Source organism: Halichoerus grypus, chromosome 5 (genome assembly GCF_964656455.1).
Source record: "Halichoerus grypus chromosome 5, mHalGry1.hap1.1, whole genome shotgun sequence".
In the NCBI taxonomy this organism is placed as follows: Eukaryota; Metazoa; Chordata; class Mammalia; order Carnivora; family Phocidae; genus Halichoerus; species Halichoerus grypus.
The window spans coordinates 54,359,996-54,432,084 of record NC_135716.1 but is presented as its reverse complement, the minus strand read 5'-3'; positions in this window follow the sequence as shown (position 1 = coordinate 54,432,084).

The window sequence follows — 72,089 nt, the reverse complement described above, 5'->3', positions numbered from 1 at the left end:
AATGGAAAATGTATGAGATCTAGAAGGAACAGTTTTCTCTGTACTAGTGTGGATATATGCATAGCTTCTAAGAAACATAAAAATCGCTCCTAGGAAGTATTTTTAGCTAGGAGAGGATTAACATGGATGAGGGAGAAAAGAGAGTTGGCCTTTAAAATAGTTTCATTTATTTATCTATCTGCTTATCTATTTGTTTACTTGCCTTTATGTTTGGAATATGGGGAAATATTGGATTTAAGACCAGATCCCAATAGAACAAAGGAACTGAGGACTATACTGGACCCCAGCCACCATTTGACTATTTTGTAATAATACTGTGAAATACAGCCAAATCATTTGAACTATAAGCATTCTCTCTAAAAATAATCTTAGGACATCAACTTCAATTTAGATGGTAAGAAAGTAGCACAAAATATGTTGTGCTGCTTGCTATGCTTTCATTAGAGAAAGAAGACAGATTTGGGATCAAATAAAACATGCCAGCAAGCCTCATGGATATAAAATATTCTGATTCCTATCATTTAGAACATGCCTCTAGGAAGAGGGAAACTGCATGATAATTTTCCCAGATTTGATATTCTATGCATAGTTGTTAGGGGTGTTCTCCAATATAACTGCAAGGAGTATTCTCTTCTCTTCACCACTACATATGGGGAGATGGAGGTGGGTGTGGCTTGGAGGAACGATCAAAATGGAGCAAGGTGATCAATACTTTGTTTTTTAAAAATAGAAACTTCTATGTAAATAGTCTTCCCATCAAACAACACTTAATACAAGTTCTTAAAGCCTGGGGTAACAAATATTTTGAAGTTTATAAACTGGTCATGACTGAGTTAATTCATATGATTTTTTTTCTGCCAAAATTTCATTGGTATAATTTTGTAGGAATATACTTTCAACTATGAATTACAGTTCTGTGGGGACAATAACTGTATTTAGTAGGAATTCAATGGAATTTAATTGGATATATCACTGACTAAAAGAATATATACAAGAAGAACAAGGCAGTTTTAAATTACACTAAATCATAACAATTTTTATAGTTAAAAGTACATTTAATATTAAATTTTTGAATTTCATAAAAACCATGATTTGAAATTATTAATGTATTTTTGAGGACTTATATATTATTAATGATAAATGTAAAAATCTTTGAAGAAACTTTAGGATTCCAGGTTATTTTTGTTAGTAATTATAGGAAAATAGTGTTTTCATCACAGATGTCTCCTTTATAATGCAAATAAGTCATGATAACTTCATTGTTTAAATTTCAGCTAGATCTTTTAAAGAAGAAACTCTCAGCATTTTCCTACCTATTGCTGCTATTTTCTTCCTTTAGATGTTTAACCTTAATTAACAGAAACTCCTGGAAGGGAAACATTTTGCGGAAGCGTAAGGAAAGTAAGACCAGGTCAGGGAACAACGAATCACAATGACACACAGAAATGTACAGACCGAAGACCAGATAGGAGGGTGACTATTTGGTCTGATATAAAGCCTAATTTTTTAGACTCCAAAGCATAACTCCAGGAGATTCATTTTCCTTCAAATGGGCATTTATTTACACTGAGTCTCATCAATTCTGAGTTAAACACAACTGAGTAAGATTTAATGCCCCTTTCATGTGCTTAGACCCTGTGGGAAGCAAAACCCAGTATCAATAAACCAAGAGTCCACATACTAATAGTGGAGAAGTGGCCCTAGAAATTTTCCCTGAGCCTACAAGATTTGAGGAATAGGCTCTGCCTCCCCCTTGGTGGGGCAGGGGGAGCAATTCAGTAAACAAGGTCCTGCTCATACAGTCACAACACAAATCAGACCACGCAGCCCTGTCCTTAATGGGTTATCAGGGTATACATATACCTAGATATTTATCTGGGGACTGACCTCCCAATAAGAATGTGACCCAGCAGTTCTTTTAACGTATATCCCTAAGATGAATCACACAAACATACACACACAATTTAAACATACTTTCTTACCACAAAGATACTTTTAGAAAAAATAATTTCTTCTGTTATTTGAAATAACATAACATACTTAACACTGCTAATCTTTATTTCATCTTCCATTTTTAAATATCATCCATTAATTTTTTTTTCTAAAGATTTTATTTATTTGACAGAGAGAGACATAGTAAGAGAGGGAACACAAGCAGGGGGAGTGGAAGAGGGAGAAGCAGGCTTCCCGCGGAGCAGGGAGCCCGATGCGGGGCTCGATCCCAGGACCCTGGGATCATGACCTGAGCCGAAGGCAGACGCTTAACGACTGAGCCACCCAGGTGCCCCTCATCCATTAATTTTTTAATGAGATTTTCATTTAGCAAATTTTTTGTACATTTCTTTTAAGATTTTATTATTTATTTGACAGAGAGAGAGCACAAGCAGGGGGAGCAGCAGAGGGAGAGGGAAGCAGGCTCTCCACTGAGCAGGGAGCCCCATGCAGGACCTTGCAATCATGACCTGAGCCAAAGGCAGATGCTTAATCCATTGAGCCACCCAGGTGCCCCAGTTTTTTGTAAATTTTTATACAAACTTTTGCTTTGCCTAGACTTGATAATTGCCACATTTATGATGTTTGCTGGTTTGCTTAGCTTTCTGTGTACCTATAATTAAAATATTCCCTGTCTCTCTAATAATATTGTAAAACTCCTCCCAGTATGGTCAAATGGGAAGCAAAGTTTTTGGAAATATTTTTTGCAAAAATTCACTCAACTATTTTATAATTAAGTAATATTAGACATTTGAAAATGTTTCAATTCCACATTCATACACAATTGATAGTTTGCCTAGTATTGCAGTTTTAGACTGAAAATTATTTTCTTCAGAATTTTGAAGGAATTGTTCACTTTCTTTTGTTTCCAGTAGTGCTACTGAGAAGTCCAATACCATTCTCACTATTGATTTTTTTATAGATGACACTGTCTTCCTTCTTCCCCCAACACCCCAGATTCTTTTAGCACATTCCATTTATTCCCAAAGTTCTGACACTCCACAATAATATCCAAGGATATAACGTTTTTGACTCATTGTACTTAGCTTTCGTTGGGTTCTTTATATCTGGAAATCCACACATTGTGTTTCTGCAACATTGTCTTATATTATTTCTTTGATAATTTCTTCCTAGCTTTTTTCTGTTTTTCTTTTCTGGAACTGATATCAGTTGGATGTTGTGCCTCTGAGATTGGTGCTCTAATTTACTTTTTTTTTTTCCTATTTCCATCTTTCTTTTGTAGTTATTCTATTTTCTGGGAGATTTCCTCAGTTATATTTTCTAAGCCTCTTAATAATGTTTTATTTAATTTATCATGTCATGATGTTTTCAAAGATACCTCTCTTATTGCTTTGAAACACAGTATTAGACTCATATAGTTTGTTGAAATTTTTCAGACAGTATTAATTCAGGATTTAAAATTTCTGAATTTTTAATTATTCTTTGCCTATTTTTATTTTATTTTTTATTTCCCTTTACTTTGTTTGTTTGTATCTATTACATTAGATGTTTTCCGCAAATGCCTTTTAAACTTGCTCATCTATCCATTTTTAAGAATAAGGCATTAAAAAGCTGACTGAAAAATCTGTGAACATCAATGGACGTTTCTACTGCTTGTCAATAGCTGGGCTGCAGAGTCATGAACAGGTGGGGACAGGGACATTTCATTGTGCTTAATCCATATCAGTGGGTCCTTTCTCCTTGGGTATTGAATTTCCCCATAAAGGAATTCCATTCACTTGCATAAAGGACATAAACTTAGTAACCTGAGTTCATTATGCTGACTTTAACTCAAACTCTCTGTTTTTAATTAATTATCTCACTTCTATTTTCAATCTGGATAGTACTCCAGAACCCAGTCTTTCTAATTGAAAGACTAATTTCTAATTTCTCTCCATAGAAAACTCCATGCTTCTGCTGGGACAGCAGAAGGAGAGTCACGTTGTTGTTTGTTTGGGGATGGGAACTTTGGAGGTAGGTATATCTACCTTACCCAAATTTTCAAATAATCTCCCACTTTTCAGGTCCACTATGTATGTCTATGTTAAGGTACTTCCAATTCCTGAACCTTACCAAGGTTTTAGGGGCAAATCAGCTAAATTCTTATTGATTTCTTGCTTGAGGGATCTTTGCAAAGTGGAGAAAATCTAAATTTAAATCACATTAATCCATCCATCTCCCATCTACCAAAATTTTATTTATCATCTGTTATAATTTCCTCACCAATAATCCTTGTCCTTCTGAGCTTGTACCATTCATATTAATGTTATCTTCCCATGGTTATTAACCCAAGGATTTATTCACTGAATTCTAGGACATGTATACTTAGCAAAAGTGAAGATTGCTTTCTATCAGTATTTTCTTCCTTCTCATAGGTCTATTGCAAGAATCTTGAAAAGCATCATGCACTACCTAGAGTTTGAAAATATTTATGGATAAAATATTTCCAAAATAATTTTAAAATTAAGATGGTAGACACAAATACCTTGGATTCTGATTATGGCTCTAACTTACATTCGAAAATTTTAATCACTCAGTACCCTAAGTTTCCTTTTCTCTAAACTGGGGATTACAATAGTATCTAAATCGTGTGGTTATAATGAGAACTAAATAAGTTTATATGTGTAAAATACTCAGAAAAGTGGTACAGGTTCACAAAGCATTTCAGTGTGCTACTGTTCTTCCTGAGCTCTCCCAGACTTAAAATTTCCCTCAATTTTTGTACTTAGTTATTTAGATCTCTTTGTCTAACTCTTCTGCTTTTTAAGAGTATCTGGGACCAATCAAGTATTGTTATGTTGTATTTTTATTTTAATTCATCTCAAAGCATTTCTCATACTCCTTATTACTTCTTCTTTCTTCCATGAGTTATTCAGGAATATATTGTTTGATTTCCACATATTCATGAGTTTCACAAATTTCTTTCTGTTAATGACTTCTAATTTCATTCCATTGTTGCCTGAGAGCATACTCTATATTGTTTACATCCTTCTAAATTCATTGTAATCCATTTTACGTCCTCACATATGTTCTATCTTGGATAATGTTTCTTGTGCACTTGAAAAGAATGTAAGTTCTAACTCTGTTGGGTGGAATGTTTTATAGACATCTCTTAGTTCTAGTTGGTTGATATTGTTGTTCAAATCTTCTATTTTCTTGTTCATTTTCTGTCTAGCTGTTCTGTTATTGAAAGTAGGGTATTAAAGTATTCAAATATTATTGTAGAACTGTCTATTTCTTCTTTCAGTTGTGCCAAATTTTGCTTCAGGTATTTTGAGGTTCTGTTGTTAGGTGCATATATGTTTATAATTATCACATATTCTTGACGGAATGATTATTTTTTTAAAGATTTATTTATTTATTTTAGAGAGAGACAGATAGAGAGAGCATGAGCAGAAGCAGAAGGAGAGAGAATCCTCAAAAAGACTCCCCATTGAGTGCAGAGCCTGTTTTTCTGGTATATCTGTTTCAATCCTCTTATATTTTACCTATATATGTTATATACATATAAGTGTGTCACTTTGTAGAGAGCATATGTTTGGATCATTTTTTTTAATTTATCCTGCAAATTTCTGCCTTTAGATGGAATGTGTAATCTTTTTATATTAAACATAATTATATTTAATTTTGTAATTTTATATTAAATGTAATTCGTGTAGAATTTATCTCTGGCATTTGCAATTTGTTTTTCATATGTCATATCTTTTTCTAATTTCTCTTCCTCTATTACCAACTTGGTTTTGTTGCTGCTGTTAAATAGATATTTTTTAGTGTTCTATTTCAATCCCCTTATCTCTTACTATATTTTTTAGTTATATTCTTAATGCTTGCCCTAAGGAACATAATTAACATCTTAACTTATAAGTAACTAGCTCTGATTAATACCAACTTAATTTCAATAGTATATAAAACTTTGCTCCTATGCAGCTCCATTCCATTCCCCTCCTAGAGCCTAGCATCACCCTGTTTCTGTGGAATCTTATGTAGAACTGTTGAGCTTCTAAACACCTCAAAGAAACATTTAACAAGACCGAAGGCTCTGGAGGGAGAATGCATTTTCTTGCCATCATTTTAATTTTATTATATGACAGATAATCCATGCTTGTTGTGCAAAATTCAAAAGTAACAGTGGTGAGTGGAAAGTAATTCTCTTATACACCTTTCCTTCAACCACCTATTTCCTTCTCCCAGAGGCAATCATTGTAATGAGATTCTTATATATTTTTCGGTATAGGCATACATGAACATGGGCCATATAGAGGATAATTCCTCTTATTAGGGTAAATTTGTGTTTTATTTTTCTGAATTGTAGTCTGCAGGAATCTGAAGTCTTTTTCTAAAACTAGCCTTAAAAGGGAAGTCAGCTTCAGTATAATCTTTATTGTCTCCTTATTCCATCCTACACAAATAATATCATCTTTGAATCTCATCAGGAAAAGTGAGATTCATTGGCTTTGACTGTGCTGATCTACTCATTCAGGAGAAAGAATGATATGGTTATAAGGTTCTAAACTATATGGATCTACACATTTATGAACATGTTGAAATCCTGGCTAGGTCATCTCTCTATGTTTATAGCATGCAGTCATGCTGTTCTCTGCTGTTAATATGATCTTAGCGATTCCCTTCACATCTCTCCTTGATTAAATCTCTTGTTTTCCGTGTCCCATATTTTCCTTTTTTGTTTGTTGCCTCATGTTTATGGAGCATATAGTAAGGTTTCTTCATAAGAATCACTATGTGGAAAACATGTTTTTTGAGATTTTGCACATCTCCAAGTCTTTATTCTAGTCTCTGTCTGGTTAATACTACAGAACTCTAGATTAGATCTAATTTCCTTCAGAATATGGAGCATATGAATCTACCAACCTACCTTCTGGTATTGCTGTTGAGGATTCTGAAGCAATTCTGATTCTTACTGATATATATGTGTGTCTCTTTATTTATCTTTCTTTTTGTGAGCAATTAGAACTGTATATTTGTTCTTAAGTGTTGTTCCTAATTTCACAGTAATATGCTTAGTTTAACCCATTATATTGGGTGCACTCGGTAGGTCCTTTCCGTAAAGAAATTTATGTTCTTGTCTTGGGAAATGCACTTGCATGATTCCTCCTTCTATCTTTCTCTGCTCTGTCCTTCTGTAGCTCATATTATTTGGATATTGCATCTCTTTAATGGGCTTTCCAATTTTCTCTCTTCTTTCCCATCTATTTGTCTTTTTGTTCTATTTCTTATTGATTTTCCATACTTATCTTCCACACCTTCTATTTCTGTTTCTTCTCTCGTGTGTTTATGATGTTTTTATAAAGAAGCTAAAGAGTTGAAATAGGAATATCTGGAAGTACTAGCATATACAACAAAGGACCAGGAAGTATAACACACATTCATCTTTGTTTCTTTAGATTCCATGAAAAGTGCTTAGTACATAACAGACTCTCAATAAATGAATTGGTCATGGAATGAATGAATAAAGAAATAATAAAGCCCAGATTCTAGTCCCAATATATATTTCTTTCCTATGTCATCATCATCATCATGGTATGCCCTGTATTGGTCTCCATTTCTAACTAGCAATTTAAGACTACATTTTCTCTCTGCCACTGACAACTCTAATATTAGTTGATTCTACTAATATAAGTAATCTGGATTTTTTTGTTAAATGCACACTTTTTAATACCTGGGACTATCCCCTGATGATGAATATGATTATATAATACACATACACAAATTTTAGTTAACTGAAATTTTTAAATTATCTCACATATAGAACTTACTATACAGGTTAAGTAAAAGAATTGAACTCTCTAGTACTTGAAATCCACTAAAAATCCATCCCAATTTATTATGTTTTTGCTAGACCTTAACTATTTAATTCTAGTAAACAAACCAGGACTGCAATTTGGTAAACTGAGTTCTTCCTTTCAAAACTATTTCTTGTATTATGTATCATACAAAGATCCAACTATCCACATTGGTTCGTTAAAATGTGAAGTAGTTTCATACAATTCTACTCATTGAGCAGGGGTCATATGAAGAATTTTCTTGTGACGTGAAACAGTACAAAAGGTTTATATATCTTGATACTGATTACAGGGAAGCTATCAAGCTTTATCACACAGGCAATTCATATTTTAAAAAATAGTTTCAAAGTAAGTCTTCCAAATTCTAGACGTCTATACCTTTAAATCAGTGGGGCAACAGCCAGATCTTTGAAAACCTTTGACTCTGTTTGCCAATCCACTAGCTTGAAAAGCATGCTTTTCATTCCTCTTTTTAAATAAAAGCAGCCTTGTCTGCACTGATTTCATCATCTCCATTGAAAATGTTTATCTGCCAAATGAAAAAGAAGAGTACAAATTAGAAACACTGATACATCTTCTGACATTATTCATTTAGAAGCTAGTTCTCAAGTTGTCATTACATTTACCACATAAAAATTAGAAATGATTTGTTTGGAGGCCTACAGCTATTTCTAGACCCAAGATGTTTGGACAACTGTAGATAAAGTTTCATTATCAGACTGAACTAAATATGCTATAATTATATATAAATCAGGATGATTTTTGTTCCATGAACTTAAGTTATTAATCTACTCAGGCCAAGCAGCAGGATACCATCATTCTCCAAAATTATACAAGTGTATTTCCCAGCCAAAAATGTAAAAAGCGATGTTTGAAAATTAAGGTCAAGGACTGGTTGGACAACACTCATGTTTCTACGATCTGATTGTTTCCATCTTTCTTCTGGTCTGTGAAACCCAGGCTAGCCTGTACTTTCACAAAACCTTGTGTTTCCTTATGTTTCATTAGCACTCATCACACTTGAAATTATTAGTTAAATGTCTATTTTTTCCAATAAATTTTAGGCCAGGGCTCTCTGCTCTCTTATTTTGTATGTCTAATAATACCATAGTAGGTATCAATATTTGTTGAGTGAATAAATTAACAATAAATGAATGAAGAAGAAGAAACCTAATTTATTGGGCTGAGAGTTGATTTAGGGAATAGAAGTTGGGAAGTTCGAATGACTCTGTGTTTTCCAAAATTTTTACATGATGATAGCTTTTTAAAACTTTGGTATGCAAAATGTTATATGCATGGAGTTAACAAATAGTAAAAAAGAATGATGGCATAGGTAGCTGAAAATGTAGATTTTTTAAGTTACCTAAGTCCTAGGGAAAGTAGGAAACCAAAAGAAATTCATATTCTGTACTTAAATATTTAAGAAATAGGATTTAAGAATTCATTAATGTACTGACTTATTATGATTTCTAGACTAATTAGCATCATAATTGATTCAAATGACATATGAGATGCAGACCTCTAAGAATATTTACCATGTTAATGAAACAAAGAATTACACTGAAATATGAGTTTGCTTTTCTAGCATATCAAAATTTTATACTTAGGCAAAGATGATATTTTTAAGAACTTATTTTTCAGTATAGAAAATTTTTGCTAATTTTACATTATATGTTCTTATTAAAGCGATTTTCTAATGTTTTCTTTTCATATGTTAAGATATTTTGTTTATAAAAGAATATGTTATGTTTCCCTGTGGCCTACAAGTATGACTAGAATGTTACATAGCAGTGCTTTGGATATAATCTAAAAAAAATGTCCTATGTGCAATAGCAGAGAGACCAATGATTCATGAAATTGCTCGATGTCGGGTATATTCCTTCTTATAGAACTAATAGTTTACACAAGACATTTTTCCTTCCAACTTTGAATACAAATATAAATTCTACTCAGTATGTCAGCATTTACATTAAAATGAATTTCTTACTCATGGGAAAAGCTTTAATTAAGTGTATTTAGAAGTTTGGAAATCAGCAGCACATCATGGTGAACAATATAAATGTGACTGCCTACTTGGGCTGGAATAAAACAGGAAACAAAAGAGAAAGAAGAAAAAAAAAAGAACAGCGGAGAGGTCTTTCTTTTGCCTACCAACGAAACCATTACTTTTTCTGCATCTATACCAGAATACTCAGCTTCCCTTCTCTGGATCAGAAGGAATGCCCGTTTCCTACCATAGGCTCTTGCTCTGTTTGTGTTCAGGATCCCATCACAGTTCGCCACTCAAGACTCCACTTTTGAAACTATCCCCATTTTTCCTACATCATCAGTTTCTTCTTTAAACTTGATTTTTCTCCAAAAATACATAAGTATACCTTAATATCTTCCATTTTATTTTTTAAATGTATATATTTAACATAAATTAAATCCCTTCATTTAAAATCTCTGTCCATAAACTGTCCATGTGTCTTCTAACAATCACTGTAAGATACAGGAAAATGATTTCATTATCTCCTAAGAGGTTTTTTTTCAGTAACCAAGGTAAGAACCTCCATTACCTTCTATCATGTCTCATTGTTAATTCCCTTATTTTACCAATCACAATCTGAATCTTCTTTATTTTGTTAACTTGTTAATTTAGTCTTTTTCCTCCAAGTAGCATGTAGGCTTTTTGAGGCAGATTCCTTAACTCTTGTTCATCACTGTATCTTGAGCTCCTAGAAGTGATCAGAACATGTCGTTATTTAATGTGTATTTACTGAATGAATGACTTAGCCAAGTCCCTTTAGAAAAATTAAGAATTTCAACCCTAAGAAATGATGCAAATGAGGCAAAATGTCTTATTGTCACTTGCATTTCTTTCTTTCCTCCCTTTTTCCTTCCAGATATCTAATACCCTTTTGCTTTTTCACTGTAATATTATCCCCAGTATTTTGCCCTCTAGACAAACCTCATTGTCCAAAATAATAACTCATTTCAAAAATCACTCAATTCAAGTAGCCCATGGACCTTTAGATGAGCAGTAAGAGAATCTCAGTTATTTAATTTAATTAATTCATATTAGGGCAAAAAATTAAGATTTGTATTTTCTTCCCTGCCAGCTTTATCAAGTGCATCTTAGATTGTTTAAAGGAGCAATCATATTGTAGCTGTGGTTGGCAGGAAATCAGGCTCTTTCTGATTCTCCAAACATCTTTACTAATTCCTAAGAAGATCTGTGTAACCATTTCTTGCACTATCATGTAATATTAGCCCTGGGCATAGATATATATTTTCTAAAACTACTTTCATCTTTATCTTTCAAAACATTTTTATCCTGCTTTTCTTATCTCTATTAATGGGAACATCATGTTCCTTTATCATGTATGACCATCATCATATGATTTTATTGCTCAAGGCACAAAAAGATTATCACCTTCTCTCACCTCCTACATATTTAGCGACCAAATGTTCTCAATCCTATCTGCAAAATAACATGAAATCCATAAGTTCATCTTATGTATATTCCTATCTGTTCCATCTTAGTTGAGGACCTTGTGTTGTACCTCTAGGATAAGCCTTCCTCCACACAGCTCCTTGTCCACACAGCCAGTATGATCTTGATAAAATGCAAACTTTTCAGGCCATTTCCACTTACAACAGGAAAATAATCCCTTCAGGATCCAGCCCTTGCCTTCCTTCTCAAACTAAACTCTCAATTTTTCCATATGGAGCACATGATAATTACAAGTAAAACCAGCATTTATTGGGCACTTACTCCATTCCAGGTGGCATTCTAAATACTTCACCAGGATAATCTCATTTATTTCTTACAATAACACACTAAGAAAAAAGTACTATCACTATAATAAATGTTAAAATGAATAAAGTAAGGCGTAGAGAGGTTAAATAATTGTCCTATACAAATGAAGGGAGCCAGGAATCCAACCCAGGCTAGCCTGCCTCCAGAGCTCACATTCTATTTTTTTAATTTAATTTTTATTTTTTTATTTTTTTTAAAGATTTTATTTATTTATTTGACAGAGAGAGAGAGCACAAGTAGGCAGAACGGTGGGGCAGAGGCAGAGGGAGAAGCAGGCTCCCCGCCGAGCAGAGAGCCCGACTCGGGGCTAGATCCCAGGACCCTGGGATCATGACCCGAGCCGAAGACAGACACTCAACCGACTGAGCCACCCAGGCATCCTTTTAATTTAATTTTTAGATGAAATATATTTGTTATGTGTAAGTTTAACATTGTGTAAGCTTAAGGTATATAACCAGTTGATTGGTTACATTTATATATTGCAGTATGATTGCCACTGTAGCTTTAGCTAGAACCTCTATCACATCACATAATTATCATTTCTTAATGGCCACACTCTACAGCATCTTGTTGTTCCCCCATTTTAAAAAAAAATGTTATCTTTCATCTCTATTATCATCGCTGTGCAAAAAAACGGAGCTTGGGGTGCCTGGGTGGTTCAGTCGCTCGGTCGGTTAAGCAGCCAGTTAAGCAGCCATCTCTTGGTTTTGGCTCAGGTCATGATCTTGAGGTCGTGGGATCCAGCCCTGCATCAGGCTGGGAGCTGAGCACAGGGTCGGCTTCAGATTCTCTGTCCCTCTGCTTGGGATTCTCTCCCTCTCCCTCTTCCCCTCCCCTCACTTGTGCTCTCTCTCTTTCAATCTCTAATAAATAAATCTTTAAAAAAAAAAAAAAAACTTGAGGATTAGTGAGAGTAGATAAATTTCCCAAGATTGCAAAATAGTAAAATTATAGGGTGGCCCTGAACCCAGGCTATTCTGAATTCACCCCTGCTCTGCCTCTGCCCTTGGACTGTGTGGTCCCTAAGATGAGATGGATGGAAAGTCCCATAGACACTCTGTCTTCTAACATATTCTTTTTTTTTTTTAAGAGTTTATTTATTTATTCATGAGAGACAGAGACAGAGAGAGAGAGAGAGAAGCAGAGGGAGAAGCAGGCTCCCAAGGAGCAGGGAGCCCAATGTGGGACTCGATCCCAGGACCCTGGGATCATGACCTGAGCCGAAGGCAGACGCTCAACCGTCTGAGCCACCCAGGCGCCCTCTTCTAACATATTCTTGATCACTGACTACAGTCAGAGGACTATATTAAATGCCTGGTGCTATACATGGCAATGTTTGAAAAAGGAAAGATGTTATAGGAGAATGCTGACTATTTCCTTCTTTCCAAATGCCATCCCTCAATAGTTTAAAGTCAATTTGTGCGAACATCAAATCTATGCTATTTTCTTTTGATGTATGAGGAGAAAACATTAATTTGTATGAACTAAAGCATGTGATTAAAGTATGAAATTCTTTCCAGTCATGACTATGAGAAAGGTTTGAGTCTTCATACTGTAGTAGTCATACACTGTAGTCTTCATACTACAGTGCATTAATGTAATCATCCCAAGGGCCCATAACTAGGAATGTTTCAATGGCTCAAGCGCACCCATGGGTGGTTATCCAGACTGCATGTAAATTCAAAAACAGCTTCTATTTTGAGTGAAGACCAAAAGAGGTGCTGAAATGCCATGGAACATTGTCATTATTAGTCATATTTGGCAAATGTTTTAATATCTAACACAAACTACAACTATAAAATTCTTTTACTTTTTTCTCCTCCAAAGCGTAAAGTATCAGAAAATATTTTAGACTTTCCTTATACTGAAAGAGAAGTAAACATAGTTAAACATATCTGTAGGCTAGAAAATTAGCATACAGATTTTTTTGCTGTTGTTGATCACCGACCATATAAACCAAATAAACAATAATAAAACTATGCAGTAGTTCTAGTACAGGAGCCACATTAATAATCAGTTCATTTTGAAAGCAAATTTATTGCAAATAGCTACAAATCATAAAAATCTTTTGGCGCAATAAATAAAATATAATTTTACATTGTCTAAATGTCCTCTATCTTGGTAGAAAGACAATTTTAGCTATTATAACTGGTATGGTGCATGGACTTTCATTTTATAAATATTTAGGCTCTGACAGTCAAAGTGTATAACTGAGAAGAGCAGAGCCCAGTGCAGATGATGAACACCGGCCCCTGAATAAACTGGAGAAGACATAAATGTAAGCATGGCGGTTCTTTTATTGCATTATGCTTTGTTTACTTTTAGACACTGTGTATCAATAAAGCCACAGGTGTCCAGTCTCCCACTAGGTTGTCACCAGAGTTTATCTTTTTGGCTTTCCAGTTTCTATAATAACATTATTCAAAGGATGAACCCATCTCACTTTTATTAACTAGGAAGTAATTTAATATGAACAATTTGAATAATTCCTTCTGAAAATATATTTTTATGGCAAATCTGTTGCTTGGAGTCTTAGGGTCTGATAAATGACAATCTAAACAGTTATTACTCACGGCAAAATGGTCAAAGACAGGTTTAGCTATATCAAGCTGAAACCTTCCTTACTTCCATAATTCTCCCATTAAAGGCCCAAACACAATCATGCCAATTCTAGAGGCAGAACATATGAACAGAGCAATCTGTTTAAAATAGTATTCCTGCTGAGAAAACACAAGAAGACAAGAAATAAAATCTCTACTTGAAGGAAAAGGCAAATAGCAAAAATAATGAGCTTTCAAGTTAGAGACAGAGTAACTCTCTTCAAAGATGATATAGACAACTACTTACATACAGCATTGATGAAATATAATTCAGAATAAAACGTTCAAGAAAAGTCATAATTACTGTAATCGCTGTCAGTAATAATTTTAAAAAGTCTTTTTCAAACTAAAATCTTGGAATATCTATTTACTGATACGGATGACATGTTGTGTTGCACAGGTTTTTTTGTTGTTGTGTTATTAAATTAATATAATGTTTAAAAATCAGAGCAAATGCAAACTGAAATGTATTAGGTTGAATGTGAGGTGTGTTGGCAAACCACTTTCATTTTGAGTGACATGGGATCTGATAAACTTTCTTATGTCCCCCATTTATGGCATAGGTTGATTCTGTCGAGCACGGTGCTTTTTCTCTCACAACTCCACATTTCCACAATTCAACATATTCCAAGATAAATGAGGTCACAGGTCATGTACATAACATCACCACCATCACCAGCCTTTCTCCTGCAGCTTTTATACCCAACTTGAGTGTAAGCCTCCTGAAGAGGGAACAGGGATGATTTGCTTATACTCGCTGTTCCATCTCCATTGCCTACACAGTGCCTGGTACATAGAAAGTGCTGAATAAATATTTGTTGAACGAACAAATGAATGAGTAAATACTATTGCAAGTTGGTAACACCTATTTTCAAATGAAAATCTCCATAACAACAGCAACCGCAGCCTCTCATGTGTCAGTATTGTGCTAAATGCTGTGCACACCAACATTAAGGTAGATATGACTATTTTCCTTTTACAAATGGGAAAATGTGGTGTTTTTTTTTTTAAAGATTTTATTTAGTTATTTGACAGACAGAGAGACACAGCAAGAGAGGGAACACAAGCAGGAGAAATGGGAGAGGGAGAAGCAGACTCCCTGCTGAGCAGGGAGCCCGATCAATGGGGGGCTCGATCCCAGGACCCCGGGATCATGACCTGAGCTGAAGGCAGACGCTTAATGGCTGAGCCACCCAGGCGCCCCGGAAAATAGCCAAGTTTCTAACTGATGTTGGAAGGGTGCATATATCAACTCAAATTAAGTTTGGCTGAAAGTATCAGAAAACTTCATGATAGTGGTTTAAACCCAAGTTTGGTATCTAGCTGTGCTCTATGAAGTTCTTAAGAGCCAAGATTCCATCCAGGTCACTGCCCTAACATATTTGGGTTGTGTCCTTTATTCTCATATTCTAAGGCAATATCTCTCTTCCAGAGAGCAAGATGGAAGAGGAATTAAAGAAGAGATGTAAAAAATATATGATAACTCTGTCTTAAGGAAGGTGTCCAGAAGCTGACACATTTGTTTATATCTCACTGACCAGAATGTAGTCACTGTAATGGGTTGAATTGTGTCCCTCCAAATTCATATGTTGAAATCTTAATACTCGGTCCCTCAGAATATGGCCTTATTTAGAAATAGAGCCATTGAAGATGCAGTTAGTTAAGATGAGGTCATACTGGAGTAGGGTGGGCCTGTGATCCAATATGACTGATGTCCTTATGAAAAGAATGCCATGCAAAGACACAGACATGAACACAGGGAGAACATTAGATGAAGATTAGAATTAAGCTGCCATAAGCCACAGAGCTACCACATGCTAGGAGAAACGCCTGCAACAGATCATTTCCTAGCACCTTCAGTGGGAACATGGCTCTGCTAACATCTTCATCTTGGACCTCTAGACTCTGTAATCATGAGACAATAAATTTCTGTTGTTTAAGCCACTCTGTAGTACTTTGGTAAGCCCTAGCAATCAGTAGAGTAATTAAGGCAGTCTGGCAAAATTTAGTTTTTTGGCTCTATGTTCAGCTAAATTTTTGAAAAAGAGGGAAAATAACTATTTCAGGACAACAATCAGTCTCTGCTAAACTATGCTACTCTCTGAGAGGTGGTCTCAATATTCAGTATTTCACTGACTCAGTCACAATTAATTGTGAAAAGTTTATTAGCACATTATACTTTAAACCACATAGAAAGAAAAAATGCTAGCAATTGAATTATGACAGGTCACCTACAAAAAGGTGCATTCTTATTTCAGAGTTTTGAAGTGTAAAAAAAGAAATGGGTGTCTTAGAATCAATAAAATATAGTAAATAATTATAGACATTTGGTTATGACAGTAAGCGCAGGAAAGAAATAGTTTACATGAGCTATAATACAATATTTTACACTCTAGCTTATATAAAACAAGATGACTTGTCTTACTGCAGGATTAGAAAAAAGTATACATAACTTAATCAGATACAGAGATTATAAAAATGTCAATATAAATATTGATATAGATATAAATATATAAAAATAAACCTCTTCTTTGATTAACCTTATTCAAAATGCTTCCACTGTATTTGTGGAATGCAATATCAGTGGTTTCATATATTCCCCTTAAGTCCAAGTAATATTTGGTATCAGTTATGTTTATTCCAGAAAAGAATTTTTGAACAATTTGATGCCCCTTTTCCTACCACATAAGAAAATAATAATACTGCTTTAATTGGGAATAATAAAAAGAGGATCTAATAAGTAAGATTATAAAAACCATAAAATCATCAAATGCAGTCATAATTACTTTCCTGGCCTAAAAAAATGATTTGCTTTTATTTTCCTTTTCTCCATGAAACTCAGTCCCATTTACTTGAATTATTCTTTTCATTATATATCAGCTAAACTTCTTTAGAAGCAACTGGGATTTTTCTCTTTAGTCCCAAAGGAAAGTTTTAATTGCATGTTGCCATGACAAGTTGAATTATTAAGACACATATTACTAGATAATTCTACAACTTTCTAATTTTAGAGGGTCTTATCAAGAAAGCCACTTTCTTTAGATGTATGTAGCTGAGATCTAAAAAATGCAAAGCATCTGTCTCACAATTAGCAAGGAACAATGTAAGGATCAGTTCACTTGTTTAACCAGGGCCAGAGAAAGGAAACTAGGATCTCCCACTGTGCAAACTTTGATGGTTTTACATTTGTAAACCCATAACCGAGCTTAATTCAGCAACTGACCTGTGAAAGAGCACTAGTTATTAACATTAATATTAATAACTATCATAATATTTAGAGTGTCTCCCCATAGTATTACAGAATATAATAAAAACAATTTGAGATTCAATTACATCGATAAACAGCTAAAACATTAGAAAAGACATTAGGTAACACAAAGACAAAAATGCTTATAGTATAAAGCAGGCATTTGTGAGGCAAAGAGCAGGGCTTCTCATACGGATTGGTGTACATCATGCCTTTAAGCAATGTCTCTAGGCAGACATTTTTGGGAGGAGGTAGAATTTAGTGGTGATAGTAATTTCAGTAAAGGAACAGGAGAGGGAACAGTCAAATGTGCTTAGAAGAATGGAGGTGATAAGTAATTCATTCTTTCTCTAGATGGTACTTGTTCAATTGTACTTTGTCCCCATGATCACCTATATGTGTGACTTATCTGTGTTCTAGATCAGGAGTCAGCATACTTTTTAATGAAAGTTAATATTTTGGGCTTTACTGGACACTCTCACAGCTACTCAAGTCTGCCATTTTAAGGTGAGAGAACCATAGACAACACGCAAATAAATAAATACGGCTGTGTTCCAATAACACTTTATTTATGAACACTGAAATTTGAATTTGATATAATTTTCACATGCAATAGAATATCATTTTCTTATTTTGTTCTCAACCATTTAAAAATGTAAAACCCCGGGTGCCTGGGTGGCTCAGTCGTTAAGCGTCTGCCTTCAGCTCAGGTCATGATCCCAGGGTCCTGGGATCGAGTCCCACATCGGGCTCCCTGCTCGGCGGGAAGCCTGCTTCTCCCTCTCCCACTCCCCCTGCTTGTGTTCCTGCTCTTGCTATCTCTCTCTGTCAAATAAATAAATAAAATCTTAAAAAAAAAAAAATAAAAAATAAAAAAAATAAAAATGTAAAACCCCTTCTTAGCTCACGTACCATACAAAAACATGTGGCAGGCCAGATTTGGTCCGCAGACTACGGCTTGTCAACTTGTGTTCAAGACTGTGAGTTTCATAAAATGAGGCATCTCTTTTTTTTTTTTTTTAAGATTTTATTTATTTATTTGAGAGAGAGACAGAGATAGCACAAGCAGGAGGAGAGGCAGAGGAAGAGGGAGAAGCAGACTCCCCACTGAGCTGGGAGAAGTGAGGCATCTCTTAAACTCCTCTATACCATCCCTCCATACCTAATATATTGCCTTATACTTAGTAGGTGTTCTGTAAGTACTTGTCATAGTGAATACTCGCATTATAGAGGTAAATTGGAGTGGATGAAAACAAAATGTAAAACACATTCATCCTTTTGTCTGCCTCCTCAGAATGTCTTTAAGCAGGTTCCCCCATTCTCATTCATAGTGCCTTGTTCTTTTCCATTAGATAGTTACCACAATAGTTAATTACATATTCATTTGTGGGTTTTTATGCTTATTACTTTATTAATTTCTATTTCTAGTGTGATGAATTACCACAGACTTAGTGGCTTGAAGTAACACATATTGGCTATCTCACAGTTTCTGTAGGTCAGCAGGCTTGATGGTTTGGCAGGGTCTCTACTTACGGTGGCATAAGGCCAAAATCAAGGTATCTGCAGGACTGTGTTCCTTTCTAAAAGCTCTAAGGAAGAATCGGCTTTTAGACGCATGGAAGCTATTGGTATAACTCAGTTCCAGGGGGTAGAAGGACTGAGGTTCCCATTTCCTTGATGACTGTGGCTATTATGCTCAGCTTCTAAAGTCCATTGCATTTCTTGACTCGTGCCCTCTTTGCTTTCAAAGCCAATAGCTACAGATCAAGTCCTTCTCATGCATCACCTCTACTATATTTTCTTCTGCTCTCCATCTCTCTGTGGTTTCAAGCAGGAAAGACTCTCTGTTTTTAAAGGTTCATGTGATTAGATCGGTCCCATTCATATAACCTAGGGTAATCTCCCTGAGTCAAGATCAATAACCTTAATTTCCTCTGCAAAGTCGCTTTGCCATGTAATGTAACACAGTTATAGGTTTCAGGGATCAGGGCATAGACAGCTTTGGGAAGAGGCATTATTTAACATACCACATTTACCATCCCATTAGGCTGTAAATTCCATGAGCAAAGGCCCTATGTCATACACACACACACACACACACACACACACACACCCAATACTTCACACATTTGCCAATACACAGTAACTGCTCAATAAGCATTTCTGGAATTAAAGAATGAATGAATGAATGAGTAGATCTAGGATTAAGTAGAATACTCTAACCTAGAGTTTAACATCTAGGAGTCTTCAGTGAATCTGTAAGACAGTGGTTAAGAAAAGCACAGACTTTGACTTAGGAAGACATGGATTCAAACTGGTCATTTTATTGTTACTTATTAACTGAGTAGGCTCCGGGGATCTTTACCTAGAATCTCTGTGCCACACTTTCTTCATCTGAAAAATGGGAAATCAAAATCCTTCCCTAAGAAATCTGCTGAGGACTGAATATATACACGTATGTATGAATGTATGTATGTATTTCCTAGATATCATAGTGCTCAGCTCATAGTTAGCACTCTTTTTATTATAGCCATTATAAATGTTAAAGGTATTTTGAGGTCTTGGTAGTTGATGGAATTAACTTAAGTGGGAAGTACTAGAATAGAGAAAATGAGAAAAAATGGGAGAATAGGAGAAGGGAAGGAGAGGAGAAGAGGAGAGAGGAGAGAAAGGCCTCAGAGCAGAACACGGCCATCCATTCATATTTAAGAAACAAATAATTGAAAAGAAGTTAAGACTCAGTGGCTAGTATAAAGGAGGGTGGGCACTTATTGTATTGAACACTGAATGTTATATGTAAGTGATGAATCACTAAATTCTACTTCTGAAACCAATGTTACACTATATGTTAACTAACTAGAATTTAAATAAAAATTTGAAAAAGAAAAGAAAAAAGAATCGGTGGCTAAAGAAACAAGAGAAAGAGAAGAACATGGTCTTGGAAATAAAACTGGAGGAGGGTTTTGAAAGAGTGATTAACAGTTTCAAATACAGCAATAATAACATGTACTGTAAAAACTGAAGTGACATTACATTATTGGATAAAGAGGTCAGTGATTATTCTGTAAAGAAGGTTTCGTGAAATGGAAGAAGAAAAAGAAAAAAATGAGAAAGGAGAAAACAGGATGAGAAAGTATGGTCTATTCTTTCCAGAAGTTTAAAGAAATAAGAGAGATTGGCAGTACCTTGGGAAAGGGTTTTGGTCAAAAGGGTTGATGTAGAGGGGAATTTTGGTTGTGCATGTGTGATTTTAATGTCCTTCACTCATTCCTTACCACAGCTATTTCAATCCCTTACCTCTTCTCATGCCCCTGTCCCTCTCATCTTCCCCCATCATGCTCAGCAAAGAAGCTCACCCATTTCATGCAGCATATAGGAACCATGAAGTAGGAACATTCTCAACTTCTCAATACAATCTCCTTCCCATATATCAATTCCCCCCCCCCAAATGTCTTATTCTTCCGTTCTATCACCATGGAAATGATAAACCTTCCCAATGCCAGAATAATTCTTCTACTTGTGCTCTGAATCTCTGCCCTAGTTGCTTCCTTGCTATGACCTTGAATTAACTCCTTTGTTCCTCATTTTCTTCCGTGGAAAAGTGGAAGCAAAAACTCACTATTTTTTGTAGATTAAACAAGGTAAGCAGGTATAAAATGCTTAATACAATGCCTGGCATTTAGTAGGCACTCAGTATATATACTCCCTTTTCTCTCTTGCTTCTACTACCAAATGCCTCTCACCTGGTTTATTTTCTTCTATTATGCTTTCTCCCCTAAGATCTCATCCTCCTCTTGCATTGTCAAGCATTAGATTTTTTACATAAATCAGTTTCTGTTCTCCCAATATCTGAGGTTTATCAATTCTTTTGTCCAGTACATGCCCATCATTCTTTCATCTCTTATAAGCTACCTCTGCAGTTCTATTCTAATCTCCCCACCTCTTTTCTACCTCCAACTCTACTTACACCCTTATTGTAACAGCAGACCTGAGCATCTAACTTATGAACCCTGCTCTTCTTGGCCTCTCTACTTCACACAGTCCCCTTCTTGTCCCATCTCCTTACTCTTTGACTTGACATCTTATAAGCCTCAGATGGAATGCCACCAATTAGATCTAAGTCTCACAAGGAAAAGGATAGTATCTGTCTTGTCCATTCTGCATCCCTAGAACCTTGAACTTTGTTTCTAACTTGAATATTGAGGGAATAAATTAATGAATATGTCCCTGCCTTTGGTGTCCTCTGCCAAAATCATTGAACCACTTCACCTAACTGCCTATCAAATTTGTGTCTTTAACTAAAACTTTTGTTTTGTGTTTCAGGCCTAATTATCTATCTACATGATAGTTCCTTCTTGAATGTCTCGTAGACATCTCAAATGTGACATGTCAAAACTAAATTCAACAAACTTACTTCCACTTCCCACCCCTTTCTCCTCCAGAACCCCCAAGTTTAATGCATGCAATCATCACCCATCCAGTTGTTCTAACCAGAGAGTTCGGAGTCATCATTTACATACTCATCTTACTCATTCCCCCAACCAATCCTTCTACTGATATTACTCTTGTATATCTCTTGGCTCTGTCCACTTCTTTTCATTTCCATTGCTAACACCTAGCCAAACAGTCACTTTAACCCGGACTACTACAATAGTCTCTCTACTGGTCTTCTCATATGCATGCCTAAGTCCTATACAATCCATTCTTCACATAGCGTAAGAATAATCTTTAATGCAGATTTAATCATATCACTGCCTTGTTCAAAATACTGGAATGAAATCCTAAACATGGCAATGAGGCTGAATGTCACTTAGCTCCTGCCTATATCACCAGCTTAATTTTTTCCACTCTGCTCAGTGTCTGCATTCTCACCACTTTCTCTAAAGTCCCCACTTCTTCCTACCTTGGGATCCCAATGAGTTAGTTCTTTCACTCACGCTTATGAGGTTAGCTGCATATCAGCTAGTTGGTTCACCTTAGCAGGCTGTTAGCTGGGCATCTCAGCTCTCCTCCATATGGTCTCTCAATCTCTTGCAGGCTATCCTAGGCTTGTTCTATGGCAGAGACAGAACCCAAAACAAGAAAACAAGTTACAAGATGAGCCCCAATTCAAGAAGTGGAGAAATAGGGGCGCCTGGGTGGCTCAGTCATTAAGCGTCTGCCTTCGGCTCAGGTCATGATCCCAGGGCCCTGGGATCCAGCCCTGCATCGGGCTCCCTGCTCCGCAGGAAGCCTGCTTCTCCCTCTCCCACTCCCCCTGCTTGTGTTCCCTCTCTCTCTGTGTCTCTCTCTGTCAAATAAATAAAATCTTAAAAAAAAAAAAAAGAAGTGGAGAAATAGATTTCTGCTAGATGGGAGAAGCTGCAAAATCATGCTGCAAAGGGCATGGATAGAAGAAGACCATTATCTGGGTACCTCAGTATGATCTATCACAGCAGCTAAATCTCAAAAGAGAAGTTAGTTTTTTTATTTTGTTTTGCTTCTCACCTTAAGTCTAAAATATAGGATATTGATGGATGCAAATATAAACATCTTACTCTATATTTAATTGAGTATTGGGAGATATTTATACCTCAAAACTTCTCCAAGAATAGTAGAAAAGTTTCCCTGCTGATAAGGATAGAAGCTGTAAGGAAGTTTGGAATGAATCTTTGGGAAATGCAAAATCCTTATTTTATCTTAAGCATTATGATAAAGATGGAATTTACCTGAGTCTCGAAAAAAGTACTTTAAATATCAGAGAAGTTGTAAGGGCAGGATAAAACAGCAAATAAAAAGGGCTGATATTTGGAGTAAGAGAAAATCCCCAAGCCTTCCCTACATAGGTGATTTCCTCTGTTTCTTTATGTTTTCAAAAATCACATGTCCCCATTTTAAATAATAGCACCATGTATCTCTCTTAATAGTATTCATCAATGTTAAAATTTTACATTACTTTTTGTGAACTTCTGCATAGGAGGGCAGACACAGTCTGCAATTTTTACTTTTCTTTGAATATAAGTATTTTATATATGAAAAGGACTTTTTTTGAACATATAATATGAAAAAATAGCAATCTTATCACTTTGCTTAAGAAATACACCATTATGGGGTGCCTGGGTGGCTCAGTCGTTAAGCGTCTGCCTTCAGCTCAGGTCATGATCCCAGGGTCCCGGGATCGAGCCCCGCATCGGGCTCCCTGCTCTGCGGGAAGCCTGCTTCTCTCTCTCCCACTCCTCCTGCTTGTGTTCCCTCTCTCACTGTGTCTCTCTCTGTCAAATAAATAAAATCTTTAAAAAAAAAAAAGAAATACACCATTATTAGTATTGTTGAAGCCCTCTGCATACTTCTCAGCATATCCTTTCTCCCACTCATTACTATTCACACTTATTGTTTCCTACCATTGTGATTCTAGTACACACACATATATCTGTAAACAAATAGTGTTTAATTTTATGTTATTGGACTTTACATAAATCATTCATTTTCAATGCTGCATAGCATACCATTATCTGTGTATATGGATATAAATTCATATATATATGTATATATATAATTTTATGCATTCTTCTGTCAATGGATTTTTGGATATTTAGATTGTTTCCAGGTTTGTTTTTTTTTTTTTACCATTACAAACAATACAGATGTATTCATCCATTTCTTCTGGCATACATATGCAAGAATTTCTCTCAAGATTATACCTAATAAATGAATTTCATATTTTCAACGTTACTAAACAATGCCAAATTGTTTCCCAGAAGTAGTTTTACAGAAACAAATTCTCATCAGAAATGTATAAGACTTGACATTATTGCACCAATACTTGGTTTTATTAGGCTTCTTAATTTTTGCCAAATGGTTAGGGATGAAATTGTGTCTCACTGTAGTTTTAATATGTGTTTCCCTGGTTATTAATGAGGTTGAGAATTTTTTCTTATATTTACTGGTTCACATGTCATATGCTTAAAATTCCCTGTTTATTGGTATATGTGCTATTTTTTCCCAATGTTTTATTTCTATCCCATTTTGTTTTTCCATTGCATAAATTAGTTGGTTTTGGGTTTGTTGTTGTTGTTGTTATTGTTGTTGTTACTTTGGTAAGGTTAGGTAAGCTCTCCTAGCAATTTATTTATTTGAAAATATCTTTGTTTGATCTTCTTTTGGAAAGTTTGTTGCATTAAGTGCACAATTCTTCATGGACATTAACTCTGGTGATAGTTAATTTTATTTTTCAACTTTATTGGACTAAAAGATGCCTAGAGAAAACATTATTTCTGGGTGTGTCTATGAAGGTGTTTCCAGAAGACAGTAACATTTGAAACAGTAGACTGAAGAAAGATTACCATGACCAACATGGGCGGGCATAATCCAATCCACTGAGAGCCTAAATAGAACAAAAATATGGAGGTGAATTTACTTTGCTTGAGCTGGGAGATCCATCTTCTCCTGCCCTTGGACAATAGGTGTTCCTGGTTATTGGGCTTTGGATTCAGATGGGAACTTAGACCATCAGTCCCTCCGATTCTCAGATCAAGTCAGGACCGAATTATACCACTGGCTTTCCTTGGTCTCCAGCTTGCAGACAGCAGACCATGGAACTTCTCAGCCTGTATTACTGTGTGAGACACTTTGTATAATAAACCTCCGCATACAGAGAAAGAACTAATGCTATCATATTAGTTCTATTTCTCTGGAGAATCCTGACAAATATGCCTTTCTATAACTAATAATTATTTTTTCTACTGGCTTTTAATGTTACGAAGTTTAATTTCAGCCTAAATCATCCTTTATAGATGATATTTCTTTTATCTCTGGTGACTGTTATAATGAGTCCTTGTCTTTGTTGTTGTGTGGTTTCATTATGTTGTGACTAAAGATGAATTTCTATGTATTTATCCTGTGTAGCTCATGTGATGGTTTTTTATTCTGAATTTGAAATTTTCACATTCTCTTAAGAAATCATCATTGTTTTCCCCCATAGTCTCCTTTTAGAACTCCAATTTGACACGTTAGCTCTTCCTGTTCTCTTCTTCTATGCCACTTAAGCTGTCTTTCAAGATTTCTATATCCTAGCATCTCTGTGCTGCATTACTATTAATTTATACATAGTAATTTATGATCAACAATTTATTATCTGTCTTTTAGTTTATGACTTACCTTTTCTGCTATAGTCTAGATTAACCCATAAATTGAGGGGTTTTTTAATTTAAGATTTATTTATTTATTCCAGAGAAAACATCCCAGCATGTGAGTGGGGGGAGGGGCAGAGGGAAAGAATCCTCAAGCAGACTCCCCTGCGCGCAGAGCCTGACATGAAACTATCTCACCTTGAGATCATGACCTGAGCCAAAACCAACAGCAGGACTTAACCGACTGAGCCACCCAGGCACCCCCATAAATTGAGGTTTTAATTTAAATTATTTTTCCAGGGCACTTGGATGGCTGTCGTTAAGCATCTGCCTTCAGCTCAGGTCATGAGCCCAGGGTCCTGGAATGGAGCCTCGCATCAGGCTCCCTGCTCAGCAGGAATCCTGCTTCTCCCTCTCCCACTTCCCCTGCTTGTGTTCCTGCTCTAAATCTCTCTCTGTCAAATAAATAAATAAAATCTTTAAAATAAATAAATAAATAAATAAATAAATAAATAAATAAATAATTTTTCCATTCTAGAAATGTAGAGAAGTATTCTGTATGTTCCTACACAGTTCTCAGCCCTTTTGAGAATGATGCTGCCTATTGGGTTGTGGGGAGACATGGTATTAATCACTTCCAAGAAGAATCTCAGATGGGCTTGTTTGCTACTTTTCAACCATCCCTTAGCCTTAGCCAAAAAGAGGGCCTTATGTTGAGATGACAGAGCCATGACTTCTAAGCAGCCTTGATATATAGCTAAGTTGCTGCGTAGAGGATGGTTAACATAGAGTCACCTGATCCTCGGCCTGTTTTTAGGGAGTAAAAGGAACATTTGTTGTCAGGGTTATTTTGCTCTGCCACAGCATAGTTTATCTTGACTAATACAAATTACCAATTCATTCCTTTTCAACTCTACTTGGTTATTTTTTATATCCTTTTATACTTTGGTAATTTTTTTTAAATATATATTCTTTCTTTCCTTATCTAATATTCTATAAGCAATGATTTCAATACCTAATGTCCTCAGGGTTTAAATGTATTGGTTTTTGTTTTCTCTTGCATGTATTTGATTTTTGTTGTTGTTGTTGTATGTTTATATTAGATTGAATTTAGTCTGTGGAAGAATCCCTCCAGAGAGGACTTTTATAGGCTTCTGCCACACTGATCCCCATTTAGCTATTATCCCCTAAAATTCCAGGTTGCTGTATCATCATTTTTTCCCTCCCTATACCCCAAATTTTATATTGACTTGCAATTTTTCAACTTTTAAATCCTTCTGTGTTGTTAGGAAAAGAGAAGATACTTGAAGATTTCCTTTATTTTCTTGAGAACTGAGCTACGAATTTAAAAAATTATTTAGTTTAGTTTAGTTCATGCCAATGTGTTTTTCAGAAGAAAAGCTTGAAAGAAAAAAACCATATGTTTTTAAACACAGCTATATTTCCACCTCCATATGAATATAAAAATATTATTTAACAAATGTTATAAAACTGTTCAGATTGAAGAAAAAACAAAAAACAAAAAACAAAAATAAGACATACTAAATATATTTTTAATTTCTAAATACTCTAAACCTATAGAAAATTAAGGAGAATAATATAAAACAAATAGCCACTTTCTGACCACCCATATATTATAAATGTTGACATTCTTCTACATGTGCTTCAACATTCTTTTAGAGTAATACACTGTTGCCAAAATAAATAACTTCCAATTCGAGCTAATTGAAGAGTAGGGGGTTTATTTATGCATTCTTTCAATTAACATACATTTACTCAAAATTAAATATCATATACAATGCTTAGCACAGGAGATTTAAATCACATATGTTAGGTCAATACTGGAACTATGCCTTTCAAAATAAAATTTTACTATGACTGTGTTATTGATGATTCAATCTTGTTCCATAAACATTTATTGAGCACCTAGGGAAAATCTAGCAGTAAAAATAAAGAGGAAGAAAATGCTCTAATTATGAGGAACCTTCTTTATTACTTACTGACACCGTATATCTAAAAAAAATTGACTCATCTATGTATGTTACTCCCTGCCTTTCACCTCTATGTGGATTATTTATTAATCCTTGACAAAAAGATCAATATATCGTGGATTCATTTATATATACTCAATATCAGTGAGATAAAATATAATTATGAAGGTTCTATTACATTAAAAAGTACCAGATAGAACTATTATAGATACTTAGAGATGAGCTATGCCTCTCTCATTTCCTGTACTTTACTGTGCAAGTAGATATAATACTATTTCTTCCATTATGAATTGAGATATTCTTAAATTTGTTGAAGAATTTCAATAAAGGCAATGAAAAGAATTATTAATCCCCTTGGATAGTAGTGGGAAATGCACTGTAATTGGTAGGCTTCATATCAGAGTTCTTGGAATTTCTTCAACTGCATTAGCAATTGGTCATCTTAATTACATGGTCCATTAGCTGAAATCTGCATCACAAAACTACCATGCACAATTCTTGCCAACTCTGATCCATTCATTGTAAGGTCAAAGTTTCCTTGCTCATTGCAAAATGAAACTAGATATATTAAGTTAAAGTATTTTGAGCTCATTAAATATACAACCTCAACTTAGCCACCATATCACATACAGAAAATAACTGCAATTCTACAGTGCCTCTAATACTTTAAGCTTTTTATGATGTAAGATAATTCTGCAAAAGATCTGGACACAATAAAAAAAAAATTTAAAGAGCATATCGGTTATTGAGCTTCTATTTTCTGTGCCTTATAGATATTGCCTACAATGTTGACACAAATGTATCAGTCTAATTTGATAATCATGAGTGTGTTTCTAAATTAAAATTAGATTTCAGAGGCAATCTTACCACTACCAGTAAGTATTTAGTCCAGAAGTGTACGTGGAACCTTAACAGAAGCCACATTGCAACGTTTCTTTTAGCACAGTTCCTACTCAAAAGTATTTAGATAACCAACTAATCTTGAATGGCTCTATTCAATATCCATTCCTTCACTCAGTCAGTTATTTTTTTTTAAGATTTTATTTATTTATCACAGAGAGACAGTGAGAGAGGAACACAAGCAGGGGGAGTGGGAGAGGGAGAAGCAGGCTTCCCGCTGAACATGGAGCCCAATGCGGGGCTGGATCCCAGGACCCTGGGATCATGACCTGAGCCGAAGGCAGCCGCTTAATGACTGAGCCACCCAGGCGCCCCTCTCGTTCAGATATTAACATTTTTTTAGTATCTAATATGTGCCACATGCTGATATATCAAGATAAAGTAAGAGATGCTGTCCTCAAGACACTTGTGACCCAGTCCATTCTATATACATTTTTCAAAAGAGTTCAAATTATCATATGTTGTTTTCTATCACAGAGTGTTCAATTCTGCCATTTTCTTGCAAAGGATATAATGGAATTATCCTTGCTAACATCCTAAACTGTGCCATTTTCTTGCAAAGGATATAATGGAATTATCCTTGCTAACATCCTAAACTGTACATTTCTTGAATCTCATCTATCTAATTTATCAAAATGTTGAGGCTAACCTAGAATATAACATATGATGAAGTCAGGCTAACATTGTTCTAAACCTTAAATATTCATGCAAATTACTTATATGATAAGCCATTCTAGAATTTTACCCAGTACTGAAGCCATGTTTACTGGTTTTATATTGCAGCTTCCAGCTTTCACTCAATGAAAGTGGGGACGGTAGGTGCCTGTCTCTTGTCCTCCTGTATTTCTTTTTCATTCCACTGAATCCTTAGAGATCACCAAGAAAATTTCAAGTGCATATGCAAGTTCTTATAGTAGCTGCGCTCCAATTATTCTGAGTCAGAAGAACTGCTACATCATCTCTTACAGCTTTTTCATTCAACCATAATTTCATATCAATGCTTATTCTAAACTTTCTCGTCTAAAACTTATCCCCTTTGGCACAAAAAAGAAATGGAAGTGGTTGAGCATAGAACTGTTTTCCTCACCTCTTTACATTATACCTTTGTCCTCACTGCATAGTCATGCCTTAATCTTTCTCAAGATTTGAACAAAACAACAAAAACAAAAGAAAAGAAAAAAGCCTTTCTGTTGTCTCTACATTTTTCTAATTGCAGATCTAAGCATCCATGGTACATCCTTTATTGTTCAGTGTCACTCTAATGTACATCCTTAGCTAAATTCCATCCAGTCCACCTTTTTAGCCAACTTCTCAAAAATTATGTCTTACTAAATTGCTATCTAGGCAGCTATATCTATCTCTATACATTATCTTTTCCGTTTTCTTTTTCATTTGAATCAGTTGCAAATGTGGAGTCTGATATTCATTTTTGGAGGCTCCCAGCCTTCTTAACTCCTCCTCCCTTTTAGAGGGTCAAGGAGTGGGATCAAATCTGTTATGGTGGAAGCTTAGAGATGATATAACTTAAGTCAAATCATCTTATACAACTCTGGCTGTCTGGAAACAGGAATAAAGCAGTTTCCTGGAAGGAGCAGTGTAGATAGGATGAGCTCTACAAAGTTCAATCTAGTTTCTAATCCTATTAGTCCCAGGGGAGATAGATAAAAGAACCATTAAACTGTCCTGGCCTTGTGATTGCACCCGTCTCTGACAATGGCTACCTCCTTGTGGTCAGCAAAAAGGCTGCTAGTGCCAGGGAATTTCAGCAAAGGTGATCTTTGGTGATGGCAAAGATGACAGTAACAAAACTGTACCTTGTGTATTTCTTACATTGTAGCCACACTGTTACACAGTGTTACTGAAATACCTTAGAAGGAACTGGAACAAACTTCTACCACAAGGGGAGCTAAGAGACAAGTCAGAAGTGGCAGAGGTTTTAGTTAAAGTCAATGCTGTAGAGCTATAGGATTATCATCATCATCATCATGAGCTAGTACCATGACCAGATCCCCGGCTTATGTTGGCTGGGAACTACATCTCTTTGAAGTATTAGAACCTACCTTTTATAAAATTTCTGGCACATGTCTGATTATGACCAATATTTCCATTCATTATCAATTGGAAACTTCAAAGTGACATCACCCTTCTCACAAGGTCCCCATTATACTCATAGTAAAGACAATTTTCAAAAAAAAACATAATTGTCCCTTGTTTTTTTTCATAAAGATTTTATTTATTTGAGAAGGGGGTGGGGGCAGAAGAGCAGAGGAAGAGGGAGAGAGAGTCTTAAGCAGGCTCCATGCCCAGGCAGAACCCAACATGGGGCTTGATCTTACCACCCCGAGATCAAGACCTGAGCCAAAACCAAGAGTCTGATGCTTAAACGACTATGCGACCCAGGCACCCCCAATTTTCCCTGGTTTTAAAAGTTCGGTTGATGAAGTCCCAATAGCTCATTTTTGCCATTGCTTCCCTTGCCTTTGGAGACGTGTCTAGCCAGAAGTTACTGCAGCCAAGGTCAAAGAGGTTGCTACCTGTGTTCTTTTCGAGGATTTTCATGGACTCCTGTCTCACATTTAGGTCTTTCATCCATTTTGAGTTTATTTTTGTGTATGGTGTAAGGAAATGGTCCAGGTTCATTCTTTTGGGTGTGGCTGTCCAATTTTCCCAACACCATTTGTTGAAGAGACTGTCTTTTTTTTCCTTTGGATATTCTTTCCTGCTTTATCAAAGATTAGTTGACCACAGAGTTGAGGGTCCATTTCTGGGCTCTCCATTCTGTTCCATTGATCTATGTGTCTGTTTTTGTGCCAGTACCATACTGTCTTGATGATGACAGCTTTGTAGTAGAGCTTGAAATCCGGAATTATGTTGCCACCAGCTTTAGTTTTCTTTTTCAACTTTCCTTTGGCTATCTGGGATCTTTTCTGGTTCCATACAAATTTTAGGATTATTTGTTCCAGCTCTGTGAAAAATGTTGATGGTATTTTGATAGGGATTGCATTGAAGTTATAGATTGCTCTGGGAAGCATAGACATTTTAACAATATTTGTTCTTCCAATCCGTGAGCATGGAACATTTTTCCATTTCTTTGTGTCTTCTTCAATTTCTTTCATGAGTGTTCTTTTGTTTTCAGGGTATATATAAATACAATGGAATATTATTCAGCCATTAAAAAAATGAAATCTTGCCATCTGCAACGACATGGATGGAACTAGAGGGTATTATGCTAAGCGAAATAAGTCAATCAGAGAAAGACAATTATCATTCATGTAATATAATAGCACTTATATGTGGAATTTAAGAAACAAAACAGAGTAGCATAGAGGAAGGGAGGGAAAAATAAAATAAGATGAAATCAGAGAGGGAGACAAACCATAAGAGACTCTTAATCATAGGAAACAAACTGAGGGTTGCTGGAGGGGGCTGTGGAGATGCAGTGATGGGGTGATGGGCATTAAGGAAGGTGCAGGTTGTAATGAATACTGGGTGTTATATACAACTGATGAATCACTGACCTCTACCTCTGAAACAAATAATACACTCTATGTTAATTAATTGAATGTAAATAAAATTAAATTTAAAAAATTAAAGATCAGAGAAATCTAAAAAAAAAAAAGTTAGGTTGATAGTAGTTCCCATCATTCTCTTTACTTTCTCATTGTTTAAACATGAATAGAAATTTTAGAAGCTATCTGAAGAGTTGAAGTTTCAGAAAAAGAAATAAATATTCTTGAACATCTGCTATGTTCCAAGTACCTATGTTTTGTATTTCCACATATGTTAACATATTTAATCTTTCAGTATCTCAAATTTTACATTTTCAGTACACTGATTCTCATTGAGCTTAAAAGATAGAACCAGAGCTATGGAGCTGTCTCCACTGCACATCTGGCCCGCCCAGGTGTTGGTTTGAGATTGTATCTCCATTACTCCTACTTTTTCTTCTTGTCTGGCTACACTGGTGTTTTGCCATGGTGACAAAACCCCTATTTTATTCCCTTTTATTTTCATCCACAGTGGACTCTCTGTTTAAAAACAGAGAGGGACTACACACAGTTCTTTGGCTTTTCTCTCCGCAGATCTGTTTCTATCTCTAGATCTACCTCCTTCCCTACCTTTCAAACTACTACAGCTGCACCCATGGGAAGATTCTGTTCTTGATTCCATGAGCAGGACTCAGCCATTCTCTTCATTCACCATCATTCCAACAAATCTCAGCTATATTCTTCTCAGGAATAGGTGTTTTATTAAGGATTAATAAAGGAATTAATAGAAGGGTTTTCCATAACTCAGGGCATAAACCTTCACTTCAAGATTCCTGTTTTCTTTTTTTTTTTAAGATTTTATTTATTTATTTGACAGACAGAGATAACAAAAGAGGGAACACAAGTAGGGGTAGTGGGAAAGGGAGAAGCAGGCTTCCCACTGAGTGGGGAGCCCGACGCAGGCCTCGATCCCAGGACCCTGGGATCCTGACCCAAGCCGAATGCAGACGCTTAACTACTAACCCACCCAGGCACCCGAAGATTCCTGTTTTCCTCCCAAGTTAAGTCCTTAGCACCCAGCATCTCTGTCTTTTAGAGAACCCCCCCCCCCGCAGCCTTGCACCCCCCTTCTTGCAACATGCTCCGCTTTCACCTTGGTTCTTTTATGTCTTTCCTTTTTTCAAGTGTGGATCAATTTATCTCCTCTCATATATTGCATCACACACTCATCATTTATACAGCCTTCAGGTTGACAAAAGGACAGAAAATAAAATTTGTTTTCTGGATCCATCCTCCTCACAGAGGACTATAAAATTATTATATCACATTTTTCTATTGTATATTTAATATTTTTCGAATGCCTTTTATATACAAGACTCCATGTGAAGTGTTAGGAAGATAGAAAGAAGTGACATACAATCACTAAGAAATTTCTCTCCACCCAGAAAGGCACTTACAGAAATGTACAGTCAGGTGAATAGGATATAGGAGGACATAGAGTCAGATGATATAAATGGGTAATTAAGAATTAAAAGATGAGAGATGGGAGGGGTCAAGTAAGACACCAGCCAACTACAGAGTTCCAAACTGAAAATTTGGTCAATGATACTGACTCAATTCCAGGTAGAAATAATTCTTGAGGTCTTAAGCTCAGCAAATATGCCTAATGGAAGGAGACAATATGAGTCTTGCATCATCAAGCTCACAATGACTCCTATAAGGTATTCCTTTTGTTCTACCATAGCATCCAACAAAATCTCACTTGGCCTCTTCTCCATGCTTTGCATTCCCATACTGTGTCCCGCCTGACTGTTCTAGGCCCCATTTGTAATGATCTCATCCTTGTTACTTTCTCCATTTTTATCCTCTTATGTCATTCTCAATTTTTTCCACAAAAATATTTTTTATAGATTTTCCCCCTCTGACCATTGAATTTTCATATTAAAGAGGTCTTGATAAATCAAATTAATAACCTCTTGATAAATATGCAAATTGCAGTTCGTCCTCAGGAAAAGATCCAATCTTGTAATATTTTAACCCATTGTCCAAAGGGGCAAATTCTATTCCTCAACACAGTATCTGTAGCCAGTCGTCTTTTCCTATATTCTACCTTCTCTCCCTAAATCCCATGTTTTATGAGAAAAATTAGATAAAAATAGCTCCCATACTTCCAATTCCTTCCCTTTTTCCCTAAGGTAGCATTTATGAGATAGATTTTACTATCTCCTGAGCCCCTACTGTTTTTCTACCACTTACATGTGTCATTGTACTCATTCAACAAATATTTAAGCAAATCTCTGACAGCTTCTGGAGATACTGAATGTAAAAGATGACCTCAATGAACCTGAGTCAAGTGGGAAAGGCCATGCAGTATGGTAACTAGCATGGAGAATTGTGTCCTCAGGGTGCTATAAAAACCCAGAGAAAACTACCTATTCCCAACACTGTGGTGGAGGATGTGTGTGGAGGGAGCAAGCAAATGAAAAGCCCCCAAAAGTATTTAACATTTGAGCTATCACTATTGCAATCAATAGTGCAGTAACTTATCAAAATGTCTAAACTGGAAGCCAAGAACCCAGCCACTCTTAACTTATTCCCCCAAACACTTCCCTCATTGAGCCCTACTAATACTGACTCTTGCCTCCTTAATATCATTTAAAAACTCCCAATTTTCTCTATCTCTCTGCCACTATCTTAGTTATACTCCTATCTTTCTCTGGAATACTAAAATAGCCTCCTCCATGTTCTTCCTAATTACAGAATCATTCCCCTCTAATACTTTACATTCATTCATTCATTCTTTCATTTAACTTTGCTAAAATTCAAGACCTAAAACTCTTCAATGGTTACCAAATGCTGTATAAATAAAGTACAAACCCCTCAACATGTCTCAGCTTGATCATCCAAAGTCACACAGTGCAGTGTTTACAAACATGGAGCTTAAAGCCTAGGTTTGAATTCTGTCATCTAATATCTAGGGATCTTAGACAAGTAATTAATTTCTCTAAGCCTCAGGATTCTCATCTTCAAAATAGGAATATCTCTTCACATGATTATGGTGAAGACTAAATGAGTTAAATTCTCTAATGTTCTTTGACTACAGTATGGCACATAGTACTAGATAAATATCTATAACTATGATCACTCCAATTTCATTTTCCTTAATATTTTCCTTTCTATGTTTGGGTATAACAAATCTCCTTACTGCTCCTCCAAATGACCATGTTTTTCCATCTTTGTATCTTTCATGTGCTCTTCCCTCTACCTAGACCTTCTTTCCATGCCTTCTCCAACCTGCTTAACACCAACTCATCTTTTACTTCTAACTGTGGATGTCATTTTCTATCTCCAGTTCCCCAGGGCTGAGGTGGTTTTCCTAATGGTTTCTATCACTCCCTTGCATTCTTTTTTTTTTTAAGATTTTATTTATTTATTTGACAGAGAGAGAGACAGCATGAGAGGGAACACAAGCAGGGGGAGTGGGAGAGGAAGAAGCAGGCTTCCCGCGGAGCAGGGAGCCCGACGCGGGGCTCGATCCCAGGACCCTGGGACCATGACCTGAGCCGAAGGCAGACGCTTAACAACTGAGCTACCCAGGCGCCCCACTCCCTTGCATTCTTTATCCTAGCATGAATCACTTTATTCTCCTTTGACGTATTATAAATTTCTTAAGGGCTTATTCCTCATTGTCTTCCTAATACCTAACACTTCTACTGGCTATATAGGCATAGCATTGGTTTTTGTAGAACAATTCATCTGATATTGCATATACAATTTGGTTTGACCTGACCAGGAGCTACATCATTATTATAAGCTCTAGAAGAGCCAAGCTTTATAAACTGTGCTTTTTGAAATATGCTTTTTTGATGTTAGGATCTGCGTCTCATTCACTTTTACCTCCAGTCCTCATCCCTAACTACTAGGGAAGTATCTACTATAGAATAAATATTCAGATGTGTTAATTTAGCAAAAATGAAACCAAACATCTTTAAATTACACAATTCTAAGACTATTTCTGTGTGAATGAAACATGGAAATACAAGTTTGGGACCAAATTTATTTTTGGTCTACAAAATGAATGCCTACAGATGAATGCCACTGGTTTTATGTCTTTAATCTTGATGGCTTATATTATTTTAAGGTGAACACTAAAACAAAACAAAACAAAAAAACAATGGACACAGCATTATTCAGAGAAATTTTGAAAGGAAGAAAATCTGAGGATTAATGTCCTTAATATTCATTTCTGACAGCCTATGTTCAAGTTTAGGTTGTCTGGTCAACATTTGGGTCTGACTCGTAGTTTCCAAATCATGGTGTGTCGTGTTCTAAATCAATTCCCTAGGAGAGATTTAGGGATAACTTTTCCACAGGTTTTCTCAATTAAAGATGCATCTAGCTCTTTGCCCACATCACCCACATCTGCTCATAAAAAATGAATAATGGAACACACATGTGCTGACTTGCGATTCATTTCAGCCTTTTGCAGGTGCAAATGCAAGTTTTAAGGTGCAAAGTGGAGCCACAAATGTTGTGGGCTTGTCCAGCTGAAATTCTAGGCTTTAATCACATCTAAATAACTCCTCAGGTGATGTAATCACAGGATTTTGCTCACAAAAAGAGTGCAATAAATATTGTAGATTGAACTGGTGTGCATTAACAGATGAGGCTATGTTATTTAGAGAATATGAAATCCAGCTAATTTTCACCAATCTGGTGTTTGCCAAAGCATTCTTTTCATATATTAACCCAAAATTCACCTTGAGTACATTTCAAAGCAACTTTGACCAACTAAAACAGGAAGTAAAATACTTTTATTTGTATACATAACTGATTCAGGGTTTTACATTGACACATAACCCAAATCTAATGTAATTACTACATATCCTTGTAGCTGGGGTAACCTCCTAGCAGACAAACTAAGTCAACACTGTCATAAGCAGAACAGAGGGGCTCACTGGTACAGATAATCCTAAACAGCAGAAAATCCCCAAATCATTTGTTTTCAGCTTAGATATACATTTAGGAGGTTTGGGAATTTTGATGTTGTTGATGTTGTTTCAGCAGACGTCTGTTCCTAATTTTATTTTCTTTATTAAGATTCTGTGAATTATACAGCTTCCTAATGATTAAATTGTCACATACCTTTCATTAGCCAATGCATACAAGAGCGTGTCCCTTGCCAGTTAAGATGACATAGGTAAGAGAGCTGTTTGAAGATGGAGAGTAAAGCTTTGTTTTCTGAGGTGACAAATATTCCTATAACCACCCCTTGTGGCCAAATTTCCATGAAGTTTATTAAACATGGTATAGTCTGATGCCCAGCTGTACTTCAATTATTTTGCTTGAGTAGGAAAAGTACCTCTCTCCTTACTCTGACAGAAAAAAGCACAGCTTCCTTGTTTCTTTATGAACTAGAGAAACCCACGTTATAAAGAAAAAACACACGCACACACATGCACTTTCATATCAATATTGTAAATATGAAATAGTATCATAATTATGGGAATATATTATTTTAAGGCAACAGATATGAATATATCATTATCCAAGGGAGCACAATAGAAAGGAAAATTTTCCAGGAAGCCTTGTTTTGAAGAATATAGTGATAGTGGGAAGGAGTTCAAACGTCATTGAAAGAGAGAAAGGAGATTTCCCTCTTGGCTTCATGTTTAACTATATTTATCCCCTCTCATCAAGGCTGAGGCAGAGAAAAATGAAAATTAAGCTCTGCCTTTACACTTTACTTCTGTTACAATACCTCTCAGCCCAACCTTCTTTATTCTGTTTATCCAAATCCTGCCCATTTTTCAAAGTGCAGCTCAAATTCTGCCTCTCTTGTACAGCATTCCTGAGCATTTCATCTGGAAGCAATCTTTCCTTCTAAACTTCCACAAGAATTACTTTCCATACCACTCATTTAGCACTTATTATTTACTGACTGGTAGAAATGTAATGTTTTCAGAAATATTGCCGCCATAGTGGAGATGTTTTTTATCCTTTTGTATGGAAAACAAATACGTATTTTTAAAAACAAAATAGACCTAGTGTTCTTACTATTCTTCATAGATCTGAAATCTAGTTTGTTATAGACTGTATCATCATAACAAAAAGGAAGTACATATGTAATACTTACAGTATGCCACATATTGTTTTGAGAGCCTTACAAATACTAAAAGTTTTAACTACTTTACAAATATTAGATTGCTAATAATGGAAGATTCATATGTGTGCATGCATTTTTGTGTGCACCCACATATACGTACATACATGCATGTGACTACATATATATGTGTATATGAGTGTATGATACAATATAATATGATAGATATAAACTTGTTTTGTTCATAAAAATATTGCATTGGAGAATTGAAATAAAACAATATTTATTCAGGAATTTATTAAAATACATCAATAAATTGTGAATAACTTTAAATTTATTACTGCATTTATGCTTTTTTTCTCATCTCTATAATAGATAAAGGAGCAGGCTGCTAAACAATAAGGAACACAGTCTATCTTAGTATTGTCCATCTTTTAGGAAGAGATGGAAATTTTAGAAGGGAAAAAAATCTGTATATTTAGAACAACACAAAATTAAGGTTTTCTGAAATTGGGGTCTTTTTTTTAGGGTCCTTTTCTTTAAATCCAGCAGATAAAACATGTTGGTTTTATTTTTCTGAGGGAAAAAAAAGTAGATAAACACAAAAACAAAAAATACTCAACAATTTCCCATAAGTCCTAGATTTTAATCTAGTATCACCATCTACTAGCTACAAGTAATTAAACTTTCTGTTCCTTGGTTTCCTCATCTGAAGATGGGGGCACTAATTTGTTTATTTATTTATTTATTTTTAAGATTTTATTTATTTATTTGAGAGAGAGAGAAAGAGAGCACGAGTGAGGGGAGGGACATAGTGACAAGCAGAATCCCCACTGAGCAGGGAGCTGAACCCCGGGCTCCACCCCAGGACCCAGATCATGACCTGAGCCAAAGTTAGATGCTTAACCAACTGAGCCACCCAGGTGGAGGGGCACAAATTTAATAGTATTATTTCAGTTTCAAATTTCAAAGTCCATGTATAATTTAGTCCATATAGAAAAGATTATTTTCAAACAAATTTTAAGAACCAAATCTATCATTAGTTTCTATAATTATGTGACTTAAAGTAATCCGAGGAAATATTTCCATTTCCAGAAGCTGATAAGGATGGGTGATTAAAATGAAATTGTAGGAATCTTATATCTATATCAACATTACCCTTTTATAGGCTTAAATATTTCCTTTTTTTTTTTAAGATTTTATTTTTAAGTAATCTCTACACCCAGCATGGGGCACGAACCCACAACCTCAAGATCAAGAGTGGCACGCTCCTCCAACTGAGCCAGCCAGTCACCCCTATAAGTTTAAATATTTCCTGAATTGGCATCATTATAAGCATGCTGAAGATGACAGAAATCATTTAATGCAGACAAGCAGAGAAAGGTCATTCAAAGTCCTTGCCTCTGTGCTAGGCTTACCCATGAAAAAATTCCACCTTTATTCTGGACTAATGGATACTCTACTTGTTTTTAGGTGCCTTTTCAACATCTAACACTGAGGGTACTGTGTCTATGCGATTCAGTCAAATACAGTCACACTTATATCACTGTTATTCCAAGCTTCTGGATTGTGTCTCTAACATTTCTTAGAAAAGGACTTTGAATTTGAAAGATTTTTGTTAAAAATATGTTGTGAAATAGATGACAAAAATATATCTTCATGCCTATATGAAAAGTCAGCCCACTACAAAGAAGTGTTCAAACTCAGGGTTTTTTGTCACATTTCTTGTTAAAGTAACAGTGACTTTTGAAAAAGGAACTTTTTTTTTTAATTTGTAATGTTCCATGTTGTGTTAATTTACTAATTACCTAAAACTATAGATTATTTCCAATGAAACAAAAACACCCAGAGTGAGGGTCTAAGCTAGATGAACACTCTAAGAATATATATATGCACATATATATACTTACATACATATACATAACACATATATATTCTTAGAGTAATACATATATAATAAAGTATATTAAACATTATTAGATACATAAATATTCTTGGATGTATATTCTTAGATACATATATTCTTAGATATATATTTTTTTCTTAGAGTGTTCAATCAGATATATATACACTTAGGCAGGATGGTCCCACTAAGGATTCATTTTTAAAAAGAATGCCAATAAGCCTGAAGTATATGGTGATTTAGAGGCTAAGAGTTAACCCACAACCCTCTCCCCTCACCAATGAAAGTACTCAGGCTAATCAGGGACAAAGCCCATCCCTTAGCTACCCATGTACTATGCCCAATAGAGAAGGGACTTTCCTTAAAAGGAAAAGATACTTAAGGGACAAACTTGATCCAGGACAATGATTCAAACTTATGCTTCTCACATTGTCCTCTAGCCCAAACTCTAGGATCTCAGAGATTTTAGGAGGAGAAGGGAATATGTAAATTTAAAAATGCAAGATCTGATAAGAAACCAGGAGCAAAGAACTCTTCTGTTTTTCACAAATTTCGGTAATGGATATTTTCTTTACTGCGGTGATTATAGGAATAAAACAAAGGGAGAGCAATAGTCATTACAAAAAAGCACAAAGTACTATCTAAGCAAGCTGACCCAAGAGTCTTTCGGGAAGCAGAAAAGTCCAAAGTACCCCATCTTACTAAGGTTGGTTGTAGGTGAGGAGAGAGACGTTGGGATGGGAGTTACAAGAAACATTGTCAGAGGATCCCAAATCCCAAAGAAACTAAAAAGAAAAGATTGAGGTGCTGTGTTACAAACTATTTTTATGAAGCTTTGTACCAATGCAAAAAAAAATTATAAAAAATGAGAAAACAGAGTAAACATATAAAAATCTTTATATTCCGTAGATTGAGGAAGCCAACTGCAGGTCATAAAGGCTGAGTAATCAGACATAATTTGCCCATCTTAAAATGTTTTTTGGGGGGGTGCCTAGGTGGCTCAGTCAGTTAAGCACCTGCCTTCAGCTCAAGTCATGATCTCGGGGTCCTGGGATCGAGTCCTGTGGGGAGTTTGCTTCTCCCTCTCCTTCTGCCCTCTCCCCTGCTCCTGTTCTCTGTCTCTCACTCTCAAATAAGTAAATAAAATCTTTAAAAAAAATTTTTTTTTGTTTGATTGATTGATTTACATTTGGGGGGAATTCATTATATAGCATTTTAAGTTTTTTCTTAATCAAAAGCCATCTTGCACTATTTTTATTTCCTAATATTCAAGGCCTTCAAATTGTTACTGTTATTATTATTTTTAGATATACTCATGCTTTCACTTGAGCTAGTTACAAGTAACTTTGAAGGGATAAGGAACACATCTTACATTTATTTTACTCCCTCTCAATGTGTAACAGAAACCTAGTGCACAGATTTGATATATGGAGATGCACGTAGAGCAGGGCACTCATTTGAATGCACACATTAACTATGTCTCATCTACCAATGAGAAATATAAGACAACAGCTGAGATTATGGCCATTAATCTGAAGTAAGATTTATTATGGTGTCAAATTAAATTCTAAACGTTGATTCTTTAAGACATTGGAAAATGAGTGAGGTATCATACCTGAAAGGGCATTTTTTTCATATTTTATGATATAGATTTCCTTTTATAGTGGGTTCTTTATTGGCCATCGGCTAAATGTGTATCTTTCAAAGTTATTCAGACACGACTTTATTGTTATAATTAGATCAAGGAAATCTTTATTTTTTTTCCATCAGCATGTTTTCCTTGCTGCAGCAGAGGACATAAACTGGGAGAAGTGATCATGAGAAGGAGACAAAGTAATTGGAGAGAAAGGAGAGAGAAAGTATCTTGCGTAGTGAAAAGTAGGAGGGAATTATAACCATCTATACCAAACAGGGCATACCCAAAACTGTGCCAACTCCTCCAACCTTCTTTATGTGGAAAGTTAAGCAAACTTGATTGTCCCTTGCTAATTTTCTTTATTTTTTTATTGCAATTCAGTAAGTAATCAGGAACTCAAAAAATAATTTCCTACCCTTTGGTGCCATCATGAGGCCAGAATAACAAAGTACTTAGGAAAGATCTCCAGAGGAACCCAAGGTTTTGATATTTTCTTTTCATTCAAAATGTAATTATCCAGAGAATGAAAGTTTATTTCAGAAAGAAATATAATTACCTTTACTATAATTGAAACCTTCCAACCAACAAATCAGAGCTTATATGTCTACATAGGCATTGCACTGAGTGGAATAAAATGTACCTTAAATTTTTAAGCAACTGTGGAATAACAATTTTGTGAATTTGAAATCATTAAAGTTTTCATGTTTTAAAATAACATAGCCATGACCTAAAGCTTTTAGAGATTTTAAACTAATTATAGCAATATCTTAGCTTTATTTATCTATTTTTTTTTAAGATTTTATTTATTTATCTGACAGAGAGAGAGAGCACAAGTAGGCAGAGCGGCAGGCAGAGGGAGAGGGAGAAGCCAAGCAGAAGCCCGACGCGGGGCTCAATCCCAGGACCCTGGGATCGTGACCTGGGCCGAAGGCAGACGCTTAACTGACTGAGCCATCCAGGCACCCCATTTGTCTATTTTTTTATTCTATGGTGTCATAGGACAGCACAACAGATAGTAAGATAAAGTCCTCAGAGGTCTCAAAACACAATGTTATGATATCACAAGAAGAAAATATGCTATTTTAGGAATGGAACAAATGACAATAGAAAGAATATGGCAAAGCAATACATTAGAAAGAATAACTAATGAATATCTAAGGACTTGATAGCCAAATAAAATCAAAATACAAATCACTATCAGGTGATGCAGTATTTGAAATCATCACCACAAAGTATATCTAAAAAATGGCAAAGAGATGTTTTATTAAAAGTCTCCACCAAATATACCTTATTCTATTTGTGTTATACCTATATTATTATCCCTAGGTTTAAATTACATCCATGGTAAGCCTATTGTACAAATAAACCAATAGGTGCAAAATGTTTATTATTCATCTGCTTTCTCAGTCCATTAAATTTTTTCTCACGTGATGAAAATATGGTCCCTAAAAGATGCCTGGTGATGCCTAAATCTCATTTCCTCCCATTGCTCCTAAAAATCCCCCCTATTTTTCTCTCATTTGCCTTCATGGCACTTAGAAACCGAAAAGCCCCACAAATTTCATTTGTGAAGTATGGTAGACTCTCCTCTAAGGGGGATGGAAAATTTCACTATGCATATATATTTCTTGCTTACTTCAGCTTTTCTTATTCACTAGAAAAGCCACAGACAGTGGAAAAAATAAAACTGCTGAACTGGTTTTTACCTGGTTTTGTTCTTTAGAGTGTCCTCTTCCCATCTTGTTCATACCTAGCACCTCTATACAATATTTTCATATTTTCAGAATTATCAGAAATATAAACACCATCATCTTCAGTTATAATGAAGGCAGCCTGAATTGCTTCCTTTTCTTTCTCTTGTCTCAGAGACAAATCTTATATGTGAAAATAGTAATAATTTGCTCTTGTTTAAAGTCAGTGGTGATCTCCTTTTGTGACCTGGCCTCCAGTACTCTTTCAGTAGAATCACAGTGCTAATCCCAGCTTGGCTTTGAGCATATGTTGCCCTCATTTGGCCCCTGTAACATTGCCCAAGATGGATCATTATCTTTAACATTATCCCAGAGATGAAGAGAAGTTAAATCACCCTCCATTTTAATAGCATCAAAAACTCCTTTCATTGGCAAGACTTACCAAGAAAGACTTTATTTCTGCCCTGATAAAATTCTCAAAGGCTCCCAGTCTGAGGGAGGAAGCTTGGGAGCCACCATCAGGGATGAAAAGGAGCACTCGGATCACTTATAACCTCCTTCAGGCAGGACAAGAGTATTCCTATGTCAGATGCTGTACAATGTTCAAATATTTAAATGCCATCTCATCATAATTCTATTCATCTCACAAGCTCAGATGGTTGCTCTCCATTCCAATGACATCATCTCTTGCTTTTACTTCAATATGTAGTTTGGGGGAAGGGAAAGAAATTTAGCAGAACACTGAGTATGTGAGTATCTGATTCAGTTGGGATCCAAGAAAAGTGTCCAGTTACTTATAATAGAAAATATTTAATACATAAAATTACACAGGTTATAGAAGGGAATAGTGAAGAAACTCAGAGACTGTCAACAGCAAGGAGTGACTACTAATCTCTAGATGGGAGAGAATGGGTGAGACAGAGTGGGTGAAGCCCAAGAATGGTGTTACGGGCTAGGAAGTGGAACCACATCACTCCTCTCTGGAAGGAACTGGAGCCATGTAGGATTCAGACATAGATGGTATGCCTGAGGCGTTTCTGCCCTTTCTTCTCCCTTCCAGCTGCCTTCCAATTCCAGGCCAATGACTCTCACTGTGCAAACCTACCATAACCTCTCAACAACGGAGCTTGAGTTATGCAGGCTGCATGAGTTACCTCCCTGATACAAAGAGCAGAACAGTGGAATTGGGAGGACTTGATCTGGGTCAAACTGACCCAGGACTGACACAGAACACTAAGTAAGTAGGTGGGGGGGGGGGGGAGTGTTGGTGGGTTTTTGTTAGAAAGAAAAGTAAAAAATCTAAAAGGCTATAAATGCCCAGTATATACCTCTCCTACTTTACATATTTTCCTTTTATGCCTGCCATTATTGCTTTAGAACAATCCATGGTTGATTTCTCCAAATCAAAAGACGTTCTTTTATCATAAAAAAAGACACATTAATTTTTTTATATCTTTGACATGTTGCAATTAGAATTGTGTATAATTTATTAATATTAATTTCTCTTTTTAAAAGATAAACTATCCTTTCTCTCTTAAAATGGAGTTACTGTGAAAATAATTTTCAAGTAAATTAGTTTTCCATTTTATTCCCTACTGCTAGTAATGAAAACACATCTCCCAGCAGTGATGAAAGCATAATTTCTAATGGTTCACAGCAAAGAGAGTTTTTATTTTTTTATAAAGTGAGGATGGTCAAAAGCAAAATCACAACTATTAGGCTATTATATTTCAATTGAATGCTTTTTTAAATGACATTATTCAAGAACTTTTTGTACCACAGGGGCACCTGGGTGGCTCAGTCGGTTAAACATTTGCCTTCAGTTCAGGTCATGATCTAAGGGTCCTGGGATTGAGCCCCACCTTGGGGACCCAGCTCACTGGGGAGTCTGCTTCTCCCTCTCCCTCTGACACTCCCCTTCCCCCTGCTCATGCTCGCTCTCTCTCTCTCCCTCTCTCTCTCTGTGTCAAATAAATAAAATCTTAAAAAAAATCCATATTTCTAGTGTATTTCTATAATTTATTTCTATATTTCTATAATCAATTAACTAATTTTATAAGATATCCTGTTTTGTTTCTACCATCAAAATAGTCCCTGATTTTGACTATTTTGATGGATTTATACTGCACATAATGCATTATAAAACACAAATACAGACATATGAACATACATCCTAAATATAGCCAATTCCACTTTCTATTACATTTTTTCAGGGTTTTTTTGCATAATACCTATAAAGTTTGAACTTAAAGTTTGCACTGTGACTTTGTTAGTATCTGTCAAAAATATAAATAGAAAAAATAGTAAGTTGACCCTCTATATTATAAATTCATTAAATAGATACTTACTGTTTGCTGTCATCTTCACATAACAAAAGAAATATGTTTCCTTTTAGCATGAAAAATCTTCCTTATACAATAGCCAGATTCTACCCTCATGAGGTCTCACAGCTTTTCTGCCCCAGAGTAACTATATAGAGGTCAATGCTTTTTATTTTATTCTTCACATCTTTGAAGTTAGCTGCATGTATTCTTATTTCCAGAAGAGGATCTTTATCCCATAATTGGTTTCTGGGTTCATTTTGGGGCTGACCCTTTTCTAGAAGATGCAGCTTCCATATAATTACTGTTACTTGTAAAAAAAAAAATTAGATCATAATTTTTGAACACTTAATAATCTGAGGACGGCAGCACTCTCTCCCATACCCAAAATTCCATTGAAATAAGCCACCAAATATATAGTAAGCAAATGATCATCATCAAAAAATATAAAATGATAGAGCACCATCAACACACTAGACAAGTGGGGGAAATTCTGCTTAGATATAATTTCTAAGGGAAATAAAATGAACATTAGTTCTTGACTCATTTTGCTTTGTACTTTTTTGAGAAATTGCAACGTGCATCCACCATCTCAAATTTATATAAATCTCGTAAGGTTGTCACTCACAGAATCTCACTGTCCAATGACAGAGCTATACACATACCTAAGTTAGGCCAATGAGACAGACTCTCCCAAGAATATGAACTACAAGTAATGATGAAGTTTTAGATGAAGATGACTGATGTTGTTTTCTAAAGGCAGAACTTTGAAAAGAAAACCATGGTAACAACCTAAACATCCCTCAACTGATGAATGAATAAAATGTATATCCATAAAATGAAATATTATTCAGCCACAAAAAGTAATGAAATAGTGACACATGCTGAAACATAGATGAACCTTGAAAACATTATGCTAAGGGAAAAAAGCCAGACACAAAAGACTACATATTGTATGATTCCATTTATATAAAATATACAAAATAGGCCAAGTCATAAAGCAGAAGGCTGGTTAGTAGCTGGCAGGAGCTGGTGGAGACAAGAGCTATGGGAGTAACTGCTTAATGGGTAGGGGTTTCCTTTTGGGATAAGGTTCTGAAACTAGATCATGGTAATGGCTGCAAAATATTGTGAATGCCACTGGGTTGTATATTTTAAAGTGACAAATTTTTGTTCTATATATTTTACCACAATAAAAGAATTGTCAAGGGGGGATAAAGACAACCACTAGTTCCCAGTTCTGATATCCAAAACCCTGGTTTCTATCTTTCTTAAGACCTGGTTATCTGGCTATTCCTTCTATTTTATTACTCAGTAATTTTCTAATAAGTTCTTTCCTCCCTATGTTTTCTATAATCAATTTTTGGTTACCTTCAAACAAAGACAACCTAATTCTCACATCTGTTGCTAAGTAATGTAAAGTAGCACAACTTCAGAAGATCAGTTTGGCAATATAGTAAAATATATAATATCCAATGTAGCTATAGTCAAATATACATCATCAGGAGTAGGAGCAAATAAATTGTGGTATAATTACACAAAAAGATATTACGCTGAAGTTAAAATGAAAGAAAAAGTGCTACATATATTAGTGTGGATTAATCTTAAAAAAATTAGGAAAAAACCCAGCACAAATAGCTCAAAATATATATGCATGCTATACAGCTCTAAAACTTTATGCCATATATATGTGTGTGAGTGTAGCATTCACATAAGTTTTAAAACACATAAGACAGTATTATAGTTTCATTTCTTCGTGCATATATAGTAAAAAAAAATTTAAATATGTAGAAATGTTAAATACCGAATTCAAAGTAATGATACTGCAGCAGACTGTATATTCCAATAATGACCACAATAATACCTAATAATAACATGTTCTTCTTACAGTGTGATCTTGTCATTTTACTCATTGAGTATTGGGTCTGTATCTTTTGCCATGATTCCAGGTGGACCTTCGTGACTATCTCAACCAACAGAGTACAGTACAAGAGACTCAATATGACTTCTAAGGCTAGATCATAAGAGTGTCGTGCATTTCTGCCTTGTGCTCTCAGGATACTTGTTCTTGCAACCCAGGAACCATTCTGTAAAAAAGCCCAAACAGTAACTTGGAGGGACCTCGGGTAATATAGAGCCCCAGCTGAGGTCTCAGCTGACAGCCAGCATCGACCACCACACGTACAAGTTAACAAGCCTTCAAATGATTCCAGCCAGTCATAGTGCCCCCTGTCTTTGAGTCTTTTCAGCTGAGGCTCCAGACATATGGAACAGAGATAGGGCATCCCCACTGAGCCCTTCCCAATTTTTGATACATTGAATCCATAAACAATATAAAGTGGTTTTTGGTCATACCACTAAGTTTAGGCTGGTTTTCCATTCAAAAATAGGTGGAATAGGTCACCACTGGAGAAGAAAATGAGCAATGAGATGTGGAGTAGTTCTAATACATTACAATTTGGAAAGGTAAGTAATAGACACTCAGATATTCTTTGTACGATTCTTTACAGTTTATTTCCTAGTTTTAAAACATTTTATAATAAATATAGAAAAAAAGTATGTATATCCTAGTAACTGTTGTTCATATATACAAATATTTAAATCATGACAAAATAGGCACCATGAATTCATGGATAATAAAATCATTATAAACAAAATAGTGGGGGAAAGAAAGGACTATTTACATGGGGGAAAATCAACCTAATCTTCTTGTCATTCCATATGTTAAAATATACTAGAGATGGAGCTATAGAGCCAAATGTAAAATTCTAACAAGCATTTTTATAATAAATAGGAAAGTAGTAAAAAACATATCTTAGGATAGAAGACTTTCTAATTTTAGCTTTCTATGCATCAGAATCTTCATCTATAAAATTGGGTGACAATAATATTTCTATTATCATACTGATATTATCACAGTAATTGACAAATGTCAGTGACATCTTTAAGGTTTTTTAAAAGATTTATTTATTTATTTGAGAGAGAGATGGAGAGCACAAGCATGGGAGTGGGGTGGAGAGAGAATCCCAAGCAGACTCCACGCTGAGTGTGGAGCCCCATGTCAGGCTCAAACTCAGGACCCTGAGATCATGACCTGAGCTGAAATCAGGAGTCAGAGGCTTAACCAACTGAGCCACCCAGGCACCCTGATGACATCTGTTAATGAAGTTCATAACTGAGTTTATTCCTGTTGTTGCTTCCTAAATCTCTACCCCACATTATTTGCCTAAATCCACTCTAGCTTATTCATTCACTTAGTCACCTATATTCAATTTTATTGATACCCTATAACAAGTACTTGCTAGATACTGATAAAATAGCAGTAAAGTAGAATTGTCCCTATGATTGTCCCTATGAAGATTTCAAGATGGTTGGGGAGACATACATTAACTCATTAATCACAAAAAAAAAATGTAAACTTAAAACTGTTTTCCATGAATTTAGATCATCAGTCCAGACCTTCCTTTGTAGTAACTGCCTACCGAAGCTCTCCATTCTATTGTCTAATGACAGAATATGGCCAAAGTTGAATTCCCAACTTTCAACCTCCTAGACTGCTCTTCCTGAAGTTTTCCCCATCTCAGATGATGGTAATTCCATCCTGCCTGGCTCTCAGCTCCCAAAATTTGCTGCCAGTCTCCCATTTCTGTTTTATATCCCATAACCAATTCTCCAGGAATCCTCAATACAACCACTTCTCACCATTACTAAGACCCAATCCAAGTCACCATCATCTCTTATTTGAGTTACTAAAACAACCTTTTAATTAGTCTCCCTGTTGTACCCTTCTCACACACCCACCCACTTGCTGTCTTTTCTCAACAACAGCCTCCAAAGAGATCTTCTTAAAACATAACTCAAAAAATGTGACTCTATTTGTTTCAAATATTCCAATGGCTCCCATCTTATTTACAATAAAAAGAATAGTCCTATTGCTTACGAAGCCTTACATGATCTGGTTGATTAACTCTCTGAATTCCATTCTATTATTTACCCCCTAACTCATTTTCCTCTAGCCACAATGGCCTCCTTCCTGTACCTCAACAATCCAGACACACTTCTGCTATAGGGACATTGCCCAACTCTTCCCTCTGCCTAGGTCACTCTTCCCTAGATAATAGCATGCCAACTCCCTTCCTTCATGTCTTTATCCAAATACCAATTTAACAAAGAGTTCTATCCTAGCCATTTAAATTTTAGACCTCATCTGCATCTCATTCTTTTTTTTTTTTTTTTTAAGATTTTATTTATTTATTTGACAGAGAAAGACACAGCGAGAGAGGGAACACAAACAGGGGGAGTGGGAGAGGGAGAAGCAGGCTTCCCGCCGAGCAGAGAGCCCAATGTGGGGCTCGATCCCAGGACTCTGGGATCATGACCTGAGCTGAAGGCAGACGCTTAATGACTGAGCCACCCAGGCGCCCCTTGCATCTCATTCTTCACAGTCTTTGCCCCCCTCTTCTATCTTACTTTTCCCATAACACCTCTCCCCTATTCATGAACTGTGTAATGTATTTATTTATTATGACTCATGGTCGGCCTCCTTACCACTAACCTCTCTTTGGAATATAAGCTCCATGACAGCAGAGATTGTCATCTATATCATTCAATATTGAAACTCAGATGCCTACAAGAGAAAGAGAACCACATATATATTATGGAGACAGAGAGAGGGAGAGGGAGAGAAATTGTGTTCTAATAAATATGTCACCAATAAAATATCCTAGGTATTGATTAATCATTTGGTTATTAATTCTTTCAAAAACTAAGATTGGACTGCAACTTCTGAACAAGATGAAATGACAGAAACCAAATCTGTACTTCCACATGAAACAATAACACAAATATGCGATGCAATGGATTTCAAGATGTTGAATATCAGGCAACAAAGGACAATAATCCTGGAAAAATGGGGAAAAATATAAAGTCGGTCCTACAGTTGTTACAACTTACTACTCAGAGTTGCTGGGTTGCAGCACAGGGAAAGGATAATGAGGTTGAGGGTAAGAGTCTCCTTGAGTTGAAGAGGCAGAGCTGTGGATCTGGGAGGCACTGAGGTGGCTGAATTCACAGGACCAAACAGTGGATATAAGAGCAATGTACAGAGGGGTGCCTGGGTGGCTCAGTCATTAAGCGTCTGCCTTTGGCTTAGGTCATGATCCCAGGGTCCTGGGATTGAGCCCTGCATCAGGCTCCCTGCTCCGCAGGAAGCCTGCTTCTCCCTCTCCCACTCCCCCTGCATGTGTTCCCTCACTCACTCTCTCTTCAAATAAATAAATAAAAATCTTAAAAAAAAAAAGATTTAAAAAAGAGAGAGAGAGAGGGATGTACAAAAAGATCTGGAGTGGGTCTCATCAAGTCTTTTTTTTTTATTCTTTTTTTTTATTTTTTATTATTATGTTATGTTAATCACCATACATTAATTACATCATTAGTTTTTGATGTAGTGTTCCATGATCCATTGTTTGCGTATAACACCCAGTGCTCCATGCAGAACGTGCCCTCTTTAATACCCATCACCAGGCTAACGCATCCCCCCACCCCCCTCCCCTCTAGAACCCTCAGTTTGTTTTTCAGAGTCTATCCTCTCTCCTGGTTCGTCTGATTTCCCAATTTCCGATTTCCCCTCCTTCATTCTTCCCCTCCTGCTATCTTCTTTTTCTTTTTTTTTTTTAACATATAATGTATTATTTGTTTCAGAGGTACAGATCTGTGATTCAACAGTCTTGCACAATTCACAGCCCTCACCATAGCACATACCCTCCCCAATGTCTATCACCCAGCCACCCCATCCCTCCCACCCCCCACCACTCCAACAACCCTCAGTTTGTTTCCTGAGATTAAGAATTCCTCATATCAGTGAGGTCGTATGATACATGTCTTTCTCTGATTGACTTATTTCGCTCAGCATAACACTCTCCAGTTCTATCCACATCGTTGCAAATGGCAAGATTTCATTCCTTTTGATGGCTGCATAATATTCCATTGTATATATATACCACATCTTCTTTATCCATTCATCTGTCAATGGACATCTTGGCTCTTTCCACAGTTTGGCTATTGTGGAAATCACTGCTATAAACATCAGGGTGCACGTAACCCTTCAGATTCCTACCTTTGTATCTTGTGTAAATACCCAGTAGTGCAATTGCTGGGTCATAGGGTAGCTCTATTTTCAACTTGTTGAAGAACCTCCATACTGTTTTCCAGATTGGCTACACCAGCTTGCATTCCCACCAACAGTGTAGGAGGATTCCCCTTTCTCTGCATCCCCGCCAACATCTGTCATTTCCTGACTTGTTAATTTTAGCCATTCTGACTGGTGTGAGGTGATATCTCACTGAGGTTTTGATTTGGATTTCCCTGATGCTGAGTAATGTTGAGCACTTTTTCATGTGTCTGTTGGCCATTTGGATGTCTTCTTTAGAAAAATGTCTGTTCACGTCTTCTGCCCATTTCTTGATTGGATCATTTGTTCTTTGGGTGTTGAGTTTGATAAGTTCTCTATAGATTTTGGATACTAGCCCTTTATCTGATATGTCATTTGCAAATATCTTCTCCCATTCTGTCGGTTGTCTTTTGGTTTTGTTGACTGTTTCTTTTGCTGTGCAAAAGCTTTTTATCTTGATGAGGTCCCAATAGTTCATTTTTGCCCTTGTTTCCCTTGCCTTTGGCGATGTTTCTAGGAAGAAGTTGCTGCGGCTGAGGTCGAAGAGGTTGCTGCCTGTGTTCTCCTTTAGGATTTTGATGGACTCCTGTCTCACATTTAGGTCTTTCAACCATTTGAGTCTGTTTTTGTGTGTGGTGTAAGGAAATGGTCCAATTTCATTCTTTGCATGTGGCTGTCCAATTTTCCCAACACCATTTGTTGAAGAGACTGTCTTTTTTCCATTGGACATTCTTTCCTGCTTTGTCGAAGATTAGTTGACCATAGAGTTGAGGGTCCATTTCTGGGCTCTCTATTCTGTTCCATTGATCTATGTGTCTGTTTTTGTGCCAGTACCATACTGTCTTGATGAGGACAGCTTTGTAATAGAGCTTGAAGTCCCGAATTGTGATGCCGCCAGCTTTGCTTTTCTTTTTCAACATTCCTCTGGCTCTTTAGGGTCTTTTCTGGTTCCATAAAAATTTTAGGATTATTTGTTCCATTTCTTTGAAAAAAGTGGATGGTATTTTGATGGGGATTGCATTGATGTGTAGATTGCTCTAGGCAGCATTGACATCTTCACAATATTTGTTCTTCCAACCCATGAGCATGGAACGTTTTTCCATTTCTTTGTGTCTTCCTCAATTTCTTTCATGAGTATTTTATAGTTTTCTGAGTACAGATCCTTTGCCTCTTTGGTTAGATTTATTCCTAGGTATCTTATGGTTTTGGGTGCAATTGTAAATGGGATCAACTCCTTAATTTCTCTTTCTTCTGTCTTGTTGTTGGTGTACAGGAATGCCACTGATTTCTGTGCAGTGATTTTATATCCTGCCACTTTACTGAATTCCTGTATGAGTTCTAGTAGTTTTGGGGTGGAGTCTTTTGGGTTTTCCACATAAAGTATCATATCATCTGCAAAGAGTGAGAGTTTGACTTCTTCTTTGCCGATTTGGATGCCTTTTATTTCTTTTTGTTGTCTGCTGTGGCTAGGACTTCTAATGCTATGTTGAATAGCAGTGGTGATAGTGGACATCCTTGCTGTGTTCCTGACCTTAGGGGGAAAGCTCTCAGTTTTTCCCCATTGAGAATGATATTCGCTGTAGATTTTTCATAGATGGCTTTTATGATATGGAGGTATGTACCCTCTATCCCTATACTCTGAAGAGTTTTGATCAAGAAAGGATGCTGTACTTTGTCAAATGCTTTTTCTGCATCTATTGAGAGGATCATATGGTTCTTGTTCTTTCTTTTATTAATGTATTGTATCACATTGATTGATTTGTGGGTGTTGAACCAACCTTGCAGCCCAGGGATAAATCCCACTTGGTCATGGTGAATAATCCTTTTAATTACTGTTGGATCCTATTGGCTGGTATTTTGGTGAGAATTTTTGCATCCGTGTTCGTCAAGGATACTGGTCTATAATTCTCCTTTTGGATGGGGTCTTTATCTGGTTTTGGGATCAAGGTAATGGTGGCCTCATAAAATGAGTTTGGAAGTTTCCCTTCCATTTCTATTTTTTGGAACAGTTTCAGAAGAATAGGTATTAATTCTTCTTGAAATGTTTGGTAGAATTCCCCTGGGAAGCCATCTGGCCCTGGGCTTTTGTTTGTTGGGAGATTTCTGATTACTGCTTCAATTTCCTTACTGGTTATAAGTCTGTTCAGGTTTTCTATTTCTTCCTGGTTCAGTTTTGGTAGTTGATACATCTCTAGGAATGCATCCATTTCTTCCAGGTTATCTAATTTGCTGGCATAGAGTTGCTCATAACATGTTCTTATAATTGTTTGTATTTCTTTGGTGTTGGTTGTGATCTCTCCTCTTTCATTCATGATTTTGTTTAATTGGGGCAGTTCTCTTTTCTTTTTGATAAATCTGGCCAGGGGTTTATCAATCTTGTTAATTCTTTCAATGAAACAGCTCCTAGATTCGTTGATCTGTTCTACTGTTCTTTTGGTTTCTATTTCATTGATTTCTGCTCTGATCTTTATTATTTTTCTTCTCCTGTTGGGTTTAGGCTTTATTTGCTGTTCTTTCTCCAGCTCCTTTAGGTGTAGGGTTAGGTTGTGTATTTGAGACCTTTCTTTTTTCTTGAGAAAGGCTTGTATTGCTATATACTTTCTTCTTAGGACTGCCTTTGCTGTATCCCACAGATTTTGAACAGTTGTGTTTTCATTTTCATTTGTTTCCATGAACTTTTTTAATTCTTCTTTAATTTCCTGGTTGACCCATTCATTCTTTAGTAGGATGCTCTTTAGCCTCCATGTATTTGAGTTCTTTCTGACTTTCCTCTTGTGATTGAGTTCTAGTTTCAAAGCACTGTGGTCCGAAAATATGCAGGGAATGTTCCCAATCTTTTGGTACTGGTTGAGACCTGATTTGTGACCTAGGGTGTGATCTATTCTGGAGAATGTTCCATGGGCACTAGAGAAAAATGTGTCTTCTGTTGCTGGAATGTTCTGAATATATCTGTGAAGTCCATTTGGTCCAGTGTGTCATTTAAAGTCTTTATTTCCTTGTTGATCTTTTGCTTAGATGATCTGTCCATTTCAGTGAGGAGGTGTTAAAGTCCCCCACTATTATGGTATTGTTGTTGATGTGTTTCTTTGATTTTGTTATTAATTGCCTTATATAATTGGCTGCTCCCATGTTAGGGGCATAAATATTTACAAATGTTAGATCTTCTTGTTGGATAGACCCTTTAAGTATGATATAGTGTCCTTCCTCCACTCTTATTACAGTCTTTGGTTTTAAAATCTAATTTGTCTGATATAAGTATTGCCACCCCAGCTTTCTTTTGGTGTCCATTAGCATGGTAAATGGTTTTCCACCCTCTCACTTTAAATCTGGGGGTGTCTTTGGGTCTAAAATGAGTCTCTTGCAGACAGTATATCAATGGGTCGTTTTTTTATCCAATCTGATAGCCTGTGTCTTTTGATTGGGGCATTTAGCCCATTTACATTCAAGGTAACTATTGAAAGATAGGAATTTAGTGCCATTGTATTGCCTATAAGGTGACTGTTACTGTATATTGTCTGTGTTCCTTTCTGGTCTATGTTGCTTTTAGGTTCTCGCTTTGCTTAGAGGACCCCTTTCAATATTTCTTGTAGGGCTGGTTTTGTGTTTGCAAATTCCTTTAGTTTTTGTTTGTCCTGGAAGCTTTTAATCTCTCCTTCTATTTTCAATGACAGCCTAGCTGGATATAGTATTCTTGGCTGCATATTTTTCTCATTTAGTGCTCTGAATATGTCCTGCCAGTCCTTTCTGGCCTGCCAGGTCTCTGTGGATAGGTCTGTTGCCAATCTAATGTTTCTACCATGGTAGGTTACAGACCTCTTCTCCCGAGCTGCTTTCAGGATTTTCTCTTTGTCTCTGAGACTCGTCGGTTTTACTATTAGATGTCGGGGTGTTGACCTATTTTTATTGATTTTGAGAGGGGTTCTCCGTGCCTCTTGGATTTTGATGCCTGTTTCCTTCCCCAAATTAGAGAAGTTCTCTGCCATAATTTGCTCCAATATACCTTCTGCCCCTCTCTCTCTTTCTTCTTCTTCTGGGATCCCAATTATTCTAATGTTGTTTTATCTTATGGTATCACTTATCTCTCGAATTCTGCCCTCGTGATCCAGTAATTGTTTATCCCTCTTTTTCTCAGCTTCTTTATTTTCCATCATTTGGTCTTCTATCTCACTGATTCTCTCTTCTGCCTCATTTATCCTAGCAGTTAGAGCCTCCATTTTTTATTGCACCTCATTAATAGCCTTTTTGATTTTGACTTGGTTAGATTTTAGTTCTTTTATTTCTCCAGAAACGGTTTCTCTAATAACTTCCATGCTTTTTTCAAGCCCAGCTAGTATCTTTAAAATCATCATTCTGAACTCTAGTTCTGACATCTTACTAATGTCCATATTGATTAGGTCCCTGGCAGTCGGTACTGCCTCTTGTTCTTTTTGTTGAGGTGATTTTTTCCGTCTTGTCATTTCGTCCAGAGGAGAATAGATGAATGAGAGAACAAAATGCTAACAGGGTAACAATGTCCCCAGAAAATATACACTAAACAAATCAGAAAAGACCTGAAACCGGGGGAAAAGAAACAAAAGAAAGAAAAAAGAAAAAGAAAAAGATAAAAACAAACAAAAACAAAACAAAACAAAACAGAATATGAGCAAATATGATCAGGCTGGTGCATAGATCAGTGCCACACACTAGATTTTGGGCGTATTTTGGTCTGTTAGAAGAAAGGGCCTCCCAAAATTTTAAAGAAAGAAAAAGTTATATATGTACAAAAATAAGGGTTAATACGATGAAGGGATGGAATATGACTGTAAAGATGAAAATTATAAAAGATTTTATAAAAGGAATTGATAAGATAAGAAGTTGGTTGAAAAAAGAAAGAAGAGGATTTAAAAAAAAGGGGGGGAGAGAATGTGATCAGGCAGGAGACTAGAACAAAGCCATACACTAGAGATTTAGGGTATATTTTGATCTGTTAGAAGAAACTGTATCTCAAAATTTTAAAGAGAGAACAACTTATATATACCAAAAATATATATATTTTTGTATTTGGTATATATATATATACCAAAAATAAGGGTAACTACTATGAAGGGATAGAATATGACTCTAAAAATGAAAAATAAAAAATATTTCTTAAAAAAGGGATTGATAAGATGTTGGTTGAAAAAAGGAAAAAGAAAAATTAAAAAAAAAAAGACAAAAAAAATTAACTTTGAAAGACTAAAGAATTATGGTAAAAAAGCCATGAAATCTATGTGCAGTATTCCCCTAGCGCTGGAGTTCTGCCGTTCTCATTGACCAGTAAACTTGGTCTTGGCTGGCTGTTCTCGCTGATCTTCTGGGGGAGGGGCCTGTTGCCATGGTTCCCAAATGTCTTTGCCGGAGGTGGAATTGCCCCGCCCTTGCCAGGTCCAGGCTAAGTAATCTGCTCAGGTTTGCTCTCGGGAGCTTTTGTTCCCTGCAGGCTTTCCGCACAACTTTGAAGGATGAGAGTGAAAATGGTGGCCTCCCAATCTCTGCCCAGGGGAGCCGAGAACTCGGGGCCCGCTCCTCAGTGAGCCCCCAGAGAAAAGCAGTCAAACACTCCCATCTCCCCGGTCTCCAGCCGCACTCCATGCTCACCTGGCCTGTGACCAAGCATTTCTATCTCTGGCACACGTCCCCGTGTGGAGTCTCCAAACCCAGCAGATCCCTGCAGTGCACTCCTGTGCCACTCCTCCTGGGGGAAGAAGGGGAATCTCCCTGGATCTGCCACTTGTTGGGTCCCTGCAGTGGCCCGACTGTGCTGCGGATCATGGTTTATGGCAACCCCGAGGTGAGAGCCCATGCCTCGGCTCCATCTCTGCAGCCGGCTTCCCTGCTCTGATACTTGGGAGCTCTGCCACACTTAGGCACCCCCAGTCTTTCTGTGACCCTGAGGGTCCTGAGACCACACTGTCCCAGCGAGGGTTCCACCCCCCGCTTAGCCACAGGAGCGACATCCCTCATCGGAGCAGACTTCTAAAAGTTCCGATTTTGTGCTCTGTGGCTCTATCACTTGCCAGAAGCGGCCCATGGAGGCTCCCTCCCCCACCATCTATCCTCCTGAATGTCGCCTCGGATTCACATCTCCGCATATCCTACCTTCCAGAAAGTGGTGGCTTTTCTGTTCGGAGAGTTGTTGCTATTCTTTTCTTTGATCTCCTGTTGAGTTCGTAGGTGTTCAGAATGGTTTGATCCCTATCCAGCTGAATTCCTGGGACCAGACGAAATCCAGGTCTCCTACTCCTCCACCATCTTGCTCCACCCCCCAGGTCTCATCAAGTTTTTAACTGAGTGTTGATCATCACATGTGTGTGAGGAAACTACCCCAGGCTAGGGAAAGAACTACATGAGAGAACAGAGGAAAGACATCTCTGAAGCTCGCACAAAACTGGAAACAGTTCCTGGTCCCATTGGCTACAGTGGAAAATTGTCTTAATTCTTGAAGCATGGGGACAGCCTCAGAGGCTTTTGCTTCAGTGGTGGGACAAAATTAGCTTTAGACTAAATGCTACTTAATCCCCTATAACAAAGCTAAAATATTTGATCCAAATGATCAAATAGTTACAAAGTGACTTACCCTTATCACTGAATAAATCCCAAGAATATATATAGAAATGAAAAATATCTAGCACTCAAAAGGTAAAATTCATAATATCTGGCATCCTATCAAAATTTACCAGGCAAACAATTAAGCAGAAAAACACAACCCATAATGAGGAGTCATATCACATATTTCACAGATGAAGAATTGGTGGGCAAGGACATCAATATAATCACTGTAACTGTAATCCATATGTACAATAACTTAGGGAAAAAATGAGCATGTTAAGTAGAGACATGGAAGATAAATAACAAAAAGCCAAAATTAAACTTCTAGAGATTGAAATACAATATCAGAGGTGAAAAATACATTTGGTGGGTCTAAGAGCACAATTGATATTCTAGAGAATAAAGAACAAATGGGACAAATAGCAAAGACATATCAGATGGTAGATTTAAACCTAACCATTATCAATAATCTCATTAAAGGAAAATTATCTAAACAACTCAGTTAAAAGTGAGAGATTGCCAAGTTGAATTGTAAAAAAAAGCAATACTCATCAATATGCTGCCTATTAAAAACATACTTTAACTATAAAGAGCCACATAGGTTAAAAACAAAAAGTTAGAAATATACACTGATCAGAGGAAAACCAGAGTGGCTCTAATACCAGGCAAGTGAGGAGAGAATAAAGGATAAAGAGTGTTATTTCAACATAATAAGTGGGTCCATTCATCAAGAATTAGCACTCCCAAATATTTATGCTCCTAAAAAGAAGGATTCAAAATACCTGAAACAAAAACTGATGGGACTGCCATGAGAAATTAGACAAACCCATCACTGTAGTAAGAGAATCCAACCTTTTTTTTTCTTCAATAATTGATGCTAAAAATAGATAGAAAATCATTCAGGTTATAGAAAATTTTACCAACCCTATCAAAAAATGTGACCCAATTGACATCTATAGACAACTCCCACCAACAACAGAAAAATGCACATTCTTTCAAGTGCACAAGGAAGATTTAGCAAGATAGGCTGTATCATGGATCATAAAACTATTCTCAGTAAATTTAAAAAGACTGAAATCCTGCAAAGTATGTTCTTTGACCATAATGAAATAAAATTAGAAATCAATAAAAGAAAGATGTATCGAGTGTATTTGAAAATCAGATTACACACTTCTTAATAACCATGTGCCAATGAAGAATTCACAAGCAAAAATAAAAAGTGCTTTACCTGAATGAAAGTGAAAATGCAACATATTAAAATTTGTGGGATTCGGCTAACGTGGTTAGAGGGAAATAGCACTGAACACGTATGTTAGTAAAGAAGAAAAGATAAAGGGTCCCAAACAAATAACTGCAACTTCTACCTTAAGACACCAGAAAAAGAAAAAGCACATTAAATGCAAATCAATATAAATAAAAGCTCAGAGTGAAAGCAAAGAAACAGAAAACAATAGAGAAAATAAACAAAACCAAAAACTAGTTCTTTCAAAAAATCAGTAAAATTATGAACCTCTAACCAGGCATCTAGTAAAAAGTTAGAACTAGCATCATATCATGGTGAAAGACTAGGTGATTTCCTGCTAAGGAACAATGTAAAGATGTCTTTTAGATGAGAAACATAGAGAAAAGTAATCATGATAATTAATATATGTTAAACACTACTCTAAAATCTGTTTCCAGATCACTGGCTAATCCAAATTTCCCATATTTTAAATTAGATAGCTAGATATAGATGATACAGTTAGATGGAGATATATAGAGAGAGAGATTCAACTTATTCTTGCTCTTTGATAAATGGCCAAAAATAATACTGTTCTCAAAAATTTCATGATTTAAAAAGTGTTAGATAAAAATTCTATTACCTTAACTAAAATCCAGTGCAGGAACAGAAAATATTATTTCCAGTCCCTTGTGTCTTTCCCTCTCTATCAAAACGGTTTAGTGAAAACATAATGACATGAAAGTACTAAGATCTGGGTCCTACAACAGGATTCACTATTAACTAATTGTGACCCCTTAAGTATATGGCTTTATTTCTTTGATTTCAGCTTTCTCATGTGAAATATGAAGAAGTTAGAGTAAACTATGCTTTAAAACTAGTCTGAGACTCCTTGGTAATCAATGGATATACCCTCAGTGACCTACAATCTCTACCTCAGAGTTTCAATCTTTTAAGCATTAATTTCAGTATTTTTCCAGATCATCCATAGGATGCCTCATAACCCACAGCCAACATGGATTTCAGGATTCATTTTTATATTTTCAATTATACCAAGCAATACCTCATTATCTGAAACAGTCCTGCAAAAACACTCATGGAAAAATGAGATACAGACAACACCTTCCCATCAATTCAAGTTGTAGAAATAAAGATTTCCTGATAGTTTGATAGATAAAACCATTGAAGAATTGAGATTTCTAATGTTATATATTAGTATGGGCAATATGAATATGCCAAAGGCAAAAAACCAAAAACCAAACAAACAAAAAAGTATGCATAGTAAGAGAAAGGACTACTTTTGGCCTTGAGCCAAATTTAGTTTTAGAAAAAGAGCCACATCTACCATATTAATATTATTTGTAATCCATCACACTAACATCATTAATTTGAAATGCTCAATATTTTTTAATTAATGTGCATTAGTTTTATAATTTTATAGGGACTTATGAGCATACCAGCTTATGTTTAATCATATTTAGGAAAGTGATAATAAAAATAGTTTTCCAAACCAGAGAAATCATAAGTTTGTTCCTTTTAAGCATCTCACAAGTCACCTAATGTGAGAAACATTTAAAAATTCTCTAAGACTTATGCCACATATAACCACTAGAGGGCAGTAAGACATTTGGACTAATGATTTTTCTTTCTCATCCCCCTTGTTCTCCAGGACATTTTAGGATTGAAAGAAGTCTGCTGGGCTGGGAAAAGATGGCGGAGGAGTAGGGAACCCTAATCCAACCGGTCCCCTGAATTGAGCTGGATATCTGCCAGACCATTCTGAACACCCACGAAATCAGCCTGAGATGTAAGAAGATCTGGATTTCTACCAACAGAATATTGCAGGTGGTTGGTTTTGAGGTACAAAGCGGGGAGCCGTGATTCCACGGGCAGATACTGGAGGATAAACGGCAGTTGGAGGGAGCCTGGCCATGGGGGTCCTACACCGCCAGTGAGCGATAGCCTCCCATGCTGGGGATGGGGCACGGACTCACACACAGGTAGCGGCGGGGAAAGGACATTAGATGGAAACCAGAGCAGCAGGGCCGGGTGTGCGAACGGGAGGCAGCTGGTGGTTTTAGAAGCACAAAGGGCAGAGACATGCCCTGACCTGGAGGCGAGGACTGGGAGAGCTGCTGAGGGGTACACAACCCAGGACTGCAGTTTATAGCAGCACAGACAGAAACAGAGATGGTATGGCCTGGAGAGCTCACTGAAGCACAGACTGCGATCTCTCTGCTCTGAGGCAGAGGGTTGGAAACAGTCTCTTCTGCTCTGACTCTCGGAAGAGACGTGGAAAGCCACCAGAGAACAAAAGCCCCAAAAAACTGGTTCCCACCGAGCCCATCCCTGCCACAGGGGGCAGGGCAACTCTGCCCAAACAGGGTTGCCTGAATAACAGCGTGGCAGGCCCCTCCCCCAGAAGACAGGCTGGGAAAACAAGAGGCCAGCAACCCTAAGGTCCCTAGAAAACAGGTGCATCTTGCTTGGGTTGTGGTCAACAATTTGGACTCTATACATTCCCTCAACCACCCATCAACAGAATGACTAGGAGGAGGAACCCCCCAAAATAGGAAAGACTCAGAGATTATGACTTATGCCACAGATTTACAAATGGATTCAGATATAACCAAGATGTTGGAAATGGAATTCAGGCTAGCAATTGTGAAGACAATAGCTAGAATGGAGAAATCAATTAATGGCAACATAGAGTCTCTAAGGGCAGAAATGAAAGTTGAATTGGCAGAATTTAAAAATGCTATCAATGAGATCCAATCTAACCCAGGTAATCTAACAGCTAGGGTAAGAGAGGCAGAGGAACGAATTAGTGACCTAGAAGACCATTTAATAGACAAAAAGGGAAAAGAGGAGGCCAGGGAAAAACAACTCAGAATCCATGAAAATAGAATCAGAGAAATAAGTGACACCATGAAACATTCCAATGTCAGAATTATTGGAATCCCTGAGGGGGTGGAGAGAGAGAGAGAGGACTAGAAGGTATATTTGAGCAAATCGTAGCTGAGAACTTCCCTAATCTGGGGAATGAAACAAACAGTTGTGTCCTAGAGGCAGAGAGGACCCCTCCCAAGATCAAGGAAAACAGGCCAACACCCCAGCATGTAATAGTAAAACTAGCAAATCTTAGAACCAAGGAAACCATCTTAAGGGCAGTTAGGGGGAAGAGATTCCTTACGTACAGAGGGAGGAACATCAGAATAACGTCAGACCTATCCACAGAGACCTGGCAAGCCAGAAAGGCCTGGCAAGACATATTCAGGGTACTAAATGAGAAGAACATGCAGCCAAGAATACTTTATCTGGCAAGGCTGTCATTCAGAATGGATGGAGAGGTGCAGAGCTTCCACGACCAGCAGAAACTGAAAGAATATGTGACCACTAAGCCGGCCCTGCAAGAAATATTAAGGGGGGGGTTCTATAAAAGGAGAAAGACCCAAGAGTGATATAGAAAAGAAATTTACAGGGACAATCTATAAAAACAAGTTCTTCACAGGCAACACAATGACAATAAATTCATATCTTTCAATAATCACTCTCAACGTGAATGACCTAAATGCTCCCATAAAATGGCACAGGGTTGCAGATTGGATAAAAAGACAGGACCCATCCATATGCTGTCTACAAGAGACTCATTTTGAACCTAAAGATACATCCAGAATGAAAGTGAAGGGATGGAGATCCATCTTCCATGCCAGCGGACCTCAAAAGAAAGCTGGGGTAGCAATTCTTATATCAGACAAATTAGATTTTAAACTAAAGACCATAGTTAGAGACACAGAAGGACACTATATCATTTTTAAAGGGTCTATCCAACAAGAAGATCTAACAATTGTAAATACCTATGCCCCCAACATGGGAGCAGACATCTACATAAGCCAACTGTTAACCAAAATAAAGAGTCATATTGATAACAATACGTTAATTGTAGGAGACCTCAATACTCTACTCTCAGCAATAGGCAGATCATCTAAACAGAAAATCAACAAAGAAACAAGAGCTTTAAATGACACACTGGACCAGATGGACCTCATAGATATATACAGAACATTTCACCCTAAAACAATAGAATACTCATTCTTCTTGAGCACACATGGAACTTTCTCCAGAATAGACCACATACTGGGTCACAAATCAGGTCTCAACCGATACCAAAAGATTGAGATTATTCCCTGCATCTTCTCAGACCATAATGCTTTAAAACTGGAACAACTCAATCACAAGAAAAAATTTGGCAGAAATTCAAAAACTTGGAAGCTAAAGACCACTCTGCTCTAGAATGTTTGGGTCAACCAAGAAATCAAAGAAGAACTTAAACAATTCATAGAAACCAAAGAGAACAAAAACACATTGGTCCAAAACCTATGGGATACTGCAAAGGCAGTCCTAAGGGGGAAATACATAGCCATTCAAGCCTCACTCCAAAAAATAAAAAAATCCCAAATTCACCAACTAACGCTACACCTTAAAGAACTAGAGAAAAAGCAACAAATGATGCCTAAGCCATGCATTAGAAGAGAAATAATTAAGATCAGAGCAGAGATCAATGAATTAGAAACCAGAAACACAGTAGATCAGATCAACAAAACTAGAAGCTGGTTCTTTGAAAGAATTAATAAGATCGATAAACCACTGGCCAGACTTATCCAAAAGAAAAGAGAAAGGACCCAAATTAATAAAATTATGAATGAAAGGGGAGAGATCACAACTAACACCAAGGAAATAGAAACAATTATTAGACATTATCAACAACTATATGCCAATAAACTGAGCAATCTGGATGAAATGGATGCCTTCTTAAAAACCTATAAACTGCCAAGACTGAAACAGGAAGAAATTGACAACAAGAATAGGCCAATAACCAGTAACGAGATTGAAGCAGTGATCAAAAACCTCCCAAAAAACAAGAGTCCAGGGCCTGACGGATTCCCTGGGGAATTCTACCAAACATTCAAAGAAGAAATAATACCTAATCTTCTGAAGCTGTTTCAAAAAATAGAAACAGAAAGAAAGCTTCCAGACTCATTCTATGAGGCCAGCATTACCTTAATCCCCAAACCAGGCAAAGACCCCAACAAAAAGGAGAATTTCAGACTGATATCCCTCATGAATATGGATTCCAAAATCCTCAACAAAATCCTAGTTAATAGGATCCAACAATACACTAAAAGGATCATCCACCACAACCAAGTGGGATTTATCCCTGGGATGCAAGGGTTGTTCAACATTCCCAAATCAATTTACATGATAGAACACATTAATAAGAGGAGAGAGAAGAACCATATGGTCCTCTCAATTGATGCAGAAAAAGCATTTGACAAAATACAGCATCCTTTCCTGATTAAAACTCTCCAGAGTATAGGGATAGAGGGAACATTCCTCAAGTTCATAAAATCCATCTATGAAAAACCCACAGTGAATATCATCCTCAAAGGGGAAAAGCTGAGAGCCTTTCCCTTAAGATCAGGAACAGGTCAAGGATGCCCACTCTTGCCACTATTGTTCAACATAGTACTAGAAGTCCTAGCAACAGCAATCAGACAACAAAAAGAAATAAAAGGTATTCAGATTGACAAAGAAGAAGTCAAACTCTCTCTTTTAACAGATGACATGATAGTCTATGTGGAAAACCCAAAAGACTCTACCCCCAAATTACTAGAACTCATACAACAATTCAGTAATGTGGCAGGATACAAAATCAATACACAGAAATCAGTTGCTTTCTTATACACTAACAATGCAACTGTAGAAAGAGAAACAATTCCATTTATTATAGCACCAAAAATCATAAGATACCTTGGAATAAACCTAACCAAAGAGGTAAAGGATCTATATTCTAGGAACTACAGAACACTCATTAAAGAAATTGAAGAAGACACAAAAAGATGGAAAAACATTCCATGCTCATGGATCAGAAGAATAAACATTGTTAAAATGTCTATGCTACCCAGAGCAATCTATACCTTCAATGCCATCCTGATCAAAATTCCAATGACATTTTTCAAAGTGCTGGAACAAACGATCCTAAAATTTGTATGGAATCAGAAAAGACCCGAATCACCAAGGAAATGTTGAAAAAGAAAAACAAAGCTGGGGGCATCACATTGTCCAATTTCAAGCTATATTACAAAGCTGTGATCACCAAGACAGCATGGTACTGGCACAAAAACAGACATATAGACCAATGGAACAGAATAAAGTGCCCAGATATGGACCCTCAACTCTATGGTCAAATAATCTTTGACAAAGCAGGAAGAAATATGCAATGGAAAAAAAGACAGTCTCTTCAATAAATGGTGCTGGGAAAATTGGACAGCCACATGCAGAAGAATGAAACTCGACCATTCTCTAACACCATACACAAAGATAAACTCAAAACGGATGAAAGACCTCAATGTGAGACAGGAATCCATCAAAATCCTAGAGGAGAACATAGTCAGTAACCTCTTTGACACTGGCCACAGCAGTTTCTTTCAAGATACATCTCCAAAGGCTAGTGAAACAAAAGCAAAAATGAACTTTTGGGACTTCATCAAGATAAAAAGCTTCTGCACAGCAAAGGGAACAGTCAACAAAACAAAGAGGCAACCCACAGAATGGGAGAAGATATTTGCAAATGACACTACAGACAAAGGGCTGGTATCCAAGATCTATAAAGAACTTCTCAAACTCAACACCCAAAAAACAAATAATCAAGTCAAATATGGGCAGAAGATATGACCAGACATTTCTCCGAAGAAGACATACAAATGGCTAACAGACACATGGAAAAATGTTCATCATCATTAGCCATCAGGGAAATCCAAATCAAAACCACATTGAGATACCACCTTACACCAGGTAGAATGGCAAAAATTGACAAGGCAAGAAACAACAAATGTTCGAGAGGTTGTGGAGAAAGGGGAACCCTCTTACACTGTTGGTGGGAATGCAAGTTGGTACAGCCACTTTGGAAAACAGTGTGGAGGTGTCTCAAAAAATTAAAAATAGAGCTACCCTATGACCCAGCAATTGCACTCCTGGGTATTTACCCCAAAGACACAGATGTAGTGAAAAGAAGGGCCATATGCACCCCAATGTTCATAGCAGCAATGTCCGCAATAGCCAAACTGTGGAAAGAGCGGAGATGCCCTTCAACAGATTAATGGGTAAAGAAAATGTGGTCTATATATACAATGGAATATTACTCAGCCATCAGAAAGGATGAATACCCAACCTTTACATCAACATGGTTGGGACTGGAGCAGATTATGCTAAGTGAAATAAATCAAGCAGAGAAAGTCGATTATCATACGGTTTCACTTATTTGTGGAATGTAAGGAATAGCATGGAGGACATTAGGAGAAGAAAGGGAAAAATGAAGGGGAGGGGGAGAATTGGAGGGAGAGATGAACCATGAGAGACTATGGACTCTGAGAAACAATCTGAGGGTTTTAGAGGGGAGGGGGGTGGGGGGATGGGTTAGCCCAGTGATGGGTATTAAGGAAGGCATGTACTGCATGGAGCACTGGGTGTTATACGAAAACAACAAATCGTGGATCACTACATCAAAAACTAATGATGTATTGTATGGTGACTAACATAACATAATAAAATAAAATTAAAAAAAAAAGAAAGAAAGAGGTCTGTTATATCTTTTTTTCACATTAAGTCCAAAATCCAATGGGTATTTTACACTGAGCTCTTACACAACAAATGTACTCCAATATCCCTACCTTCTCTGCATCTTCTGTCCACTTCTACAATAATTTTTTAAGAAGTTCTAACATTTCTATTTTATTAATACAGGTCATTAATTCCAAAAATCAAGAACCCATCTCAACAAACAACCAACTCCAGCTTTTCTTACCAAAAAATTGAATCTTGAGTTAATGATGAATAGCCCCAAATCATGAATTCACCCTCTACGGTCTTGTGTTGCACATTCCCATCAGTATTACACTATCCATTCTTCTACATATTCCCTGTTCTCTGATTACAGGTCCTCCAACTCCATTGCATGTTACTATTTTTTTCCAGAACAGAACTTCTCAGTTCTAATGTTCTTAGACCTAACAAAGTGTGGTGGAGGTGGGTTTTCAGAAGAACAGTGTCCCCTTATGAGGCACTCGCCTCAAGTAACATTTTTTTTTCATTCCTCCAGGAAATGAAAACCTGTTGTCCTCTGACAAAGGTAAACGGGTCGCCTCTGGTGACTAGGAGTCCCATATGAGGTTTCAGAGAAAAGGTTTTTCCTGAGCAGGACCCTGATTTTCATCTAGAAGACGTGTAGAGGTTATGCATTTAATCCTCTTTGAGGCTCAGTTAATCTTATAATAACACCCTGGGACTGATTTTCAGTGTGATAAGGCACTATGGGTGGAGGAAATGAGAGTCATCTTTAGTGCTGTCAGAGTGCCCTCTGACTTTTTCCAGTTTGCCTTACATGAACAATTAATTGGTCTGATTTGATTATTTGTGAGGAGGAGGAGAAGCTGGGTCTTCAATGACCTTTTAAAAAAACAACCAACTTCACAATATTACAATTATCACCTCCCCCACATCTATTACATGCAGTAGTTACTGTTCTCCCAATATACTACCCTCTGTTTCTACCTTATCACAATTAGTCATAGGTAAAAAATTTAGTTATTGGGGTGGCAATTTATCTTTCGGCTCCTAATCCTGTATTAGATTCCTTGAAAAATATGGTCTGAGCTCATGCAACTCAAGAGAAACAGCAAAAACAGCTCAGTTAAAAAATGGTCAAAGGAGAGTCACAGACCTGTACCCCTGGAACAAATAATACATCATATGTTAATTAAAAAAAAATTTTTTTAAATGGTCAAAGGACCTGAATAAACATTTTCCCAAAGAAGGCATTCAAATAACCAGCAGGTATATGAAAAGGTGTTCAACTTCACTATTGGGAAAAAGGAAATCAAAACCACAATGAGATATCAATCCATCTCTGTTAAAATGGCTATAATCAAAAAGATAAAAGGTAAAAAAAAAAAGAAAAAGATAAAAGGTAACAAGTGTTGGCAAGGATATGGAGAAAAGAAAATCGTTATACAGTGCTGGTGGGAATAAAAATTTTTGCAGCCATTATGGAAAACAGTGGAAGTTTACTCAAAAAACTAAAAATTAGAACTGCCATATGATCCAGTAATCCCTCTTCTGGTTGTATATCCAAAGGAAATTAAATCAGTACTTCAAAGAGATACCTGCTTTCTCATGTTCATAGTAGCATTTTTACAATAGCTAAGATATGGAGACAACCTAAGTATCCACTGATGGATGAACTGAGAAAGAAACTGTGGGAAATATATATAGTAGAATAAAATACAGTCTCAGAAAATGAAATCCGGTCACTTGTGACACAAATAAACCTGGAGAACATTATGTTAAGTGAAATAAGGTTAACACAGAAAGAAAAAAACTGCATCATCTCACTTACCTGTTGAACCTTAAAAAGTCCAACATATAGGGGCACCTGGGTGGCTCAGTCAGCTAAGTGTCGGCCTTCAGCTCAGGTCATGATCCCAGGGTCCCGCATTAGGCTCCCTGTTCAGCGGGGCCTCGCTTCTCCCTCTCCTTTTCCCTCCCCCTACTCATGCTCTCTCTCTCTCTCTTTTTCTCTCTCAAATATATAAATAAAATCTTTAAAAAAAAAAATTTTTTTAAAAGTCAAACATATAAAAGCAGAGAGCTGAACTGTGGTTAATAGGGGCAGGGAGGTGGGAGAAATGGGGAGAGATTGATCAAAGAGCACAAAATTTAAGTTATGTAGAATAATTCTAGAAATCTAACATATAGCATGATGACTATAGTTAACAATACTGTACTGAATACTGGAAATTTGCTAAGAGAGTAGGTTTCATGTGCTCTCACCACACACAAAAAAAATGATAACTATTTGAGAAGATGAATATATTAATTAGCTTCATTGTAGTAATTATTTCACTATATATATGTATATCATATCATCATGTTGTATACCTTAAATATATACAACTACTATTAAAAAACAATAAACAACAACAACAACAAACCAAAAGCCTGAGGATAAACTTAATTGCTAATGCTCCAACCTATAGTGCTCCGAGTATGTTCTATTCATCATCTATCATCTGCATCTACATGTCCTTGGAACTTGTTAAAATACAAGGTCTTGGGCCCCATCCCAAACATGCTGAATCAGCATGGCTATGGTGAGTTCAGTTATGGGTTTGTAAAAAATCTCTTCAGATGATTCTTAGTTTCACTAAGGTTTGAGGGATTCTACTTTTTAGAGAGATGCAAGTTTAGGAGAGTGGGAATGAGGGAAAAGTGAGGCAGAAAAGGAGGGGCAGCAATACAGGCTTCACAAAGAGATCATCCAGTTGCTTAGTCTGTGAACATATTTCCAGATAGGCTTTACAGAAACCTCAGTTCACTGAAAGGAGGAAATCTTCCCTCCTATTTCCTTTTTCTCATTGGTCAATGTTGACCCCCTGGTGTATTACTTGTCCTGCTCATCAGGCCCCTTCATGTGACTATTAGGTAAAGCAGATCCCATGCCCTTGCTATGGTGTTTTGTCTCAGTGAGGAAGTCATAGGAGGAGCAAAATGTATGTTCTGCAAATTTTTCAAATGTATTTCCTCATTTGCATTTTATTTTATTTTATTTTTAAAGATTTGAGAATTTTGTAAAATGAAATAAAAAGAAAGACATTATTTGGTAAATCATGAACTTGAATCTCTCCTTGCTTGATTGTAATTGGCTTATGTTACTCCCCCATCTCTTATACACAAACATATTCCAGTGAATCCCAAAAGGAGAATTCCAGTCCTAGGTTCTCACTTGAATATTTTTATTTGGAGTTGGAAGAAAAATGACTATCTCTTAAGTTTCAACTTCCATTGCTACAAGTTTTCTACACTGCCTTCAAAATGCCTGCCGGAGCTTATGGAGAAGGAGGTCAACAAGTCTATTCCAAGCTTCATGTATTTTTGTTGGGGGTGTGAAAAGCTGAGAAGCTGAGGTGGCAGCACAGCCCCCTCATTATCTATATCACATCTGTCATTAATTCTTCCAAAGGAGCTCTTACTCACCCCTTCCCCTGCTTTGCCAGTCAACTGCCAAACTGAAATCCTGATTATCTCCCACCAGGCTTAATGCAAATATCTCTCCATCCCTATTTCCAGCTCTTCTCTCCCACTTTCTTGCCGAGAAAAAATTTTGAGGAATTGTTATTTCCTACATTGAAAAAAAAATCTAGATTCCTTAGCTTCATTTCAAAAACTTGCCATTAGCTGTCCTCATCTTACCTCCTACTATCCATTTTATAAATTCTCCACTCTTGTGAATAGGCCAGCTGGCTCCAGTTTTCTCTAAAACACAGGTTAGTAATATACTCATAGGATAATCCCAGAGGTCAAAATATACTATCTGGACTTGCTGTAGTATTTTAGTTAAGAAATTAGACTTTTAAAAGAGATAGGAATAAAAGAAAAATCTGAAGAAGCTAAACACTTGAGTGAAAAATTCAATGCATAAATAACTGGAGCAGAGTCATCAGTTAACTGTGAGTTCTGTTGGGACCATCTATGCAGAAACTAATACTAAATGTTGTTTGTAAACCTGGGGGAGAACAGTCATCATCTTGAATCTGCTCATTCCCACATTAAAAAAAAATTCCTTTGAAAGTGACAAATAAAATACCAACTTGGGCCATCTGGTATCTGGACAGAATCAATTTCAAATACTAATCAAGCTCAATTCAGCCTGGACCATTAATACATATGGGCTTATTGCCCAAGAATTGTAGTTTCAGGAATCAAATAAAAATGGGACTCTTCCAGTATTACAAGTGGACCAAGTTTTGAAAATATGCTACTAAGAGTTATTCAAATAAAATGTTTTAATAGTAAGCATATGGTTTTATTTACTATTGCTCTTTCATCCCTAAATAATTATATTCAGTATTCATTTTGAAATTGGTATGAAGCCATGACAAAGAGGCCTAAGTATTTGGCAGCACAAAGCTGCACAATTTATCAATATTTGGTAAAGCAGAAACAGCATTTATAAAGACCAGATGGTCTTTGCATATGAAATTTTAAGTAATGGATATCATTTACACATGAACTATAGGGTGAAAAATGGGGGTATAAAAGATTCTTTAGGAATACAGCAGGAGAGTGATTTTTTATTCACTTCTCTGTTTTTTACTTACAAGGTCATAAATAATCTTCAGTTGCTTTTATGTAAGACTCCATCAAGAATAGATTGTGAAAATTATTATAAAAATATAGATGACAGAGCTACAATAGATATAGAGATCATCTGATCTCCCAATTTTACAGATCATGAAATTGAGGTTCAAAAAATTTAAATGATTGAATTGCCCAACTGCAGGTAAGTGGACTCCAAGTGGGTTTGCTTACCCAATTCACCAACCATGCTTCATCATGCTTCCTCTATGATAGAATGTTACTGGTTATAATATAATTAATATTCACTAAGTAGTGACAATTGATTAGGTATGAGACCAAAAACATATACACCAAAA